A 72,089-nucleotide genomic window follows, 5' to 3' on the forward strand; every position below is an offset into this window, starting at 1 on the left:
GCCATGTGTCATGCTTCCATTGGAGAGGATTTTCTTTTATTAGTGGCCACATGGCACTCTAGAAATGGAAATGATTGTGTTTTGTGAGTGGCCACATGTTCTCCCATCATTGAGCGGATTGGTGGACACTTTTTCACTCCTTAAAAGGCCTCATTTTTTGCCAATGAGAGTAAAGGCCTCTTAGAGGTGTCTCCACCCTTGTATTTCATCTTTGATGTTGAGTAATGTTATGTTTCCCATTTTTGCCCATACTACTCATCTTAGATCAAGAATAGAGCAACCCATAAGGCCTCTCTAGTCACCTTCCTCCTTGAGTTAGCATAACCTCTCTTGGAACCACCAAACACTACACCACCACCACCATATCTCCTAGAGGCCATGAGCTTCTACACCATCCACAACTTATTTCATCATCCTTGGACCATTTACCATCACTTTTCTGCACCATCCATCCAAGGAAACACCTCTCCATGCACATCTCCTAGTTTTGGCCCAGCCTAGCTAAGGAGGTTGCTATCACCCTAACCATTGTCAAACACTTTCAAGATAATGGAAGTCATCCTTGAAGATGGTGTAAAGACTACTTGGTGGACCACCTTTGGAGCCATCATGGAGCATGGATTAAGAGTAGTGTATGATATCTAGGCCATTGTATTCGACCATGTAGTGTATGTTTGTTTAATGCTTGTATTAAGGCCTAAGTAGCATAGGGTTTTTCTTAACTTACACATCCAAACCAAATGGAAAGTGTGTGCCATGTGTCATGCTTCCATTGGAAAGAATTTTCTTTTTAGAAGTGACCACATTATCTCAAACGGGAACTAAGTTTCACTCAATGATTTCATAATACAATTATAATTAACAAATCGAACTTAATCAATCATTCATGCATACCAAGAGACAATGTGTAACATAAAAATTAAAAATGACATCACCAACAACCATATCCATTAACTAAAAATCATACATTCAATACCAGTCAAATCTCAAAACTAAAATTAACATATCCAATAACTAATAAAACATAACCAATAATCAATATTCAATATCATATTCTATAACTAATAACAAATAATCAACCAAAATACTAACCTTCTTCAACGGTTGAAAATGGAAATCACTAAGAATAGGGACAAGCAATGTAGAATGTACACAAGCAAGCAATGGCGAGGGAAGGTGTCACCACGGAGGTCCGCAAACTAGCGCACAAGAACTACTCCAAAAAGCCAACGAAAATAATTTTTAATCGGTGCAAAATGATTTTAAACAGTGAAAAGTGGAAGGAAACCAACCTTCACATTAATGACAAAAACAACATGCAAGAGGAAGAAGATAAACAGTAGCGAAGAGAAAAACACGTAACTGTTGTTCAGGTTTCAGTTTGGTGTAAAAACACACCATTTAGACGTCGTCCCCCCTAACCAATGTCTAAATGGTTTAATACGTCGCGCCCCCTACCCAGCCGACGTGTCAGTCAGTAAAAAGTTAATTTTTGGCGCTTAAAATGTGGCATTTTCTGGGCTATTTGGTGTCCGATATAGGGGTAGCGGACATGTGTATCGTATTTAGGCGTAGGGGAAGGGCAACAAACATCTAAATGCAATGAAATAGTTCCTTTTGGGTTACTTTCACATACTATTTGGCGTCGGATAAGGGGGTAGCCGACATCTATATGGTATTTAGACATTAGGGGATGATAGTAGACGTCTAAATGCAATGAAAAAAAGAGCCTTTTGGGTTACTTTCACAGACTATTTACCGTCCCATGGGGGGCAGCCGACGTCTATATGGTATTAGACATCGGAGACCCACTACAACCGACGTCTAAAGAGTATTTTTATTTACAAAACTGTCACCGGTCATTTTTAACGTTGAATTTCTTTTAGTTAGCCGTTAAACGCGTGACGTTAACTGTTATTTTTGCACTAGTGCGCATTATAAAAGGAAGGAACCGTGATTATACAACTATAAATCAATAGCCATACACAAAGAAATAACCTAGGTTAGCACCCTTTACTTGACTGGATCCAAGCTTCCTTCCTTTGCCTAACTCTTGCAATCTCAAGGTCTCTTTCACTTTTGCCCTTGCTTTCTCTCCAACCTTCTCAGGGTGTACTTTACGATCACTACACTTCACGACTTCTTTTCTCACATTTTCTACCTTTTTCTCTCAAGGTATTTATTTTTTCCTCACAGCTCTCTGCTCCTCCCAAGCATCAAACATTAACCCTAAATATAATCTCTTCCTTCTATCTTCTTTGTGAAATCACAGGGAAACTAATGCTTAATTACTATCGCAGGAGTTAGACAGTCTACAATAGCTACTAGATGTTTGTGTTTTTAAGCAAAGGTTTAAGAAAACGTTTTAAGAAAGAAAAACAATAACATAAGTATTTTATACTGGTTCACTCAATCTTGGGCTACCTCCATTCTCTCTCAAGAACTTTTGATAGGTTTAACCGATCTTATCTAAGATCACAACAAACCACTCTTGGTATGCACCGAGTATTCTAACCATTCTTGGTCTCCCTAGTCATTCTTAACTAGTTTGAGTTTAACCACTCCCGGTATTAACCCTAGACAACTGTCTTAAACGTTTATTTCTCCTTAGCTAAAATATACAAGTGTTTTAATTCTCTTTAGAATTTTCAAACACAATCATTGTTTGTTTACAAGTACAAATTTTGATAACTCTTAGTGAGAGGATAAATACAATACATTAAAATCTGAGAACTTGTGAAATTCTTTCTTTTGTTCTATGAACAGACTCAGACGATTTTAGCTTCTAGAGAGAATAACAACATAGCAATACAATGATAGCTAAAGTTTTAGTATTCTCTTGTGTGAGTCCTCCTTTTATAGTTGTCTTCAAGAGATGATCGTTACTTAAATTGAGTTGACCTTCTTTAGAGTAGGTAGCTTCATGTACGAAGATATGAACTTTTTCTACGACTTAGGAAGAGTAGCATTGCTTTCACAGTTAGAGCTTGTACGACTATGGTAGGACATAAAGCTTTAGGAAACATTCCAGGAATGTCTTTCTATTTCACAATGTCTTTCTAATCCACGTGCAGTAATTTTGAGTAAATAATGGTATTGTTAATATTCACACAGATAAAGAGAGAAAAAGAATAGCAGACAAGGTACAGTACATACATGCATTTAATGATATGTATGTTGATAGAGTGTTGAAGCATGTTTCGTAAAATAAACGTTTAGTGCAAGTTTAAGCTTTTTCAAGTAGTGACAAATGATAAGATATATAATGTTTATCACTTCTTTCTCTATATGCACTTTTTTCAAATGTTTAATCTTTTATGACACATAATGGTTTGTCTTATAAGTGTTTAGTAAGAATGCACTTCTTTTCAAACGTTATATATCTCTAAATAATATTTCGTTAAATGTTATTTGTTAAACTTCAAAACTCGAGATGCTAGACAATATATTCTCTTTAGACTATCTTGGGTGACAAGGTTGTCCTTCTTCATTAAGAAGGTCAAAAGCACCGCTTAGGAGGCTTGAAGGCCAAGCTAGGGTTCTCTCTCTTTCAAGACAACTGCTTTTTGACCTAGTTTCTATAACACTAGTTTATCTTTATAATCATGCGCCCTTTTACTTTATATTTTTGCAAGCAAGCCCTTTTCCCAAACTTGTAAAAGGGGCTTTCTTAAACTATTGTAAGATTTGAATATTTTGATATCATATACTTTATATTTAACGACATTGTGAGAGTCATCTCCTTTGAAAATGTCTTCTTCCTCTTACCTTATCTTCATATTTCCATTCAAGTGGTAGTACACACCACTAATCTTGGATTGGTGAGCCTTAATGTCCCTCTAAGTGGTGTGCCTTCACCCTTTACACCCCCCGTCCCTCTTTTATCTTTTATCTTTCATCTTTTATCCTCTCTTCTCTTTTTTATTTTTATCTTTACTTATATTCACATATTTTGTCTTCATTTGTATTCTTGTTTTAGTTTCCATTAATTGAACTTATTTTCTTCTCTTTGAGCCTTCAAAGTGAACCTTCACATTTAGATAAGCTTCTTTATCTTAATATCTAGTAAAGATCTTCTTTGTGCTTGTCAAATCAACATCACACAATATATTGCTAAATCTAAAATGAGTTTTTATCAATATCAAATAATAATATTATTTTCACATTTGTGTATATTTTTAGGCAAATATTTTACCATTTATTAAAATAAATTAATATTAAATGTTTTCTAAAATATGGAGAGTTTCAAAGTCTGTGTAGGATGCAATAAACGAAAATGATTTCCAAGACTTCTAGTAAACATATAGAAACGATTACTAAACATTTTTATATAAGAGGATATAATGAATGGTGTAATATAACTGAAACTTCGATGAAACATGTTTGTTATCGGATGATACAAAATTTATTGGTGCAATATTTTTTAAGATATTAGGACGTGAATGGAGTAATATATCGAATCTTTGAAAAGAAAAGATGTGTTATGCATTTGATTTAGATGATATAGAATTTATCGATGTAATTCCTAAGGCGAACAACTAGGCTTATTAGGAGGCTTGAATTGCGTTGAAAACTTTTCTGATAGTTGTCAAAATATTCTTATTGTCTTTTAATTAACATAAATGGATATAATCTACAAATAGAAGAGAAAAAATATATAATTTATATATTATGTTGCATTACCTTATTTATTTTAATCTATTTAATTATTTTTTATGGTATAATATCTAACTGGTAAATGATACAAGAGTTGGTAAATGATGTAAGAGTTGTCCTGTCTGTCTAGACTTTCTAAGAGTAAAATAGCCCAATTTTAACAACGTTAATTGATGTCAAAACCAACTAAAAGTGACAAAAACAAGGTAGATCACTATCCATTCACGGATCACTCTTGGCCACAAATTTAGCACAGCCTATCCTCTGCGAAATCCAACTATTTAGAAACAGCGATATTTCCACGATGGCAGTTTCGTTTGAAGAAAATGATTCCGAAGTACTCAAAGTTGGTTTGCACGTTTATACTGCTCAACTTGTTTTTCATCAGTTCTTTTGCATGGGATAATCTCCCTTGTCCTCCAAAATCCAATACCCCACCACCTTCAACTGCACCGCAGAAATGCCCCATCAACACGCTCGAGTTTGGTGTTTGTGGAAGTTGGTTAGGGTTGGTAAGAGAACAAATTGGAAGTAAACCAAGCGAGAAGTGTTGCACCGTGGTGAAAGGTGTCGCCGATCTTGAAGCGGCACTGTGCTTGTGCACTGCTATTAAAGCCAATGTGCTGGGACCTGTCAAGCTCAACGTTCCTGTTGCTCTTACTTTGCTCGTTAATGCTTGTGGGAAGAAGGTTCCATCTGGATTTGTCTGTGCTTAGAATAATTTACAAATAATGTGTCTGTCTTTTCTGTATCTGTTGCTTTCAGTTTAACTAAATTGCTGCTATTAGGCTTTCATTTGGGGATACTGAAGTCCATCACAATGCTGTATTTCATGCGTGTTATTATTAGTGTTTTTATCATCAATTTGATAGAACAGCCTACTTTGCCTTGTTGCTAAAAAAATGTGGGACCAAATTTAGAACATTTAAAATGTTAGAAAAGAAAGAATGGGTTTGTTACAGGTGAATTGGTTTTAAAATTATTTTTGAAAAGAATTTATTTCCATAACATAATTTCAATTTAAAAGTATGATGCAATTAACATAAGAATTAATTGATAAAAACACAAATAGCTTTTTTTATACCGGTTAGAAAGAACATTTTTATACTAATTTTGGAATTGATATAAAAGCAACGGATATAAAAAGTATTGATTTTTTTATACCAATTCCAGGTTTGGTTAAAGGTACAACTAGTATAGAAAGTGAAATGTTCAAACATAGCCAACTCTCTTTCTCCATTCCATTCATCTATACAATTTGTTTCCTAGTGATTGACTTGCTTTTGTTGTTCCCTTTTAGGAAAATTTCACAAGTCAAAATGGAATAATAGTAATTGTCAGATATATTATCTTTATTTTATTCTTTTCTTTTATCTTTAATTAGTTTGTTATTATTTTTTATTTGTATTTTGGGCTTAGCCCATATTTCTTGTCATCTGTCGCTTTTGACGACGACACTATCTACTGATGCCGGTAGCACCATTGTCTACAGTTGCCACTATAGAAGTTCTAGTTTCGACCGACGATCCCATGATTTTGATCTTCAGTCAGGCGACCACTATACCACCAACGACGCTTTCATTAGAGCTTTTACACATTCTCAATGCCTTTTGAAGTTGTGGATATGCTCCCTTTTTTGTCGTGTGTGGTGGCACGTCTCGTCTCCTCTTAGGAAATGATTTAGAGCGTTGAGGTTCGCTCTTTTTCCTCTTTCAAGTTCGTCGTACGTGGACGCACATCCCATCTCTCAGGAAGCTATTCAGAGCAACAACGTTGCTCTTTTTTTTCTCTTTCGGGGGCCTTAATAGGAGAATCTTTCATTTTTAAGGTTTCTCTCTCCTGTTCACCAATGGCTTATTCCGCTGTTGTCTCTTGTGGTCTCCCTTCTATCACCATTGCATTTGACCCGTCCATATATACTTTTTCTCCCGTGACAAATATGGTTTTTGTTAGTTTATTTGTAGTCGTGATGGCTCTTTAACAATGACATCTCTTTCCAACAATGCATTCCTCAACAACGATTTGTAGGAAGAGATTTACATGAAGCAACCTCACAAATTTGTTACTCATGGGGAGTCTTCTAGGTTAGTATTTCATCTTCTATATCATCTTCGTAAATCATTAACAATTTGGTGTCAGTCGACTGTAGAAGCAAATACTTTCAATAAGTTTTTATTAATTATATTAGTAACAAGCTTGGTACATACGATTAGTATGTTTGAGCTTGAAGGAGAATGTTAGATATATTATCTTTATCTTATCTTTATCTTTTATCTTTAGTTAGTTTGTTATTATTTCTTATTTGTATTTTTGGCTTAGTCCATATTTCTTCTATTATAAATAAAGTAATCTCATACATAGTTTTTCACTATATTCAACAGTAACAACAAATTGAAGAAAGGAGGTTAGGGCCCAGAGATCTAATGAATTGGAAAAAGAGAAATACTTGAATTGGGAATTGGAATAGTTGACAAATGCAATGTGGGGTTTAATTAATAGTGTGGTCGTGAAATGAAATGAAGTAAGCAATAAAAAAATAAAAGCACCAAGAGAAGGAAACATGTTTCCCTTTTCAAAGTATAACCTTCTTTTATACTTCCCTCCTCCTAGTTTCAGTAACACTTTCACTTCCAGGAAAAGGAGGTGAATCACTAAGGACTACTTAAGTACCAAGTTAACTTTAAGTTCTTTTGTATCCTATTTTTCAAAGGGACTTAGACTTGAAATACAAGAAAACACACACTAAGCTACCACAACTAAGAAAAACAATTAAAGCTAATATATGCGACCTAATGATGAAGTTAGAAGGAACTTTGGTTCCCTCACACTTACCAACTACAAAACGCAATATTACTCAAAGTTCAATGTTTTTGTTAGGACACATCCTAACAACCGAATATTACAAGTCCAAAAAGAAGAAAGCATAAAATTACAACTTAAAATGAAATATAGACAAATCATTCTTCTCATTAAGTGTTTACTCTCTTATCTTCTTGTAACTCCACCAAGACCTCAAGCTCCCACTAGATCTCCATCACCTAAGATCCTACCTTTAAGTGTTGGCTCACCACAAAGACAAACCTAACACTACAAAAGCCAAAATAGTCAAATGAGAAAGCAATAAAAAGATCTAAAATGAACAAAATGAATAACAGGAGACAATCAAGAAATTTAATGGTCAAGAAAGAAGTTTAGCACAACAAAATAAAATCCTAAAGAAAAACTCTAGATTTGATAAACAAAACCAAAAATTACTAAACTAGAATATGGTGCTTTTGTCTTTAACAAGTTTTGTGCAAATGGTGACCTATGACCACACTTTTAACACCAATTGCAAGTGACAAGGCTGTAAAACAATAGCCCCAAACCTAAATTACACAAGCCAAAATTCACATGAAATTGCTCACAAAAGTTGGTGGAAATGGTACATGCATATATGCATATGCTCTTTACTTTTGCTTTTTTCTTTTTGATTTTGTACTTTTTTTGTCTACTTTTTCTTTTATATTTTTTGTCTCGATTACTTTTCCAGCCCATAAAAAAAATACCATACACCACATATCAAGGTTCAAATCTACTTTTGAAAGTTCAAAGGTTCACAAAATGCCATATAAAATGAAAAACCTACTAGAATCAACATATAATATGAAACTAAAAAAATGACACAAAGAAAACCTAACCCTAAGAACTTGTTGATGATCTAACAACAAGTATGAACACATATACAAAATAAAAACACTCAAAGGCACGTATATAACGTAGTTTCCAAAAACACACTTGAACATATATTTTTGAGATTTTTCAAATCTCAACTAAGAGGTAATGACATAAAAGACTAGACAAGACTCCAAACAACTTGAATGGATTAAAACTCAAAATGAAAAAAACTAAAACATGAATAAAGACTCGATTAAAACAAAGATTATGATATCCAACATATTTAGGAGCATTTAACAACCGAAACAAATTTGATAACTACAAAATCACTTTATTTGATGGTCAAAACGGTGACTAAATATAAGAATTTATTATAGGTTTAAACCCTTTAGTTGTCCCTATCTATGTGGGTTTTTCCCAGTTTGATCCCCGACTTATTAAAATCCCCAATTGAGTCCTTAAAAGTGCTAGTTTGAGTAAATTGAGCCCCTACCGTTAAATTTAGTTAACGAGATTAAGTTTTTGTATAGGTGGGAGGTTGATGTGTAATCTTTTGAAACGTGGATGCTGACGTCAGAATAGTGTGCTTGTGAACCTAAACCGCAAAACAGAACTCAGAACTAAAAAAACATTCACTGTATAATAAAATATTAATCATCAGTTGGATACCATTTTTCTTCCTTGTGCAAATCCAAGGTGAAGATCCCAAAAAGATGTGGTAAATAGCTTGTTACTACTCAGTTCTTTAGCCAAATGACAAAGTTTAACATCTATATACACACTAAATGAAGTTGTTTGAATTCAAGATTTCACTAAGAAATACGTTGAACTTGAGTATGGCTATGCAACTACACATTTGTAAAATCTGAAAACAAACAAGATTCATCTTCATGCATAAGAAGACCATTTAAATCTGGAAGGAAAACAACAATTAATCTACAGGAAAACCCTAGAAGAACATATTTTTCCTCTAAATTAGCCCAAAAAATGAATCAGAGAAGCAATATAGCCACTCTAAATTAATTACTCTGACAAAATGAAAGAGGCTTATCCATGACAAAATGAAGAAAGCGACGCAGCTCCATCGTAAGCGACGAATGAAACGCCAGCCCACCTAAACCGCAAAACAGAGTCGCGGCTTTACGCATCTCGCTGTCGTCGAACCAGATCGAGGGAAGAGGAAGAAGGACGAAGACCAAAGACCGCCGCTGGAGGAATAAACTAGAAGCTTCGTCCTTCGCTGGCGACGAACCAGGTCGAAGAAGTCAAACCAGAAACCCGCGACTTTGCTCATCTTCCAAATTTAATCCCAAATTTAATCCCAATACTTTAAATCCCAAATTCCTCTCAGATTTTTAATCCCAAATTTAATCCCAAATTCAGTTTTATTGAACCCTAAATCCCTTTCTAGAAATTCATATTTTTTCTCAACTTGAAAAAGTTTTCTCGGTGCCAACCACAACTTCGAGCACGAGTGGCTTGTAATCAGCAGAGTTGTAGTTTTTGGCATTATGATATAAGCGGGAGTTACTGTGAGCAGCACTCGTGGTTCTTTGGAGAAGATGAAGAATTGGGCACGAAGAATTGCCAAATTCCACGTTTTAACTCTCACCATGCCACGTGTTGAAGAATTGACACATCATTCTCCTATTTGTGCAAAAACTTAACCCCATTAACTAAATTTAACGGCAAGAACTCAATTGACTCATTAACACTTTTAAGAACTCAATTGAAGATTTTAATAAATCGAAGATCAAACTTAAAAAAACTCATATAATTAAGGACAACTAAAGGGTTTAAATCTTTATTATACTTTTTAGAGTCATCGATTTAGAACCGTAAGTTTGGCACTGAACAATCCAATCGCTATTTATACGAACTAATTTCACCAACAAGTGATTGGATTCTTTATTTTCCTTCTAAAATCTCATGACACACATTTTGCAGTGGGAATCAGAACCTTGTTAGTTGTTACATTCAAATACGTTTTTTGGCAAAAGCGAAAAGATGATTCTTCTTGTGTCGGGCAAGGCCTGGCAGACCCTCAGTGTCTATGTCTTGAGGTTTCATCCCTTCGGGCAACTCCCAGTGGAATGAATTAAGAAGATTTGCAGTTATGAGCTCCACTGATGCAATTCCCAGCGATATGCCAGGGCAAATTCTACGCCCTGCACCGAACGGAATAAACTCAAAATCATGTCCCTTAAAATCTATCTCACTGTTCAAAAACCTCTCTGGCCAATATTCTTCTGGGTCTTTCCAAGCTTCAGGGTCCCTCTGAATGGCCCACCCGTTCACATACACTATTGTCTTCGCTTCTATTTCATACCCATCTATGCTGAAACTTCTAATGGCTTCTCTTGGTACCAGTGGTGTTGGTGCATAAAACCTAAGTGTCTCTTTTATTACTGCCTGCAGATATTCAAGCTTTTCAACATCCTCTTCCTCTATGAACTCCTTCTTGCCACACGCATTTCGAATTTCTTCTTGGGCTTTCGCCATTGCTCTTGGGTTCTTCATCAATCCGGTCATTACCCACACGGATGTGGCTGCAGTTGTGTCAGTCCCTGCCACAAGTATGTCCTGTGACAGTCAAGTAGCATTTCTAAGGTTATGTTGTGATTTATAATCCACTTAGTGCATGGATTTGGGTGTCATTGAGCATAGTTAAAGACCAAGTAATTCATATTTAGCAGTAACAAAATACAAAAGCGTGAACACATACCAAGATGATAGCTTTGATTTGATCTTGGGTGAGGTCTATTGACAAGCGACCCTGCTTCTTAAGCTCAAGCAGCACATCGACAATATCCTCGTCTTCATTTTGTTTGACCCTGTTCGGATCTAGGTGGTCGTCAATGACTTCTTGGAAGAAAACATCCAAGGCCTTGAAAGTGTTTTCCAGACGGCCAAACAAGCCAGTGAGTTTATCGATCCACCCCAAGAACGGAATGTAATCCGAGACAAAGAAAGAAAGGAACATAGCCTGTGAGTCGTTTAGAAGCCCATGGAACCTGCTTCTCTCAGCTCCTTCTTCATCGTACTTTTTCCCAAATGCAACCCTACAAATGATGCCGCTTGAGACCGACATCATGAGCTCACTCAAGTTGGTTACTTTGGAAGAACGAACATGCCCAGATAAAATTTCCATCATCTGTTTGACTTCAGATTTTCTCACACTGGAAAAGGTGGAGATCCGTTTGGAGCTGAAGAAATGGACCACACAGATTTTTCTAATTTCTCTCCAGTAGTCGTTGAAGGGAGAGAAAATCATCTCTTGGCCGTTGTATGAGAGTTTTAGAGGGCCAAGAGAGGGAGGCCTGGTGCAGACATCAATGTCATGGTCTTTGAGGATTTCCTTGGCTAGTTTTGGAGAGGAAACAACAATGGCTTGCTTGAAGCCTAATTGGAGGGAGAAAAGGGGACCATAGACCTTTGAGAGCTGCTCCAGCTGGATATTCAATTTTGAACTATCAATTTGGTGAAGATTGCCAATGAGGGGAAGACCTCTTGGACCCGGTGACCTTGATGGCTTCCGTTTGCCTCTCTGCTTCTTCAACAGGATCACTGCCATAACCGAAAGACAAAAGATAATCAACAAAAGTCGCACCATTTTCAATGAGGCAGAGTTACTTCCAAAATGTCCTGATTTATGGGTGGTGGTGATATTTCAACGAGGGGACATTAAATAGTATATTTTTCATAGCTAGAGATAATTTTATGAAAGATAACTTATTTTACTATTTTAATATGTCGTACTATTTAAGCGTTGAGACTAATAATTTAGATATTTTTTCTTGTGTAATTGTTTGAATGTTTTTATTAGAGAAATCATGATGGGTTTATGAACTCTACGAATAGAAAATATTTTAAAAATAATAATAGATTTTAACGACATTATTTTAATTGATTTAAAATTCAAACAATTCTTATTTCATCATTCAAGATATTAATATATAATTTTAGTTTTTTTAACTTAAATATATTATTATATAAGTAAAATTAGTTTTAAAATTGATGTTGTTACTATCAGGATCATCATAATATTGACTTTGAAGGAGACCCAAAAATTCTAGTGCATTGTTTCTGGACAGCTATTTCAGGGTGGCACCGATATCATAATTCAAAGACAAATCTCCTTTGTATACAAATAAATATCATTATCTTCTTTAGAACCAGTCTTTTATTAACAACTGCATTTAGCACTACAAATAATTCCGAAATTATATTATTTAAAGGCAATAAATAATTAATCTTTTTATTATAAATAACATCAAACATAGTTTTATAATTATATTATTTAGAATACATGAAATAACGTACAAATAGTTATAACTTAGTAGTAAATTGATTATAACTTTTTAATATTTATTAAATTTAAGATTTTCTTTATTAATACCTTATTTAAAACTAAATACTACGTATTTTTCTTTTTATAAAAATATCGCAATATATTTTTCAACATTTTTATTCATAATTTATTTTTATTTTTTGTAATTGTAGTGGAATGAAAAGTGTTAAACAAAATGACGAACTAAAAAAAGGTGATTTTTTTTAACAAGTGAAATTCAACTTTAACATTTTTGTAATAAAAGAAAATATTATTGTAACATACTTTTGGAGACATGTCATAATAAATGAACATCATGACAAAACTAAAATTATGTTCAATATGACAGGTCTAAAGAGACATGTAAACTTGTTATCACCATTACATAATTGTCAGAGTTATTTCTCTTATCTTCATTTCACATTCGTGGCCTCCATTTCTTCCTCTTTTCACGTTTTCTTCATTTTCAATCATTTTTGTTTATCATAATTTTTTTTCTTTTCACTTCAAGTTTTCCCGTCCTTGGCCTTCGTTCCATCGACGAAGAGTAAGCGAGGGAAAGCACGAGCTTTTGAGAGAAAAATAAGGAATTAGAATCCCTTTCTTCTTTAATTTTTTTTTTGTTTTTCCCAAATTAAACCCTATAACCGAGAGTGAAAGGAGTTGAGAGGCACGCCCAAACCTTCCTTCACGAGTGAAAACCACACCTAAACCTTCGTTCACGAGCGAAAATAGTGTGTGAATCGAGAGAGATCGTGTGACGAGGTGAGAAGGGAGAAGGAGCTTGGTAGGAAGCCATCTTAAGTAGGAAAGGAAGGATCGACTAAGGTATGGGAAGCTAACCTGTTTGTGTGTCATTGGATTTTTTCCTTAATAAAATACGTTGCAACCCATCATGCTGCCATGCTATGTTCGGTATATGTGTTTAGACTGGCTTTGTCCAGTTTTCACATGCCATGAAGGTTTAGTTCAAATCTTAGGAACTTGATCTTACTTTGCCCGAGTGCACAACTGAATGGATGTCAAATAAAAAATTTATGGACTACACTAGTTTTGGTGTTACACGAAAATTTTAATTTTCTTATTTCTTGATTGAGCCATACCTGTTGGTGTATATGGTTTATAAAATCATTCTCCTCTTTGAAAACTCTTTTCAATTGAGTCAAGGGTGTTGGTTATAAATTTTAAATCTTAGACCATACTTTTAGGAAAAAAAATTTAGAAACCATGTAGAACTATTGAACAAAACCAGACATGTGTTATGCTATTATCCTTGTTACTACTACCACACATTCAGGTGGTCTTACCTTGTTACTCCATCAGGCACACCCACCATCGACTGCTTGGAATCTCCACTAAACCTTGACTCCCATCACCCATCATCAACCATCATCCATATTCACACATCGCCATAGCCATCTTGACACTTACGGCTACTACCAACACCCTTCCACCGTCTTCATCTCAATCAAATATTCATTCTCATCCTTCTTATCATACATCTCTCCTATTTCCCCTGCATTCAAACAAAAACAGAGAAGCCCAAATCAACATCCTGTTCGACTTCACCCATCAACCACCAAAAATCCCAAGGGCCACTCCCATGCAAAGACAGAAAACACAATACAGAGGAGGCATTCCCAGTCACGGCATTGTGGTGTGGCGGTGTCGCGGCAGCATTGGCGAAGAGCCACGATTCGCGGTAGTGAACCTGGGAAAAGATGAACCCCATTTGAAGGGGGAAGGTGAAAAGGTAGCATCGGTAGCGGCCTCCAAGGCTGACGGCGGCGAAGCAGAGACGGTCACCGGCATCAACGACGCGGTATCGGCGGTGGCTCCGACCGGTGGGAGGGGAGAGTCGGCGAAACCATGGCCTGGTGTTTGTTTGTCCACGAGAAAATGGGGGTTCCTGTTTTGTGTTGAAGAAGAGGAGATGAATTTGGGGTAAGGGCAGCTTTCTTGGCTTCTTTTGTTTGAAGTAGAGACCCTGTTGTGAAGAAGAAGGAAGAAACCTGGTTTCTGATCTGAGAGAAAAAATGGGCCTTGGACTTGGACCGTACCCCTACAAATTCATATTCATTGCTGCACCTCTATCCTCGTGGCCTCGGACTGTACACACATTCCTGGTTTTTAATCTTTGCGTCCCTACTCTTACTGAGCTTTTCTTGTTTTGTTGTTGTCTGAATTTTATTTTATGCATTTGTGTTTTTCATCTTTTTGTTGATTATGAGTTTTTTTTTACTGCATGTGACCTCTTGTAAGATAACTCCCACCCCTTTGCCTTGTGTTTTATTTTATTAGGCTTGTTTGTCTGCTGTATTCCACTTCACACACTCATTTTTCTAATGAAAATATCTAATAAAAATCATAAAAAAATAAAAGATAAAAAGAAAAAGATAAAATTATAAAATTAAAAAATGGTTTTAGGACATTTGATACATCTTCGTTTGCAAATAAATAAATAAAATTTTTATTTGTTAGTTTTTTATTATATAGATTACAAAATAACAAAAAAAAATAGCCTTACTGTTTGTTAATTATTTAGTACCTTTTTAATAACTATAGTATAATTTTAATTTGTTTCAATTTTAGGACTCTTTAAACTTACTTACGCAAATAGTACTTTTACTTTATATTTTATAATTTCATTTTAAATACTTATGTAAATAATATTGTAATTTTTATAAATAGTTATGTAAATAATATCATTGTTTCATTTCAAATACTTAGTAAATATTATTCTTATTTTATATTAAATCCTTACGTATCTATTATTACTATTTTTATTATCTATTTTAAATATTTTTGTAAATACTATTTTCATATTATAAAAATTACAAAAAAATGAAAGATAAAAAGTAAAAATTATAAAGCAAAAAATAATTAAATATCGTTCTAATGATATGAGTACTCGTGTGATCGTTCGCATTGTTCTAGTGCTTAATACCTTTCCTTCTCCTTTTAAGAGTAATTAAAAATATCTAAATATCACTCTAAAGGTATGAGTACTCGTGTGACCGTCCGCGTCGTCCTAGTACTCATTACCTTCTTTTTCTCAAAAATATTAAAAAAAGTATAAAATCTTTAAAAACTAAAAACGTCCACATTTTCAAACAACAACAAACAATCTTTCAGCCAGAACTACGTGATCCTTGATTCTCCATCAAGAGTGGAGATACGTAGGAGCAAGGCTTGCCCTTGTCAGGTTTACTTCCCAAAAATCCAAAATTATCCATAAGCATTTCCAAACAAATTTTCTAAACAATTTCTCAAACAAGCTTTTCAGTTTCCAAAAAGAACTATGTAACCCTGATTTCTCATTTTGAATGAGAATACGTAGGAGCAAGGTCTGTTTCTTTAGGGTTTTATTTTTGGGATAGTTAAACATTTTGAAAATTGCATCACATTCGCGTATCTAATTAAAAGTACTGTCTTCGGGCAGGCGTAGTAGGGTGCTAATACCTTCCCTACGCGTAACCGACTCCCGAACCTAGAATCCGGTTTTCGCAGACCAAGTCTTTTTCTGTGGTTTTTTCATAGTTTTTCAGAATAAACTATGGTGGCGTTTCCAAATCTCTTTAATAGCTAGTGTTTATTCTTCAGCTCATATAGGTATTGTTGGTTTGTAATTGTTCAATGGAAAATTATGTTACGAATGAGAAGCATTGATGCTTTGAAGTGATTTTGATGATGATACACTTGAAGACTTGAAGAACTTATATTGTAAATGTTAAAAACATTCATTGTAGAAATCATTTGTATAGGAACTATTTTACAATTGGAAGCATTTAGAAAGTTTCCTAAGTTAGTGATTTATTACGTCAATAATCGATTAACACAAGGCATAATTGATTATCACAAGCAAAATTACAAAAGGATTTATCGCGGAAATAACCGATTATCAAAGGGGATAATCGATTATCACTGCAAGTTTTGATATTGTCTAGGGTTTGACAACAATCAATTATCACTAAGAATAATCGAATATCACGTTTTCTAAAAACCCATAATGACCTGAAATAAACGAGTATCACTTATCCCGGAGAAACAATAGCAGATGTGAAAAAGCGCTTCACTCGTATCGTCAACCATCTCACAAGATGGGGTAAGACTTTGATACTAATGAATTGAATGTTAAAATCTTAAAGTCTTTGGACAAGTCTTGGTAGCCCAAGGTGATCGCTATCTCAGGGTCACAAAACTTATCCTCAATGTGCATGGAAATTCTATTTGGAAAGCTCCGTGAGCATGAGCTTGAGCTCCATAGATTGACTGTTGAAGAAGACCAAGTCAAGAAGAAGACCTTGGCATTTAAAACCGAAGTCTCAAGAGGAAAAAGCTCAAGAACGAAAGATGATTCTGATGATGAGCACATGAGTCTCATGATCAAAAGATTTGCCAAGTTTATGAGAGCAAAGGGTAAGGACAAGTTCAGAAAGGAGAAGAAGGATAACCAAGGGTCCTCTTCTAGCTTCAAGTGTTACGGGTGTGGAGAAAGAGGGCATGTCAAGGCGATTAAAACAAGTTGGTTACTAATCAGATTGCAATGCTCCCAATCACTGATCATAAATAAATCATTCATTCCTCTCAACCTCAACCCAACTCGAATCAATCAACTAAGTGGAGACTAAAACGAGTTTTCATGACAGCGAATTAAGCAAACGCACACAACAGATTTAATCACTTCTACGCATCACAAATTAGACCACTAAGCAGGAACTCATAAGCAACGCACACAACAAATTAAATAAAATGTAGATTAACAAGAACATAATCACAATTAAGCTCCAATTATATCATAGGAATATTTTAATCTTCCTAGCTACCAACCTAAGGGATTTAAGCTTCCATTACAAAAAATTTCAATACAACAAAACGTTCAACCATAAAACGAAATTCAATGCATAAACCAACTTCAATGCAGAAACGAAATTGGAATGGTGAAACAAAAAACGAAGCAATACTGGAAACACAAATTCAGCACAACAAAACGAAAGCGAATGCAATGCAAGACAGGAAACGAAAATGAATACGAAATGAGCTTCAAACTTAAAAATGAAAACGAAATGAGCAAACAAATTTAGGCAGCAAAAATGATTAAGTGAAGGAAAGCAAACAATCTAAGCAGTCCAAGACAATAAAACGAAATTAACATTAAACTTCAAATTAATTCTGAAACAGAGATGAACAAGGAGGAAAGAAATGAAAATTCTAAACAATGGAGAGCTCTCCTCTTTGTCCAAGAAGCCGAAAACGAAAATAACATAGAATAGGAGAGTGCGAAGGGTGGTTGCTGCATGGGCACCAAAACCAAGGTCAGCCCCCTTTTTGGGCCTTTTCTAATTCACTAAAATTTGGGCCAATGTGTAGTCTGCCCAAAATACACTAAAAACGAAATAAAAAATGAAAAAGAAATATAATGCTGATGTGGATGAATGAAAATGATGTGACAACCCTCTTAAAATCTCAATTATAAATCCAAAGTTTCCCTTGAAAATAAGAATGGAAATAATTAAGCTCAAGTAATTCAAATTAATTAAAATAAGAATTACTGGTCAAATTAAGCCCAAATAGCAAAACTGAGGAAATATTGGACAATTAAGCACAACTTATTAATTAAACTTGGTGCGAAAAGCTAAGTGAATATGATAAAATAATGATTCATCAAAGGGACTCTACCAACTTGTGTACTAAGGATGTCTGAACTTGTTTGGATACAAGTTAGAAGTGTTGTTGTGAATTTATCTACTAGAAATATATAGCTTTTCCTTGTAAAGAAGCTCTTCTAACAACAAACTCTCTCATATATCAATGTTACATACCTGAGAAGCGTGCATTTCTTTTCTCCCCCTTTTTGCTCCTCTCCACTATTCTTCTCCCTTAGCATCAAACCCTTCGTTGGGATAACCCAACAACCATACATACATTCGTATTGAAAACCCAACACAAATATTACATGAACAATATGCCCACACATACATAAATCCTTGCCCAACAAGTGCAACATACTACCATACTCATAATAATATAAACATATATCAACAAAGATTATTAATCAAAATAACCAAGATCACATATAACTTACAATAATTATCAAACAAAGGTAAACTTCCTCATACCTTTGCCAATCCTAGGGCTTTTTCTACACTGTAAAACACCACTAATCTCTAAGGTTTCTACAATTCTTCCTTTTCTCTCACAAAACCGTGTTCTCTCTCTCTCTCCCTCTCTTTCTCTCCCTCTTCCTCTCTCCCTCTCTCCCTCTCCCCTTCTCTCCCTCTCCCTCTCCCTCTCCCTCTCTCTGTCTCTCCCTCTCCCTCTCCCTCTCTCTCCCTCTCTCTCTCCCTCCCTCTCTCTCTCTCTCTCTCTCTCCCTCTCCCTCTCCCTCTCCCTCTCTCTCTCTCTCTCTCCCTCTCCCTCTCCCTCTCCCTCTCCCTCTCTCTCTCTCTCTTTCGTTCTAGATAGGTTAGAATGTGCAACCTTAGTTTCTCTTTCTCCTTTTTATCTTTTCTTATTCTATTTTTATCTTTTTAATTAAAATAATATCAACAACCATTAAATCTTTTAATTTTAGATTTATTTTCCTTTCCTTTACTTTTCATACCTCCATAACTTAATTTTTCCACTAATTAATGAGGATAAAATGACCTTTTTGCCCTTGGGTCCAATGTACGAATTAAAACCCAAAAGTTTACTTTAACTCTCTTTCTTTCTAGAATTTGGCTCACACCTATTGAATCCTAAATCACCCTGCTACCCTCAATCTAACACATCATATTAGTAACAACACACCACACAAATAATCTAAATAACAACATATGAATCATGTGCTTCACTTAATCAATAATAACAATAATAATAAACATAATAATTATAATTCTAGAAAACATCTAATAATCCAACACTAATTAACAAACAATAAGGTTCAAGTCTCATAACCACATTATTCCCTAATTACCACCTTTTAATAGTGTCTTACATTACTATAATGGTTATAGTAGGTAGTTAGCATAGACGCTAATGATTGGATAGACCAAGGGTTTATTTTAGAGATGTTAGTGATGACTTCAAGGATCAGGGATCAAGAATCGAGGATTGAGGATCAAGGATCGACGATGGATGATCGAGGCTCGGGGAGAGAGTAATTGGATATGATTGATTTGTTATGTTTAGAGGATTAGGAATCTTATTTGTCATAACCGAGATTGCGACGACCTGTTTTAAAAAGTAAAACGATTTTGAAAATCAGATTTTGGAGTCGCCACCATAGTTTATTCAAGAAAACTACAAAAAAACCATAAAATAAGACATAGTCTAGGAAACAAGATTTTGAGTCTGGGAGTCAGTTACGTGTAGCGAAGGTATTAGCACCCTACAACGCCTATTCAAAAGCAGTACCTTTAATTAAATATACAAAGTTCATCTATTTTTAAAAATGGTTATTTTTCCCCGAAAATAATAATGCAAGATGACACAATGGAAACATAAATATTTTTTATTTTTAGCAAGCCCGAAAATGATTGACTTTCCTCCTACGTATTCTCATTCAATATGAGAAATTAGGGATACATAGTTCTTTTGAAAATATGTTTGGAAAATTGTTCGGAAAATTTGTTTGGAAATTATTAGGAATAATTTTGGATTTTTAGGAAGTGAACCTGACAAGGAGTATCCTTGCTCATACGTATCTCCACTCATGGTGGGGAATCAACAATCACATAGTTCTAGCAAAGATTGTTTGCTTAAAAGTTGATGTTTTTAGTTTTTGAGGATTTTATATTTTTTTGGTATTTTTGATATGATTGAGAAAAAAAAGATAACAAGTACTAGGATGATGTGGACGATCGCATGAATACTGATATCATTATTTAATTATTTAGAAGGATTGAGGATATTAAGTATTAGGGTGATGAGAGTATTCAATATTAGGCTGATGTAGATGGTCGCACGAGTGCTCATACCATTATTTAATTATTTAGATTGAGGCTATTAGGTACTAGACTAATGCAGATGATCACATAAGTACTACCATTATTTATTTAGATGAACTAGAGGGTATTAAGTACTAGGTTGATGCAGACCATGGCACGGGTACTTATATCCTTTTTAAAATATTAAAAAAACATTTTTATTTTATTTTATAACTTTCATTTTTTTATTTTATTTTTATGAAACGATATTTACATAAGCATAAAATAATAACAGATTAAAAGCTTTACTTTAAAAATATATATATTAAACATTAAGTTTTAAAAATTATTTTTTGTAATTTTATAATTTTATTTTATAATTTTATATTTTTTTTAATTTGTATTTTATAATTTTATTATTTTATAAGATGTAAACACGAATACACAACGTCATGAGTGTTTAAAACATGCCCTAAAGAAAAATATATTCACCAACATGATAAAAATAAAATAAAATAAAAGTCCAATAGTAATATAGAGTGAGTATAGGAAAACCAGTGGTATACGAAGCAATACTTGATCCAGGCCCATGAGGGTAGGGGTGCAGAGAACAGGTCCCCAGTACAAAAAAAGGACTTGGGCTGGCCCAAACCCACTTTCTTCTCAAATCAGAAAGGGTTTTATTTTTTCATCAAAGGATCAGAGAGCTTAGAGTCTCTTCTTCACTTCCTTCCATGGCAACCCCGACCTCCACCAAACCAGTCCAGCCGTGGCTCTTTCCGGCCGGCCAGAATCATCACCGGCGACTCCTTCTTCGCTGGAAGTTCCACCAGACACCGTCGTTCCAACTTCTTTCTTTGCCCACGCGAGCCACCACCGGAGCAGGAACGTGCGACCGCTGCTGCTTCTCCTTCAAATTTCCAGATCAGAGTGCAACAGAGGAACGTTGCTTCGCCTCTCCAAGTTTTGCTGGAACTTTCTTTAATTTGATGTAAATCTGAGAGAGGATCCCTTTCATTTTCTTCTTTAAAGTTTAGTTTCTGATTTGTATTATTGTTGTTTGGAAGTGATTAATTGTGGCTGTTATAGTGGACAATTGTAGAAAATTATTGGCGGGATGTGTTGTTTCATGTTTGCGTGAGAAAAAAATTAATGAAAGAAAGAAAATGAATTTTGTTTATGGGAGTTGAAGATGAAGGTATTGTGTTCTGGAATTTGGGATTTCTTTTGTAAATTTGGTGAAAGAAGATAAAGTTATGATGATGGATGATTGTTGTGTAGAGGTTTGAGAGTTTTAGTTGAAAAGAAGAATGGTAATGGGATGAAGATTGGAAGATGAAATTGGAATCATGGAGAATTTGAGGAAAGGTGGTTTTGGAGGAATCATTGAATGGACAAAAAGGAAAACACCTTTTTTGAGGATTTTGGGTATGGTGGTGTCTACTGAACCTTGAGACCTTGATGGGGAAAAGAGAACACCCAGTGATGGTGCCCCCGCAAGGGATCAGGCCCCCTCTCTCCTCATTCTTAAAACAAAATAAAACAATTAAAAAATCAGTATCAGATTCATATATGTATAGATGACCTAATCAACACTTTCTCACTCTAAAAACTTAGAAAATCAGTATCAGATTTATATATTAAATCATAACCTTGCAAATAAAAGTCAAAATCATCAAATGAGATGATCAAGCCGTGAATGTGACTTGAGCGAACCCTAATGAGTGAATAAAAATGAACAATTTGTTGTACTTTGTGAGTGTAGAGAATGAGAAATGTTGTTGAGAGTGAGAATTGAGTGTTTTGGAAGTTTTGGAGAATGGAGGATTAGAACTCCTGGGAGTTTATAGAAAGTGTTAGGAGTGAATGGGGTGAGAGAGGTATGAGTGGGTAATAGATAACACCCATTCTTTTTCTATTTTCATCAATATTTCATGGAGTGCTAACACTACCACAAAACTGGTCATAGATAACATCTAACAAATAGCGTTTTTTTAAATAAGCGTTATCTATTAGTATGCAAAACAATAGATAACGCTTATTAGAAAAAACGTTATCTATAGGTAATTAATATTATTTTTTAATTCATAATTTGAAATAGGCCAATAGATAATGTTTTTTTAAAATGCTATTTATTTGGACACAACAGATAGCGCTACGTTGGATAAATGTTATCTAATTGACATTTAAAACAAAGTTTAAAAGAGGTTTTTAGTTCCCCATTCGTCTTCGTGCTTCTTTTACGTTAAAACAATGTATTTCGAAGATGATCGTTCAACTTTATGCTTCGTTTCGTTCGCTCAACTTCGTGCTTCATTATGTTTTGTTTCGCTCGTTCAGACTGTTTAGACTTTAATTTTCCTGAAAACATTCTTCGTCTTGAATTATACAACATAACAAATTGGTTAGGCCTAAACTCTCTCTTCAGTATCTTCTTGTCATGATATGCCTTGACTTTGGACTTGTAAATTGATATGGAACAACATGTCTAGATAGAAATAAGCCTAAGAACTAAACAAGAACAATTAAGAATTGAAATTAAAAGACTAAAAATGTAAGAAAGAAAGGAGAGGAAACTTATCAATTGGAAGACATGCCACTTGAAAGGATCCAAGATAAATGCCAAGGAAGATTGCCACTTGTTCTTCACAAGATAAGACCCAAAATTAGACTAAAAGACAAAATTCTATCTCAAAGAAGTAATGCAATTGAATGTAAAACAATCTTTATATTCAAATTTGAAGGTGTGGGTACAAAGGAGACCTTAGGTTGCTTATATAGCATTGAAAGTTGAAGTAGGTGGAGAAAACTAAAGGATATGGGACTTGAAGGCCTTTAAATCTAGTCAGCAGCTCTCAAGGCTGTTTTAAGTCCGACATCTCTTAATACTACAACTTCTTAAGGGTATATAAGCTACCTAACTAATCTAAAGATCAAAACTAAATCTATGCATGAGATAACTTGCATTACAAACAACTATAAGGAGAATAGACTTATTTATTCTTCTTTCTTTTAAGTCCAAACTATGTGAAATCGCACATTCCTTACACCTTAAAGAAAAGAGGAGAAAAGGATTCATCTTCAAAAAACTTTAGTGCAAAGGGATATTTGTTGTGATCCTTGGGGTGTAGATAAAGTCTTGGTATTGACCAAGGTATGAGGAAGTTTAGCATTGTTTGTTGTATGCTATGCATCCTTGATTTACTTGCATGAAAATCCTTGTTTGATATATGTTATATGATTTTGATTATGATTATTTGTTGTTATTGTTGGGCAACGGTTTGTTTGTGCATGAGAATAGGTTTTTGGTAATATTTGTGATGGGTTTTCCCTATGAATGTATTATGTATGTTTTGTTGGGTTATCCCAACAAAGTGTTTGATGCTAAGAGACAACAAAGTTATGATGTTTGGGGGTTTCCATGATAATATATGTTGAAAGGGTGTGGTAATAATCATATGTAGTATATTTGGGTTTTATTGGAGTATAACATGTCAATGATTGGATTTGGATGATTCAAGGGATGTTTTATATGTTTTTTAGTATGTTTACATGGGTATATGATGCTTCAATGCATGTATGATGTGTTAAGTATGTTTCCACGCGATCTAGGGTTGATGTATTATGTTTGAATGCATGAATCGTGTCCAGAATGTGTTTCGATTCGACAATAATCGACTATCATTTGTTATAATCGATTATATATGTGTCGATGTTGAGTATGGTTGAGGGAATAATCGATTATTTGAGATGATAATCGATTATCCCTTCTTACATGATGTTTCTAGGTAAATTTGACTAAGATAATCAATTATCTTAAGTGATAATCGATTATCACAGTGCATTTTTGTGAAAAATGGTGAATATGATTAAGAATGGACGTAGACCAAGCGTGAGGAGCTGTGGAACATGATGATAATAAAAGAGTAAGGTTAGTTGTTATGTTTAGGGTCAGGTTTGACTAGTGGTTGAGAGTGGAGCATGAGTGAGTATTGGGATGTACATGAGTATATGATTGATGAGCATGAGACTGGAGGATAAATCTACTTGTTGTACCTTGTAAATCCTGGTTGTATCTGTGGATAAGTACTTCCCTCTTCCTTGTGTGCATTGGAAGGGTTGTTCGGGTATTGAGGATTCCTTGTATGTGGTGAATGTGTCTTCTTTGTCCTTGTGTGGTAGGGTTACATGTTCCTTAGCTGGATTGCAGGACTACTCGAGTGTATCTATAAGGGAAATCTACATATTAGGCTGTAGGAGCGGTTATAATCGGTGAGGTAGGGTACATGAGTGAGACTGACTCTTTCAACTATGATGTTTATGGTACGGTGATGCTAATGGTTTTGTCATGATTAGGATAGTCATGATGGTGATGTATCTATGAAGATGATCACGGTACTTGAGATGCTTCAGGTTATATTATGTTGATAGTGGTGTTACTATAATGTTATAGTAAGTAGTTAGCATGGGTGTTAATGACTAGATAGACCAAGAGTCTATGTGTGAGATGTTAGTGATGACATCAAGGGTTATAAATCAATGATTGATGATCGAAATTCAAGAATCGGGGATCAATGATCGAGTAATTCAATATGATTGAGTTGTTTATGTTGGTTGTTATTACTACTATGTATGAGGTGTTTGATTATGGTTGATATAATCAGAAGGTATATATCTTGTTGTGTGTTTTATTATGGTTGGTATAATAAAAAAATATGTATCTTGTTGTGTGTTTGATTATGATTGATATAATCAATATGTATGTATCTTGTTGTTATCATTGTTTTATCCGTAGCTTACCACATACATGTTTGTGTTTGAGTGAAATTATCGGTGATGATAGTATAATGTGTTATGTGTAAGTAGATAATGTTACAAATATTCCATAGGCATTATTGACTCAAGAAAGATGATGGGAATAACCTTGGAATTCATTTACAACTATTTTTTTAATATAATTAGAGTATTCGTTTTGTTATTTTATTACTCGAAATAATATAATTGGATAATTTTTGTTAAGTATGTTTTCACGCTAGGTTAATTTTAAATTTTACCTAATAACTGGTGACATCTCAGAAATCATATTCCCTAAGTTTTACACAGAAAACTCCTAATATAAGAAACACATGAAAGGGACTTATGGGTCATTTTGGGGTACAAAAGATTGTAAGAAAAGAAAGACCTTATATCTCAAGTCAAGAGAGGGAGAGGGTGTGAATTGGATTAACCCTTTTAAAAAGTCTTTTTGAAATCTTTGAGTTATTGGCTTCTTGAAATCATTAAACAAAGAATTATGAATCAAAGAAGATATAGCAACACAAGACATAAACACCCTCAATCTCTTACAAATACCAAGAGCAATCCGAGCTCTTAAACCTGGTTGTACTCACACAGGTATAGAATACAGATTGTTTGAAGAATGTGATCTTTAACACACTCTTCAAAGTGTTGATTTAATTAGAACTAATCTAGTCCAATTGTCTTTAATGAATCCTTGTTGTTTGATCACAAAGAAAGCCTTGATTCCTCAAAGAACGTGTCTTTGAGAACACTTGTACACAAACTCAGAAGATTTGTAAGTATTTGAAAATGTTAACGTTTTGGAAACAGGTATCAAATCACATATATATAGGATTTTTATATCTTGTCGGAGTATAATCGATTATGTTATTTATATAATCTATTATGCTTTCCTTTCTTTTTTAACAGATTATCCTATGTGTGTAATCAATTTTTTAAACACTTAAGCCTATTATTGCTTCATTTAACATTCTTAACATATTAGACTATTTATATAATGGATTAGACTATCCTTTTTGTTTCAATCGATTATCAAAATTATGTACTCAATTATATTAACACTTAACCATATTAGTCATCCATTTTCCATCCTTAATAGATTATCTCATTTATATAATAGATCATGACTTTCTCTCTTTTTTAATTGGTTATGTACCCTTTATAATCGATTATAAGAGAATAGTTTTCCCTTGTTAGCTTTCTAAGTGATCTGGCTAAATCTAACATATTATATAGCTTATTTAATCAATTATTTATACCAGAATTGAGATTTTTAATCTATTTAAGACATGATTCACTCAACATTAATGGATTCATTCATCTACCACACACATGTTAAATATATAAACAATTGTTATGTAATTTTGTTATGCAAGAAACCATTATTAATCTTTTAACCATCAACAAAGACCCCTAGTTTACTTAAGCAAAAATTCTTTTGGCCACATATGAGGAAATATGTTCAAAGACATTGTCATAGATGCATCTCATGGTTACAATCTAAGTCTAAGACAATGCCTCGTGAACTTTATACTTCGTGTCAGTTGCTTCAACCCCTTGGGAAGATATTAGTTCAAACTTTGTTCTTGGTCTCCAAAAAAACCAAAGGATTGTGATTCCATTTTTGTGGTAGTTGATCATTTTAGTAAAAAACCACATTTATACCGTATCACAAAGTGGATGATGCAAGCAACATTGCTAGGCTCTTGTTTAGAGGTGAGACTTCATGGTATATCTTGCACCATTATGTTAGATAGAGACTTCAAGTTCCTTAGTCATTTTTGGAAAACTCTTTGGTCAAGACTAGGAACTAAGCTTTACTTCTTTACTTCTTATCATCAACAAAATAATGGGCAAACAAAAGTTGTCAACAAGTCACTCTACACTGTTAAAGGTAATCTTAAACGACAACCACAAATCTTGGGATAAGTACCTTGCCTATATTGAGTTTACTTACAATAGGGTAGTTCATATGAGTACTAAAATTTCTCCTTTTGAGGTTGTTTATGATTTGAATCCTCTCACTCTAGTTTATTTACTACCATTTCCTACATCTTTTTACTTTGTTCACAAAGAAAGGATAATTAAATCTAAGTTTATAAAGAAAATACACAAGAGTGTTAAAAGAAGATTGGGAGGATTCAAGAATATTAGGCCCCATTTAAGCATAGTAGGCCCAAGTTGCAGTTCATATAACCTAAGGAGGATTTGAAGACCTAGCGTAGTAGTATAGGATTTTATTTGGGCCTTGTACTTGGGCTTTCGAACCTATAAAGGAGTTTGGGCCTACAAGTAGTTGGGCCTTTTGGAAGGAGATGCATTTCTAGGGTTTAAACCCTAATTGGTGTGCTAGCTTGGAGAGCAAGCAAGGGTTTCCTGATATGGAATCGCATGCTTAGAGAGAGATGTTCTAATGACAATTAAGAAATGACAATTGAAAAGATTTAAAATGGAAGAGAAAAGGAAGAGAGAACTTATGAACTTGAGGACCCACCACTTGAAATGATCCAAGATAAGTGTCAAGGTTGGATCGCCACTTGCTTCTCACAAGATAAGACCCAAAAGATGACTTAGAAACAGAATTATATCTCAAAGAAGATAAGCAAATGAATGCAAATCACTCTTATATTCATTCAATTAAAGGTGTGTACAAAAGGAGACCCCTAGGCTTCTTATATAACCTCTAGGATGGATTAGGTGGCAAGTTTTAAGGGATGTGGGACTTGGAGTGCTTCCCAAGCTAACCAACAGCATCTCCAAGGAATCTTAGTCCCACATCTCTTAAATCTTCCATTCCTAAAGGGTTTATAAGCTTCCTAGCAAGTCTAGAATTCAAAAGCTACAAACTATGCATGTTTACATGCACTACAAGCAACAAAAGAAGAAAGCTTATTTATTCTTCTTTTCTTTTAAGTCCAAGCTATGTGAAGTCCCACATTGCTTGTACTATAAAGAAAAGAAGAGTTTATAAGCTTCTCTACAACTAAAAATAATGAAAGAACAAAAAAGGCAAATACAAGCCAATGAAACCTATTCTATTCTTTTTTATGCTTGTCACTTAACTCTTCATTGTTGTCGCATTTATGATCATATCATCCCTCCAGGTTGGATAGGATTCGACCTCAAATCTTGAAAAACTGCAACAAAGAGAGATTAGTGACTTATTCCGTGTATAAACCAAAGGAACTCCTCCTAGATCAAATGTCAACCTACAAAAATCATCAAACATTTTGTGAATGAATTTATGTTGACCAATCAATGTATATATAAAAGAAATATTGATAGAATGGGTCTTTGAAATTGGATTTATTTTCTTAGGGAAAACTAAAAATCCTTCTTTAGAAAAACTTTTATTTTTGTCTTGAGTTAAGTGTAAAAAAGAATACATTAACTCAAGATGTAGGTTGGAAATGGTGTGTGAAGAAGTGGTAATAAGAGATGAGAAAGGTGGGATATTTCCACAAAAGTTTTTAGGAAAAGAAGAAAGCTTAATAATTGGAGAAAAGTGGAAGGATGGAAAAACTCCCCTGTCATGGCTTGGATCCATTTGAATGATGGGAGGGGAAGGTGCCTTCAGTAGCACTTTGTCTAAAACTTGTGTCTGCTCCTTTCCTCTCACAAGTTTTTCTTTTTCTTTCTTTTCTCTCTCTTCTCTTTATTTTCTCTCATATTCTTCTTTTATGCTTTCATTGCTTTCTTTCCTCTCATTTTCTTATTTTACTCTCTCCTCTTTTCTATCTTGTAGGTCCTCATTTAAACAATTAAGCATGACCTTCTCTTTTGAATCACTTGATGAGGAAGAAGAGTTATAAGTTGGTGAAGGTAAGGAAGAGGTAGACTCATTAATGACAATGGATTCACCCTCAATGCATGTTGCCTTTTTATTGGGGCAGACAAATGCTATATGACCATGTCCTAAGCATTTAAAACATTTAATGTGACTTGGTCTAGAAGGGGATGTAGGTTGGGAAGAGGAATGGTTAGAAAGATAATGAAGACAAGATTTGTTAGTAGGCTCCTTAGAAACATCATTGGCTTGTGAAGTCCCACATTGCTTGTACTATAAAGAAAAGAAGAGTTTATAAGATTCTCTACAACTAAAAATAACGAAGAACAAAAAAGGCAAATACAAGCCAATGAAACCTATTCTATTCTTTTTTATTCTTGTTATCACTTTGAAAACTCTTCATTGTTGTCCCATCTATGATAATATCATTTCCCCTCTCCATTTGCACTTCATGGTTGGGATGTTTGACTTACTTATGTGGCATGTCACATTTGTTGAATGCTCTCTTTGTGGCTCCAAATTTCAATTTCTAGACTAGCTTTTCCCTTTCATATTTGGAGACCACTTGCTCTCATTTTCTCCTATAAATAAATGAGTGTAGTAAAATTACTCTGTTGAGGTCGTTCTAGGCTTTGTTTCTTTGTGAGTCAACTTAGGCTAGAGTTTTCCTTAGTAGTTTCCTCTAGCCTTTTTCCTCTACAATTGGCCCAATCTTTCTTGAGAGACCTTCCTACTCACCTTAAACACTAAATCACCAAACCATATTCTCTTTTTACTCTTCATTGCTTCATATATTCCTTCCATCCGAGAGGTCCTTCATCAAAGTGCTTGAAGTTGGAGTCGTCAAGAAGGAATGTTTGGAATAGTTGGGAATAGAAGATCCTATTCTAAGGAGACTCACAAAGTTAAGGGTAATTCTTTGAAGAGTTTCTCTATACATTCATAACTGATTTTCCATGGGAATGAGTACCACAATTTATAGGCTCAAATCTTACCTAGAGTTGCACAAGTGGAGGGAAATTTGAATTGAAATACTGTCCAGGTGCTCCTAAAAGTAAGTCACCATGAGTGGATCATGTGACACTTGTCTACTCGTACTTTTAGCATTGTACTTTTAGCATTGCACCATGTGTTAAATGAAAAAAAGGGTGCATTCTTTCTTGTCTTGAGGGTCTAACCTAGGGTTTCTCTTAAGCCTACGTAGCCTAATTGGAATCGTATGTAAGTTGCTCCGACATAGATAAACCCTAATTTGTTCTAGGTCGAAGTACAAGCTCAAAGATCTTGCACTACTTAACCCAATCACTATAGGAATGATTGATATTATCGACGGTCATAATTTGTCGGTAATGTATAAAATCCGTCGGTAATTAGCATTTACCGACGGCTTACCGACAGCCAACATACCGTTGGTAAAAACGTTGTCGGTAAACTTTACTGACGGATCTTTCGTCCGTCGGTAATTACCGAAGGCTTTTGGCCGTCGGTAAAACCTTCGGTAATTATCGAAGGATCTAGGCCTTCGGTAAATCCGTCGATAAATGTCGCGACCTGGTTCATCTTCTTCCTCTTCCTTCGTCGCTGTGTCAATTTTTTTTTTCATTTTCACGAACTCCGCCACCAAAACGGCATCACGCGAATAACCATAGGGAATCATGGAGAGTTGAGCTCGTCGGAAAAGTTTAGGACCGGTGATGTTGTGTCATTTTATCATTGAGAGTTGAGCTTGCCAGAAAAATTTAGGACCGGTTTAGGACCGGTGATGTTGTGTCATTTTATCATGCAGAGTTAAGCTCGCCGGAAAAGTTTAGCACCGGTGATGTTCCTAATCGCACAAATGAACTCTACAACAGCCCACCAGAAAACTTGAGCTTGCCGGAAAAGTGGAGCTCGCCGGAAAAGTTAAGAGCATCCCGTGATGGTGGAGACTATCCTGCGATGGTGGAGAGCAACCCGCAATGGTAGAGAGCTGAAGCCACAAGACGGTAAGGAGAAATGAGTAGTGGTGGTGTGAAACTGAGTTGGTAAAGAAAATGAGGAGAAATGAGCGTCTTTGCCACATATATTGACACTGGAGGCAGAATTTGGGCGGGAAAATTCTCGCTCTTTTTACCGACGGACATGGACCTTCGATAAATCCGTCGGTAAGTGAAATAATGGCGGGAAAATTCCTGCTTTTTTTACCGACGGCCAAAAGCCTTTGGTAAAATCGTCGGTAAGTGACATTGACATTACCGACGGATTTATCGATGGAACATGTCCGTTAGTAATGTGTATGTTAGTTACCGACGGATTTACCAAAAACTTTTGACTGTCGATAAATAAAATTCAAAATCCGTCGGTAATGCCGTTGATAATGAGAATTTATCGATGGAAATGTATCCGTCGATAAAAGTCCGTCGATAATATTAATAATTTTTGTAGTGAATTACGAGGTCCAAAAGTTTATTATTACTTTGTACACTTTATTATTCTCTCGAGAGGAGATATTTAGAGATGATCCTAAACCCAATAAAGACTCTTGAAATCTCCAATATAGCTAAAACCTTTTATAATCTCTTGATCTAAACTCTAGGTCTTATGTGTCTTTTATTATGTGAGTAGTATGATTGTATCATCATCACCTTTACCTTAATCCTTAATCCTCAATTGGAAATTGAAAAGTAATTCCAAAAAGGAACTAACATCTGTTTTAGATCTCAATTGATAAACTTATTTTGTATCCTTAATAATTTCACATAAAGTTGAGACTAAGGAAGAGAATTTAAATGCATGCTATTTCTAAAACACAACCTTCTATCCTGAACTAGTGTTAAAATATTTTTCTGAATTAGTTAATAATTCTATTCGTTAGTGTTTAGGTGGATTAATACTTCAAAAGTACTTTGATGCTAAATCCGTAACGAAACAAAAAAGGTCCCATCTTACTTAATTGATTAGAGATCATTCCTCTAATATGTGGATTACCTTGCTTATTATGTGTGGTATGTTTTGATGCTGTGTCCAACGTAGTACATCATGTTTATTGAGGTGAGTGTGACCAACGTCTTGGCGCTATTGTTGGTTTGTTGGCCTTAATTATGTTGTTAATTGTTGCCTCCTCCTACACTAAAGATAATTGGGCCAACTGGAATCCCAATTTCGAGCACACATTAACATATATGGATGCATGGCATGATCTTGTTTCATAGTTTTGGATTTAAAACCGACATGCATGCTTTATTCAATTTCTTGTAAGTTGAAGCTTTGAGATAGGAAAATCTGATCTTCAAGAATTATTAAAGGAAGGAAAGGAAAACATTGAGGGAGGACAAATGGGTGTTCGTTACCTCATGTTCAAATTCCCTGCAAAAATGTGGATATATATAAGTTCCGACAAGCTACAAGATTTAATTTTTTATAAATGGTTAAATTAGCGATGAAAATTAAGGAAAAAAAACAAGCACAAGACATTGATTTTCTTGTATGTCCTAATCCTAACTCGCATTGTTGAGTTAGATATTTGATTATTAGTGGACCACCTAAACTTGGATACCACTTGGTTCTCTTTCGCCTTCTTTGCGGGACCTTTGACATTATCAAAACGTCCTTGACTCTATTGCACCTAGCTAGTGGGAGGTAAATACCCTTTTATATATATAATGGCTTTGCTTTTCATTTTCTTCATCGAATATGAATCCGAAGATTCTCCACCACCTTCCTTATCTTTCTTGAAAAGGACATTTCTGGTGAGAAAACGTTGCCGATAGGTTTTTCCTATGGCACTTTTCTACGGACGGATAGCAAAGGAAAAACACAGAAAAACTGATATAACAAATTTATTACCTAAATACTTCGAGACAATGAAGTGTACCAAAACCCTTTTCGTGTCATGTTTTGCTAGGTGTCTGACTCTTTGCTCTCATTGGTTTTGCAAGCAGTTTTGGCTTTAGATTTCTTCCACTGTTAAAGTTATATTCCTGTAAAATTCTATCCGTCTACATTATACGTGCGTAATAAATATTACAAATTTTCTCATTTTGAATTCAAGTTCGTCACTTAATAAACGTTGTTTATGTTGATAGAAATGGGAAAAATTACTTTCTCTAGTTTACCTTTAATTGTGTTTTTAAAAATAAAATATGTACATTGATGAAGAAGTTATATTTTAATTGATAATAATATATTATAAAAACCTGAAATCTTGAATCCCGAAAAGGTTAAATATTTCCCTCGCTGAGTTATCAATACAGCTATACGTTGTCATTCGTGTACTATTAGCAATATACAATCACTTTGATAATATATATATATATATATATATATATATATATATATATATATATATATATATATATATATATTCCTAAATTTGTAGCTAATATTATCATATGCTTATTAAAAACTAATAGACTTTTTTATTAAGAAAAATAATAAAATTTATTAAGAAAAGAATTTTCAAAATTTCCTATACATAAAACCTTTCTCAAGCGCTACTACAAATATACATTCTCGTGTATTTGTACCTAAGACATTAATTAATAAAAAAAATAAAAACAAGTCATGTATTTAGAAATGGAGGCATCGGATAAAAATAATACTTGGAAGCTAGTCCTCTACCACTGGTAAAAACCTGTTTGGTACAAATGGGTTTATATAGTAAACGACAAAGATGATGGAACCATGGAGAGGTATAAGACTAGACTGGTGGCAAAAAGATTCATTCAAACATATGAAGTAGATTATATGAAAAATGTTACACTAGTTACAAATATGAACACAATTAGAGTTATATTATCATTGGTAGTAAATCATGATGGAAACTTGTTGCAATTTGATGTGAAAAGTGTTTTTTTCACATGAAGATTTTGAAGAAGAAATATACATAGAGGTACCACTTGGACATATGGGACAAATTGCGGCAAACACAATATGCAAACTAAAAAAAGGATGAAACAGTCACCTAGAGCATGGTTTGGGAGTTTCATTAAACTCATGATGAGTCTCCAGTGTAAATAGAGTCAAAGGTATCACACCTTATTTATTAAGTAGGGGAAGTAACAATTTTGTTAGTTTATGTAGAAGATATTATTGTGACTGGCAATGATGAACATGAATTTGAAATTAACTTATTGGAAAATTGGAATATTTCCTAGGAATTGAAGTTTTTCACTCCAAGAAAGGGATTTTTAGATCTTAACAAAAATATATTATTGATTTGTTGAAAGAAATAGGTAAAATAATATGTAAAGCAATGAGAAAACTTGTTGATCCAAATGTAAAGTTGAGGAAATGAGGAGGATAGTGTGATTGTTGATAAAGAAAAAGTATAAAAGACTTGTAGGAAGACTTATTTATTTATCTCACACTAGACTTGATATTACTTTTTGTTGAGTAATTCAATTTATGCATCAACCAAAGGAAGCTCAATTACAAGTTGCTATTATGATTATTTAGTATTTGAAAGGGACACTAAGAAGAGGAATTTTGTTAAGAAGAAACAAGAATGTCAATCTTGAAGCATATATTTATGTTGATTATGCAGGTTTAGTTGTTGATAGAAGATTGACTATTGATTATTATACTTTCCTTGGTGGAAACTTGGTAAAAGAGTAAAAAGAAACGTGTGGTAGCTAGGTCTAGTGTTAAAGAAGAATTTTGAACAATAGCTCAAAGGATATGTGAGATATTCTGGCTAAAAATTATACTCAAAGACTTGAAGATGGAATGGGATGGACCTATGAAGTTATATTGTGATAACAAATCTCGATTAACATAACCCATAATCTAGTACAACATGATAAAACCAAACATATTGAAGTTGACACACATTACATTAAAGAAAAGCTTGAATATGGCATGATTTGCACACCACATGTTTCTTCTCAAGGACAACTTGCATATATACTTATGAAAGGATCGAATAATGGTAATTTTGAAAGAATTGTATCCAAACTGGGAAACACTTACTCACCAGCTTGAAAGGAGGGGGTGGGGGGTTGTTGATATATTTTAGGAAACTTTTGACGTTATTCTTATTTATTATAAATATGTATTTATTAGGTTTTAAGTTTGTATATTTTATCTTTATTTCTAAACTTGTTCGGTAGGATTCTAAAATTGTAAAGAAGAATTTATGTATATATATTCAATGTGTATGGTGATAAAGAGTTAGTGAGAATCATCTCATTCTCTTTTATTCTTGTAAGTATTAATAACAAAAATGTATTTATTTTTTTTATAAATGAAGAGGTTATAGTTTGTACACTACTAAAAGGCGATGAATTTGTATAAAACCTTTTTTTGATTAATTATTATAATCCCAAATATATTTCTTGAAACACTTCAACAATAATTTTAAAAGAAACCGTGGGAATAATAAGAAAGGAACTTTCACACAACAAGAAAATCATGTATATGCAATGGCATAATCCCAAGCTAATCCCTTGTTGATTCCTCGTAAAATGATTCAATGAAGGATTAAAGAGGAAACAACGAAGATATTATGTCATAGCTAAATTTAGGTAGCTATTAGTGAGAGAACTATTGCTAATTGTTGCAATTTTTTTAGAAAATCTCTCTCTAAAGCCCCACTAATGAATTTAAAAAAAAACATGTTAATACTTGTAGCTAGTCCCTACTTGATTTGTAGCAATGTATCTTTAGTTAATCTCTAGTTGATCAGTAACAAATTGGTTGTAGCAAATTCCTAGTTAATCTACAACAAAGTGGTTGTAGCAAATCTCTCGTTGATCTATAGAAAAACTATTTGTAGCTAACCCCTACTTGATCCGAAAAAAATATATAAGAATTTATCCCTAGTTAATCCATAGTTGATCTGTAGCCAAAATATTACAACTTATTCCTAGCTAATCCTTAGTTGATCCACAGTAAATTATAATAACTCTTCTCTAGCTAATCTGTAGAAAATTGAAACAATTGATCCCTAGCTAATCCCTAACACATTATAATATCTTATCCCTAGCAAAATCATAGAAAATTATAATAACTTATCCCTAGCTAATCCTTAGCAAATCGTAGTAAATTTCATCAGACGAAAATATTCCATGCTCTTATTTGTACCTTATAAAATGTATTTAATACAAATATAATATTAATTAAAAATACAATAAATCTTACCAAACAATTTATAGGAAACATGTCAAATTTTACCACATTCGAAATAATCAAAGTCAAGAACATAATGAAAGTGAAATTTTTATATCAAAACTGCCAAGATACATCATCAAAACAAAATAAAACAATATCATCATCTTCATATTTTGTTCTCCCGGTGTTTCTTGATTGATGGTGGTAATGATATCTTTAATGCAGGAAATGTTTGTGTAAAACTCTGATAAGTGAATATTTATGCCCTCATATATCCTTTAATCTTGGATTCTTAATTGGTTATTGTGCTGAAAAAGAGTGTTTTAATTAGAATTTGCTATAATTGGGTTTATTGATCATAAGATACAAAAACATGTTAAAAATAATTTTTTAGTTTCATAAATGTTCTTTGGATATTTTGAGGTATGTTAACTCAGTTGCAGCTACGTTGAGCTAATTAAGGTCTGAAAATAAAATTGATTAAAGCCTCATGACACCTTGAAGGTAAAATCAAGAAGTTTGGCTGAGTCAAAATGAATTTGGCTAAGCCAAGAAGAGAGAACAGAGAACAAAAATGTACCTTATGATGTTCTCTATCTTTTTCCACAAAAAATGGTTTTGATAATTCAAAAAAATTATGATGAAAGATAAGACAAATATATCATTAGATATTTCATTTGATATTTTTAAATGATTATCTTATTTAATTATAACAATAAATATCAAAAGATAATATTTGGCAAATCTTTTTGCATATGGTAAGATTTTCTCAAATATTTTTATATGTCCATAGCAACTAAATATATCTTGAACATATTGTATTACTTGGAAGATAATTAAAGGATATTACATTATTAATAAAAAGATTACAACAGAAAAATCTGAAAGAAAGCTCAATCCAATTGTTATATATAAAGACTTAGGAAAACACGTTAGGGTGATTTTTGTACTTTAGTTATGAACCGAAGCATAAAGATTCCTACTATGGTTCAGTTCCCTCAAAACCAAAGCATGAAACCATAAATAAATAATAAAAAATATTAAAAAAATGTAGATTTGGCATCGGTTTTTACAAGCACTAAGGAAAAATAGGATATTTGGCTTCGGTTCTTAGAAAAATCGAAGCTAAATATCCTTAAAATTAAAAAAAATATATATTTTAAAGCTAAAAGGGTATTAAGATTTGGTTCTTAAAAGAATCGAAAAAAAAAGAGGTTTGGCCCTAGTTCTTAAAAGAACTGAGGCCAAATATCTATAAAATTAATATATTTTTAAACTTGTAAAATGTACCAAAAAAACAACACATTATATTTATGACACCAAAATAAGTTGGTGCTTTGTGACCTTTTATGAAACTATGTTTATTCAAATTTTGTAGTGTGATGTGTCTCATGAAGAAGCCTTTTCATCCTTAATAATGTGTTATTGTTTTCATGACACAATCACTTAAAGAGTTAACATTTTTACTTTTCATGAGTTTTGATACCAAGATGTTATAGGAAATGAAATTTGAGCATGTCTTAATTTCATGCAAAATACTAAACATTTGAACTGTTTTGGCTGTCTTATATTCAAATATCACTCACTTTATTTGTTTCAACTACGTTATATTTTTCTAACTTTCATGAGATTTTTTTTTCTGTGTTTTCCTTCTCTACTTGTGACTTTCTTCATTGTCTATTGTGGTTTTTATTTAGGTATATTCCTATTGGTTTCCTTTTCTTTTTCTTTATCTTTTTTTCTACTTTTTCTTCCTTTTATCCGTAAACGTAAAACTAGCTATTAACTATAAAGGTTGTTACCATTGGGACGAATCATCCGAGTTGTATGAAATATTTTTCTCAGGGGGATGTTGAAGAAGTTTCTCCTCTTCCCCCTTTTGCTGCAAACATGGTGATTCGCATCATGATGTTATTAGGACAATTATGGTTGGCTCTTTGAATGTGAACAAATGAAAGACTTCTTCTTCTAAGCTATGATCCAAATATAGTCATGAGAAAAAGGAAAGACCATTTCTCAAATCCTTAATTCCGAGTATTTTCGGATTTAGAAAAGCAAATACGAAAGAAACTTTTAAGAGGACATGTATTCTCTTAAATTCTTCTCCTCAAGAGGTGGTAATAATTTTAACTGGTCTTCTAAAAAATCTATAAAATAATCACTTTATCTTATTCTTGCTTAACACAAATTAATGGCATAAACAAAGTGATGAAAAATGTCTTTTCAAACTAATGAGTCTTAGTTTTTCACATAAAAACTCTTACAAAAATAATAAAGGGCATTAAAATGACCACTATAACTCGAGTATTAAGCGATATTCAAATTTAAATAATCAACTATATCTTTTTATTACTAAGATCTTATGTTAGAGACCTAATTATAGATATAAATTTATTCACAAAAACTATATATCCACATGATCTTTTCATCCATTATAATATATTCATAAATTCTATATTTGCTCGAATTCTTATTGACTTGATAAAATCTCTTTATAGGTGAATGTCTCCTTAATCTTTATCCACAATTCAACCATTAATCTTCAGTGCAAGCTTAGTTTTCAAAATATATTCACCTCAATAAATTACATTCTATTTCAATAAGAATATGACTAATTCACATAAATCCGTAAATAATCAATATAAATGATAATAATAAGATAAAACAAAATAATTGCTTTTATTCTGGAAAAATATCTTTCGGACAACCGAATTTTTGTTTAATAATTATTTGATAACTTCACTTTAATAATAAAATATTATGTTTAAATGAGTTAATTAACAAATATATTTAAAATTTAAACTAGTTATATAGTCGTTGTATAGAATAGATTGGTTGTTAACATATAACTTCTTTATAAATACTATAAACGAAATTTGGACAAAAGGTATGCATGTTCGAAAGAAATAAATATATAAATATTTTTTTACATGCTTAAAGTTCGTAATATTACAACATTTTATAATTGAAATTTATTGATAATACTTCAAAGATTAAATGGATTAAGCAGTTCAGAATATCAAATATTTAAAAAAATTAAAGAAGTATGATTTTAAATTGTACGAGTGGAATTTTTGGCATACGGATATTGAAAATATCAATTTGAGACTACCCTTCACTCTAAAAATCATCGAGTTTTATTTACCACATAACAGCATATTAAGGTAAACATTTATATTACATGTATTTAATTTCTGTCTGAATCCTTAAATGAATAAAATTTTAATTATATGTTTTAAAGAAACATATATAAAATTTCTATCTAAAAAAAAAGGTTTCAATAGTATATTAACCAATTCAAAACAACTAAAAGATTAAAATTGTTTAAAGGAAAAAAAAGAGACAGAAAACTAATAAAAAGATAAAAAGTCCAACTGAACGTGGATCTCTCTCTATCACTATTATCTTAATTATTATAAGCATAACATTAAGACTATCATCATCACCATAACTAATATTACCTACCTCATTACAACTAAAGGCCACCATTAGAATACGATATTTACTCCATTCACGCATATAATTAAAACCAATTTTTTTCCAGATTAGGTATTACACATCAACATGTTTCCCTAATAGATTAATATTTTATGAATATTTATCTTGTTTCTATCAAATCATAAAATAAGTTCCGAACTGAAATCCATATTAAGTTAGCATTATTAGGTTAATTACTTAAAAAATTAAAACACAAAGTATATTTAAATTAATTTTCATTTTAACTCTCAAACGACTTAATTTTAATTCTTAAATAAATATTAGATTAATAAACAGAAAATTATTTATTATATATTTTTAATTTTAAAAAACATTGTATTTTTACTAAGGCAAGAAAGTGTTCTAAATCAATAATAATTGTGTCATGGAAAAAAATTGAAAACAAGAGATATAAGAAAGAAATCCTATAACACAATATTTCATTTTAGTTAGGGATGGGTCATTTCAATATTAGGGGTGAAAAAGAGTGTTGGAAGAAGAGTCACTAGAACTCATAAGGTAATGATGGAGATTAATTATGTGCAAGTACAGTGAAAAAACTCTGCACCAATAATATAATTATTAAAAAAATTCACTTCAATTCTCGTCAGGCCAACCTTTTGGGACGGGTGCTCCGACGAGACCCGGAAGCTATTCGGGTCTTGACCCGTTCAAACTCAGTGAACCGGCACGGGATGGTGATTCCCCCGTCGTGGTGGAACCCGAACTCCTCCTCTGTCTCCTTCAGCAACTCCCCAAACAAAGGATGGTTGAAGTATATTACCGGGACCAGAACGCGGTGCAACTCGCCATCCTTCTGCCCCACGTACACGGCCAGATGTCCCTTGGGCACACTCGGGTCCCGGTCGGATCCTACCACGGAACCGGATCCCAATTGAGCGTAACCGGACCCTACTGATACCGGCAAGCAGGACTTGGCGCTCGCCGTCAGTTTGCGACCCCACGAGAGGAGTTTAGCGATGGACGACCGAGGAGAGTTGCCCAGGCGATGGTATCCGGGTCTAGTCCGGACCCGGATCTTCCTGAAGACCCATTTGGAGACCCGGATGAGGCGCTTCCTGAGGTTGAATCCGCGAATCTTGGACATATTCGGGGAGAGGGTGGATAGAGATTTTGAGACCGAAAGATGAGATGGTGTATGGTAATGAAAGTGAAGAGGAGGGTGTGCGTGTAGGTGCGGTGGGGTTCATGAGAATGGCCAAGGGTCTGCTATCGACATCGCTAGGCGAAACTGGGTGAGACAAATCTCAGAGAGTGAAGTTGGGATGTTGGACATGGTTTCCAGACGCAGTTTAGTTTCATTGACGAACAAAAAACTGATCCATGCTCTTACCAACCTAATTGCGACAACGTGGGAACGAAGGTCGTGTCTGTTTTGCAGGCGAGAGGGAAGACGTTCTCGTTTGGCTACTGGGATTTGTCAAGGACACTCCTAACGTGTATATATATATATACCAAAAGTCTAGCGAAATAAGACTTGTTTGTTAGTTAGCTAAGGTACACGGTATTGAGGTGGAACCTTGTTTAATATCCGTATGCTCTTGAACGGCGTTTACTTTCACGGTTTCAATATGAGAAATACTTTTTTGATTTTTTGCATGAATAAGATCAATCCATTTTTCCCTGAAATATTAAAGCCTTTCATTTTTATATGCATAATATTATCACAAAGTAATATTATGTCCTACAGACCAATCACATATTGTTGTAAATATAACTTTCAAAATAGTTGAAAGTAATTTGAAACTAAAACATAGACAAGTTTAAAAGATACCTATATATATATATATATATATATATATATATATATATATGTTTTTTTTTTCTAATTAGATATCTAATAAACAATAAAATTGTAGTTTAAGTCAATAAACACAATATTTATTTATAATTCGATTGTAAATCTATGAAATGGTTTAAATTATTTTCATTTTGTGTTTTAAATTATTGTTTATCATAATAATTGATGTTATCCTGATAATACATGTTTCAATTTAGTAAAATTAGTAAAATGAACAGAAAAGATTCAAACTATAATACTTAGTTTTATTTAAAAAGAATATTAATATTCACAGGAAAAAGTAAATTTTACATTAGTACGCGAAACTTATTTAAAGACAAAAAGGCTAATTCAATGTGTTCATGTTATTGCATTACAGCATACGAATGATTACTTGGTATGAGAAACTCAAAAACACGCAAGTTTTAAGGACTGAATAGAAATTTTATAAAATTAAAATAATATGATGATAATTGAATCTCATACATGTGGTATTTGTTTAGTAATGAAAAGAGCACTGTAGCCACACGTTCTCTTTCTGGTGTATATAATCTACAAAATCGTTGAAAATATATGCAAAACGTTGAACATGTTATTTATTAATCAAAGAAGATTTTATTTCAATATAATATTTAAGACAGCTTTAAGGTATTTAAATTTAACATTTTGAATAAAACTTATATTTACTAAATCGTTTATTATTAATATGGATGAAAGTCATTATAGATTATTCTAAAAATCTTCCAAAACAAATACTTTTAAAAATTAAAGTCCTTTATAGGAATGTGAGATGATGAACTAATAATCAGATTTTTAAAATATTAAGGAATTTTATTTTTCTGGTACATGAAATCGTATAAATATGATTTTAACTCATACAATAGGCTTCGGTTTAGAAGAAATGGAAGCCTATGAAAATATGGTGGCATTTTCATGGTTTTGACGAACTTATACATCTCGGTTTCCTTAGAATCGAAGCATAAAACCCATATTACCTCAGTCAAATTAGGAACTGAGGCCTAAAGTCCTCAAAAATTCCACATGTCCATATGGAAAAGTGACTTTTCCCTTGACACCTTTCTGTAAATCAACTTACTGCCCCAATTTCTGACCAACCGAGGCGTAAAGCCTTGCAAATTCCCACCTGTCCATGACTTTTTGTCTGCCACCTTTTTGAAAACGAGCTACTGCCTCGGTTGTCTACAAAACCTAAGCAGTATCTCCTGCCAATTGCAGATAGTTCTGATATTTGAACGTTTCAATTTGTTTTGTCGACCCCAATGGCTTCGATTCTTTCAGGGCCGATCTTAAAAGGGTTTTATGTCTCGGTTTAACCGCGAACCGAGGCATATAGGTTGAAAATAATTTCAAATTTTCCATTTATGATTAATTTTTGACCAGTTTAGGCATCAGTTACTTTAAGAACCGAGCGGTAAGTGGTCTATTACCTCGGTTAAGTAAATAACCGAGGTAGTATCTCTTTCGTAAGTTATTTCTTAGAAACATAAAAAATTTTGACCTATTGTTCTTCTTCTTCCTCGCGAAAACGAGAGCATCTATTGTTTCTTCTTCTTCTCGCGAACGTTGTGGTTGTTTCCACCCTCCCGCACATCCATTCCTTCTCTCTGGCGAAGGCAAAGCTCGTGGTGTGGCCTCCATTTCTGTCGCTCGAAGGTTGTTCCATCTCTATCGAACGAACTGCGCTTTTCGTAACCGCCACCATTTGTTTGTCGCCGCCACTAGCTGTTTGACGCCACCTTTAACCGTTTGCAGAGCCACAGTCCATTTCTCCTTATTATCAATATTACACTATCATTTTGATTCATTACATTGTATTATGTTTATATGTTTATCTGCTATTATTAATCCAAGCATAGCCTTAGCCAAAGTTATTAATAGTTAAAAAAGTTTATGAATTAGAGATATAGAATTTAGAGTGATGAGAATTGTCTTAAATTGGATATAGAAAGAGTTGGTGAATTAGAGATATAAAACTTATAGTCATGTGAATTGTCTAGAATTAGATATAGAAAGAGTTGGTGAATTAGAGATATAAAATTTAGAGTCATGTGAATTTTCTTGAATTAGATATAGAAAGAGTTGGTGAATTATAGATATAAAATTTAGAGTCATGTGAATTGTCTTGAACTAGAGATATAAAAATTAGGAGAATGGAAAATTGAAATGTTTGTATTAAATTGGTTTATTTGTTCATGAAATAAACTTTAAGGTTAAGAATCATGAGATTAATTAATGTGTTATTTGTCCCGATATTGTATTTTTGTGGTGAGGTTTTATAGCTTCTAATACACAGACATTTTCCATTGTTGATCGATTTTCACGCTCCTAGATTCCTATTCTTAAAAATGTCCTTTTAATATGAACATATAATTATATGTTTGCTTGAATATATTGATTGCTTGAATATATTGTATGTTGAATATGTAGTTATTTGTTTGGTTGAATATATTGTAGTCGTGAATTAGCTTTAGTTTCCCATTTGAGATTCAATAAAAAAATTACTTACTATCTCCAGATTTTTTTGAACAAATGTACATTTTACAAATGAATAGAGAGGAGATGGTAATAATAATTTACAAGTATTGAATCTTGAATTGTCTAGTTGGACAGTTTAAGAAGAGTAATAACTTTTTCATAGTTTATTAATATGTATAAATTTTAATATACATGTCTTAAATCTCATGAATATTTTCAGTTGTGTTTTGTATTGATCTTCGGGTGCATATTTGATTGTGATTTATAATCACTTTTATTTCTTGTAACTTGAAGACCAATGTGAAATGCTGGCAAAATTTTGTAAAATTTTAGATATGTTATTTAAAATTTATATGTTTAATAAACTTAAAAAGGTAAATCTTCTTCAATGGTATAGGGTCACACCTTGAATACAAAGGTGATCAAAGTGATCGTTCAAGATTATTGAAATTTTGTAAACAATTTCAGTAAATATGTGTAAAGATCGACATTGGATTAATTCACCATGCATCGGTGTTGAGTACGAGAGAGGGGTAAAAGAATTTATACAGTTTACGCAACGTAATGAGAATACAAGTGATGATGAAGTTAAGTTTATATGTCCCTGTGTCAACTGTTTGAATAAGAGTAAGTTGAACGCAATTGATATTAGAGAATATCTTATTTGTGATGGTTTTGTACGAAGTTATACAACATGGATATGGCACAGTGAATTAATAAACTTTCCAACCGTCTCTCCAACTGAAAATGTATTTGATTCCACCATGGAAGATTGATCAGAAGAAGACAGATTAAAGGACATGATCCGCGATGTTGATGCATAAGCTTTTGCACAAGCGCATGTGTATGAAACAATGTCCACTGATGCAGAGACTCATCTGTATGTCAGTTCAACTAAGTTCACGCGGTTGTCAGCAGTGTTAAGGCTCATGAATTTAAAGGCATGCATATGAGAGAACAGCTAACGGAATGCTTCATCATCCAACTGGTTCAAAGCAATGAAATCTTAGGTTTGGTTTAACTACTGATGGAATGAACCCATTTGGTAATTTAAGTAGCAATCACAATTGTTGGCCCGTTATACTGATAATTTAACTCTTATCTCCTAGATTGTGTATGAAAAGAAAGTACATGATGTTGTCAATGTTGATATATGGTCCAAAGCATCCTGGAAATGACATAGATATTTATCTCAACCCACTAGTTGAAGACTTAAAGTTGATGTGGGTTGATGGGGTTGAAATATTTGATGTCTTCGCTTCTGAAACTTCCATGATGCATGTCATGTTATTTTACACCACTAATGACTTTCTAGCTTACGGTAATTTGTCGGGGTATAATGTCAAGGGTCATAAAACATGTCTTATATATGAAGAAAACACTGCAACTAATCAATTAAAACACGAAAGGAAGACGATGTCTATGTGTCATCGAAGATTTTTACAATCCAATCATCCATATTGAAGGTTAAAAAAAGCATTCAATGGACAACAAGAGAAAGATAATGCACCAATTCCACTTACTAGCCTTCAAATTCTTGAAAAAGTTAATAAAGTGCATCATGTATTTGGAAAAAATCCAACAAGTCATCTGTAACGACCCCTTGGAAGAAGAAATCAATATTCTTTGATCTTCCATATTGGTCAAAGTTAGATGTTAAACATTGCATAGATGTGATGCATGTAGAGAAAAACATGTGTGATAGCTTGATTGGTACACTACTCAACATTTAGGGAAAGACAAAAGATGAAGTGAATGTTCATTTGGATTTGGTTGACAAGAAGATTCGAGAAGAGTTGTCACCAAGGGAGATTGGTAAATGTACTTATTTGCCCCTTGCATGTTACACAATGTCCAAACAAGAAAAGATAAGTTTTTGCCTTTGTTTAAAGAGTATCAAGGTACCAAAAGGATGCTCTTAAAATATCAAGAGCTTAGTGTCAATGCAGGACTTAAAGTTTGTTGGGATGAAGTCTCATGATTTCCATGTCTTAATGCAACAGTTGTTACCGGTGGCTATTCGTGGAATTTTGCCCAAAAATGTTAGGCACACCATAACTCGATTGTGTTCATTTTTCTCGTCAATTTGTAGTAAAGTCATTGATCCTTCAAAGTTAGATGAACTTCAAAGCGAGATTATTATCATCTTGTGTCAGCTAGAAATGTTTTTCCCTCCATCATTTTTTGACATCATGGTACATTTACTTGTTCATTTGGTTAGAGAAATCAAGTTGTGTGGACCAGTATACTTAAAATGGATGTATCCTATTGAGCGTTATGTGAAGATTTTGAAAGGGTACGTCAAAAATCAATATCTTCCAAAAGGTTCAGTGGTTGAAAGGTATATTGTTGAAGAAAGTATCGAGTTTTGTTCAGATTATATGACTAAAGCAAATCCGATAGGAGTTCCTCTCACATCATGGTTGAATAGATGTTCTACAAGTAAAAGCATCTGAGGTGTGAATATGGTGACAAAAGATCGTGAAGAATTGATGCAAGCACATCTGTACATATTAAATAACACATATGAGGTGATTCCGTTTTTGCAAGCACACAAAGTCGTTGTGAACGACAAGAATCCAAGACAATAAGAGAAATGGTAGTTGATGAAGCGTAACAGAATATTCTTGTCCTGGTTCAAATCTGAAGTTTTGAAAGAGTCACAGTCTTTTGAGACTTTGTTGTGGCTAGCAAATGGTTTAAAGTTTGATGTTGTATGTTGTACATGCTATGAAATTAATAATTGCACATTTTATACGAACACTTTGGATGATAAAAACACAGTACAAAATAGTAGCATCAGTCTAGAAGTTGAGTCGCTACAATTTTCTACATCCAATGATCAAAATCCTGTACTTGGATCAATGAGATATTATGGTAAAATAGAAAAGATATGGGAGGTTGATTACACTAAATTTTTTGTTCCATTGTTCAAATGTAAGTGAGTTGACAATAAGAGTAGTGTCAAAATAAATGAATCTAGTATGGCACCAATTGATTTTCGAAAACTTGTTTATCGAGACAAACCCTTTATCAAGGCATACCAAGCAAGTCAGGTTTGTTATGTTAAAGATCTTACGTTTGACCATTAGTATGTCGATCTTCAAGGAAAAAAACAAATTGACCTTAACGAAGAGAATCTAACTAATCTTCATATTGATGATACTCATCCATTTAAAACGACAATAAATTTGGATGACGAGCCTCTAGTTGACAATGTACATGCAATTCTGGAAGATCACAATGAGAGAATATACATATGACCTATCCATATGATTATGTATGAATTTCATATTTGTGTAAAAATTTATGGCTTTTGTTAAATAATATATGTTATTTTATAAGTCTTTTATTAATCTTTCTTGTTATTTATTGTGACAGATATATGGTTGAGGCACCACATTCATCAAGGGATGAAGTCCCCACTTCTAGACCCACTAGAGGAGCGACTAGGTTGAGACAACATATACTTATAAGAAATGCAGGTGAGAGGACGCCTGTCATTGTTAACGTGGTCACTAGTGTAGCATCTAGTCCAAATGCAGATGTTTTTAGGTCTTACCTTGGAGTATTAGCACATGATCGTATCTCTATCCTTACTCTATCATTTGATCATGTATCTGAAGTTGATCGAAACCTAAATTGGCAAGATCTATTGGTAAGTTAATTAATATTGCTCTAAATTCTAGTTTGATTATATTAATAAATTTATATTGATATAAGGTTATTTTCTTTATTGTAGACCACAATTGATATTCCAAATGTCGCGACGCTAACGAATAAGTGTTTATCTGCAATCGCCGAAAGATTTCGGGGTTTTAAGATGAAATTAACGTCAACATATATCTTTGGAGCAAAAAAATGAAACTCCATGTTCAAAATATATGGTAATTGACGAAGAAACTTGGCGTCAATTTGTATAGTGTCATACATCAAAGTCATGGTAGGTAGGTGTAGCTAAATTCATTCAATTCATCATTATATCACACGAAACAAGGTAAAAGGACAGGGTATAAGTGCTCAAAATAAAAATCCACACTTATTATCTCGTGGTGGATACATGAAGCTTGAAGAGAAAATAATCAAGCATAAGTCAGACAATAGGCTCCAACTTTCTGAGGGTGGTGAACCTCATCCTCCTTCACCACCATCTCGGCATGAGAACTGGAATTTAGCTGGTTTACGATCATCAGGCTCCTGCACTTCTAATAGTGCTAAAGAAATATCAGAAAGAATTGTAAGATATCAATTCTCTTATTTTGACAAGATTTTCGTTATACATATAACATAAATCTTTGAAATAATTTTGAAGTTTTGTTATGTTACAGGACTTCTTGGTTGAATATAGCTCCCAAGGTCAATTCACTCAGGAAGGTCCTTAGGATATTATTGTCACTGCTATTGGACGACCTGAGCACCCAAGGCAAGTGCATGTTGTTGGAACTAGCATAGGCATTAGACAGGTTTTTGGGAGTTCTTTGCGTCACCTTTCATACGCATTCAGTCAAGAGTATGAACAAAAGCTGAAGTAGGAGATTACAAAGGATATCACAAAGGTCAGGGCGGAGTTGTATGATGAAGTCACTTCAGAAGTGACTAAAAAGGTTATGCGTCAATTTCGCCAAGAGTTTGAGAGTTATGGCATGCGTCCACAACCATCTCCTGTAGCGGAACATGTTGTGCCTCCCACAGGTAAACTTAATAATCATTTTTGTTTATTAATTTACTTTTTGTATAAGCTAACATTTAATTTCAGAGGTAGAAGCGGGAAAGGAAGTTGTTCAACTTTAGGCATCTTAGGAGACAACATGGACGAGACTCATCCATGTTAGCTATATGTTGAACATCCTACTGGGACCATGCTAGTGGCTCATGGCATAGTCTTTGAGGCAACCACTATAGTTCATGGTATGGAGCTAGGAGAAGATGAGGTAAAGGTCACAATTGATGAAATTGTCGTACTAGATGCGTTTGTTCCTATGCCATCAGATGAGATTATCACTATGGCACAAGCATTTCAGTCTTTCGTCGTTGGCCTAGATCTTTGGTTGGTTCTATTTTTGATCCCTCGGTATAGACTCCTACTAAATACTTCTCAATTTTAAACTTTATTTCTTATTGATGTCAGAACATCACTATTTTGATTTTTCATTATAAATGTGATAAACTGTACATACACCAAAAAATAAAACTATTTATTTATTTTATTTTTTATACTTTTATATTACTTAATAAATTTTAGGGTTAAATATGTTTTTAGTCCCTAAATGATCAAGCAAATTTGTTTTTAGTCTCTCTTTCAAAGTAAGGTACATTTTAGTCCTCCTCCTTAAGGAAATCTCAATTTCTGGTCCTCCAAAACTAACAGCGTTAAAAACCAGGTGATGTGGCTAACGTCTAGCAACGTGTGTTCACAGCTTTCCTTCCTAGTAGATTGCTTCACAATTCGAATTCGCGATTCTAGTTTACTTATGAGAGCAGATTGACGGCGGCGTGAACTAGTTTCACCTGGTGCTGCGGTCGTTGTTCTGGTTTTTGCTTCGCAGGGTTTGAGACTCGAGAATGGAGGCGAAGGAGACAAACTCACAGTGCTCCAATGACAGCGGCACCTGGTGGCGCGACGAAGGTTGATGGAAGAACCTGATTTTGGGGTTCTTTTTGCTTCGAAGGCGCGTTGGATTTTAACCTTAAGAGACGCGATTTTGCAGAGGTGCTTCTGTGGCGTCAATGGCTGCCATGGGGTTCGTTGTTTCCTGATTGCAGGTTGCGCAATGAAGACGGAGGACAATCTCGACGGTGATGCGGCGGGGGAGCAGTAGTGATGTGGCGATTTCAGTTGTGAGCGATAACGCTGATGGAAATCCTCGCCGGCAATGGCGGTGGTGGAAATTCAGCCGCAAGAACAGTGCGTTGCAGGATGAAGGAGGTACATTTTACCAATCAACTTCTCGAAGAAGAAAGGGTCACACTTTGAAGCCAATCAACCTAATAAACCAATATTCTCACTTTGCATTAAAAAATACCAACGTGGCAAGAGTTAGAAAGGAAAGCTCTGAACACACATGGCCAGACGTTAGTCACATCAGTTGATTTTTAACACTGTTAGTTTTTTAGGACCAAAAATTAAGGTTTCCTTAAGGAGAAGGACTAAAATGTACTTACTTTAAAAGAGGGACTAAAAACAAATTCGCTTGATAGTTTAGGAACTAAAAATATATTTATCCCTAAATTTTATTATTTTAAAGAAAAATGATGTGAGAGAAAAAGTGGTACGCCAAAAAGTAAGTTTAGTGGGATATGAAAAACTTAAAACATGGGTTTAAAAATAAAATAAAGGTCCAAAACTTAGAAAGCGAGGAAAACAAAATAACGATGAGAGTGTATGTGTGAAATGTAGGATTTAATTAGAGAGGGAGATAAAACCAGAATAAAATATATGACGGTATATGAATAAATGTGTAGGAATAGCCAAAAATAAATATTGGGGTTGGAAATAACAAATAAAGATGGTGCTGAAATTATGAATAAGACCCAGACTAATCTACCAAAAAAATGAGTGTGGAGTGCGTATAGTGAAAGCGCGAGTGCAAGTATTAATAGGCGCGACCCAACGCAAAATGGAATAAAGGCCGTCGGGTGTGTAAAATGTAGATATGGGGTGTATAAAGAAAATGAATTGGGTCAAAATACAAGACATATGGGTTGAAGCAGAAAATAGGATATAGAACATGAAAACGATGGTTATTGTGGATGAAGAACAATTTTGTGTAAAAACAGTGCCCCTCAAATTGGGCGACAAAGGCAACTAACATCAACTCACATTTATTTTTATAGACTTTCTAAATTAAGCCTTGCAATCACTAAGTAGTGCAATAGACTGTAGTCTGATCAATATAAATGTAAATGTATTATATTGCATGGGCCCACATTGAAAAATAAGCACATATCTTTTAATTATTCTTTCAAGACTACATTATGCAAAGATCTCATTTTTATATATTATTCTTTCACTATTTGGTCTTCGTCCTCACTACTCGACATTTATCTTCCACTATTCAGTACTCATTTTAATACTCCAGATATAGTTACAAGAAGGGGATTCATGCAAAAATTTCTCTAATGTTAAAGTCGATATTTGGTTAGATATTTCTTGGTCAAATTTCAATGAAAAAGTAAATAATAAATTACCATTAATACTTTATTTATAGTGTTTTACCTCATTAACCATGGGTTCTATTACCTTGAAGTGCATATGATCTTTTTCTTTTTAAGTTTTTGCAATGGACTTTAAGAAAAAATAATATAAAAGCTCGAAGGGATATTAATGGATTAATATTAGAGTGCACTTATTTGGTCAAGTAACTAAAAACAAGAAATGCTCAATCTTATCAAATAATGTATATCTAACAAAGCTGCAAAACAAAATAATCAAGTTAAATATTAAAGTATACACAAAACATGAACAAGTCACTCAAGAAAAATATGAATGACGTATGGTGGTCCATCCATCACAATTAGGCTGAAAACTTACAAGGTTGAAAACTCTTTTACAAAAGATTCAACCAAATAATTCTCAAATTAACTCAATTTATAATTATGAATCAATTAAACTAGCTTCTAATCAATTCAACAATCCATTCAATATAAAACATGACTACTATTTCAAGATTATGATAGTTCTAGTTACTAAATCAAATCCTAAATTCCAATGTTGATATGTTTTATTGAAAACAATAAAATATTTTTGGGTGAATTTCTTATGAGACATATTGTGTAAAATTTTCACCATGTAGAAAGGTAATACTTTCACAATTTTCTTAAAAGGAAATAACATTATTTTTATGGAAATAAAATAAAAATTGAAAAACAAAAAACAAAAAAAGAAAGAAAACTCCTACTTACTATTTGTCTCTCACACACATATTTCAAAAATTATTTTTATAGACTTATTTTGGGCACGAAACATAAAAATTTTCAAACTTTTGGCTTAATTTGGCCATATGTAAAAAATTATTTTCTTTAACTTTATGAAGTACAAGTCATTATGTACAATTTTATTAATTTTTAAATTTTTATTTTTAAAATTTTAATAAAAAAATTTCTATTTATGTTAAAAACAGAAAATAAACATGCATGCATCTTTAAATTTTTATCAATAATTATATCAAATAAAATTAAATCTAACTTTTTTTAACTGTTGTAGCAACCTTTCTTTTTGTTTCGCAGCTAAGTCAACAAATATCACCACTAAAAATCTATTTTCATTGTTCACATCAACAAACTTGATTTGTGAAGTATGTGGCTTCAACTCAATTTTAACATCACACGTCCATTAAGATGTTTAATAGGATCATCAATAATCCTCATAATCTCATCTTATGAGCAAAAATCTACACTTGAAGCAGTTGACTATGTTTCTTCGTCATTAACAAATTCAACAACACCATTAATAAAATTTGTATGTCCATTGGTGGTCATATGAGCGTGATGTGATTCTATAATTGGTTGTTGATTTGATCTTTTAACAAAATTAACCTCCATTTTGTTCAACCTATAATTCAATTCCTTAACTATTTTCTTCAATTCAATATTTTGCTAAACTCATGTCTTCAAAAGAATTTCTAACTCGGGATCATTTAGTTGACGTATATTCAACTTGCTCATATTAGGTGCAATAGTAGATGCAAAAACTGTGTTTTCTCTTTGGCTCAAGCTATGAGGTTATGAGCTAGAGTTACCTGAAGTTTCTTAATAATGAAGTACTCTCTGGTGACTCAATCTTCATGGCTTGAGAAAACCTTCTTGAGTGAGTTTTCTTTATGGTTCAAGCTTTTAGGTGATGCTAACTGTGACATGATAGATTCATCAAAAAGTGTTGAATTTCTTCTATTTTTCTCTCAATTCACGTATTAACTCCTTGGATTCATATATTCATGCAAAACAAGTGAAATTGGAGTAAATATCATAGACTTTATACACAATCAAAATAGATAAGTGTTAATTTAACAATGAAAATTACTAATCGCAAGCCCTTATCAAGTATCATATGTAAACTAAAACATGCTCAGTGAAATATTTTTTAGCCCACCCTAATCTCATCCAACAATCCTTTACTCTCAACTTGGCTAACTACGCCAACTAACCCTTGTGCAACTACAAGAAACAAAAAATGTGCTAATGGGTCGCCTTGCCTTAGTCCCTTAGTTGGTGTAAATTGTCTTGTTGGACTGCCTTTCACTAAAACAGAGATAGTTGACGACTCTAAACATGTCTTAATCCATCTAACCTTTTGGAACAGAAATCCAATCTTTTTAACATATAAAAGAGAAATTCCGAGTTAACTGAATCATATACTTTCTCGAAATCTGCCTTTATAATAATACAATTTTCTTTTTTTCCTCTTCACCTCATCAATCATTTTGTTTACCACCACTACTATCAAGTATTCCTCTATCTTCAATAAGTGCAGACTATTTATAAAGCACTTTCTACATTTATTTTGACAAAAATTTGGAAATTATTTTGTACATACATCCTTTCAACCACCTCCCACACCTATGAAAACAATTTGCAGGCCTCAATATATCCATTTTGATAACATCCCAAAATTGTTTTAAAAAGTTGGTCTTGCACTCTTGCTGCTTTCACAGTCCCATACAATTGCCCTAATTTCCTCCTCGTTAAATCTACTTGTTAATAAGTCATGGTCCTCCCTATTAATTTGTGAATAGACAACATTATCCAATCTAACTTTAAGTCCGCCACATTCTGTAAATTTGTTCTTATACAAGTTCTGGACCACTTCCTTTACTTTATTTGGTTACTCACACCAATGATTGCTAACTTTCACCCCTTGATCATATTCTTCATTATCCTTGAATGAATTAACATATAAAAAAATTGTTTTTAGATGGTCCGCCTTCAACCATTTTGACCTGAATTTATGTTTTTCTTTCATTTCTATTGTGAAATTACCATTTCAATTCTTCACATAATTGTTTTCTCTCGGTAGATCATTCAATCCAAACTTTTCATCCCTTTTGAAAGAACAGTAATATGCTTCATTTTAAGACATGCATACCAATTCCTATTCTTCCTTACTCTGATTGCCATGAATAGTTTCTTTAGCAGTGCAGCGACTCCCATGCGAAAAGGAAGAGGCAAAATCCTTTAAAAAAAATCTAATAATATTAGAAAAAACCATTCCATTCTTAGAAAATCTTTATAAAACATTTTTATATAGAAATTTTATTAGAAACATAGTTGAATAGACCTATTGTTCTCTGGTTTGAAACATAATATCTAAAAGTTCTCGTTACAATTCATTATTTTTCCCTTTAAGTATGGCGAGATATATAAAGAGGATCAAAGATGCATGTTGTTAGATACTTTTGTGAATAGTAAAAGTGAACTTAGCAAATTTTTACTCTGCAGTTTGGTCTCCATGGGGAAACGAAATTACTGTTCAATTGCTTTTAGAGCTGTATCTACCATTCAACCTTAGGTTTCTAAAAACATATATATATTTTAAAGCAATATGGATATGAATTTTAACATAACATTTTACAGTTCGACAACAAACTCGTTAGTTGGAAGCTTTTGAATTAACCTCTGCATTGAGAGCAGATTGTTTTTTGATGTTCGGCCCCATAATATTGGAGACAAGTCCTCAAATGTTGCAGTTTTTTGTTATGATTGAGTCATGTAAAGGCATGAAACAAATTAGAATCTCGTAGTTTTGTGTGTACTTGGAAATAAGGATTTTTAATCTTTATGACCATTGACTCGGGACAAAGTTGATGCTCAACGCCTGACCAAACAAGAGTCTTTTACTAAAGAAAAAGGCTTCATTCAACAGGCCCAAAAAATGAACCACTGGCTCACTCTTTAATTGCCATAACCAAGGCACAAAAACAAAAACAAAGGTTCATATTTTTAGAAAACCATGTCGAGAACTCTTGAAGCAGAGTCTGGTTACAGAATCATCTTGGTTTGGAGACTCTCTTATCTGCTAATTTTGTTTTCTTCAGTTCATGGCTACCCTTCACGAGCTCATATGTTCATATATGCAGTCTGTTCTGAGGAAAAATACCAACCGAACGCACCCTTTGAAGGCAACCTTAACAGCTTTATGTCTTCAGTGGTAAGTTCATCCTCTGAAGTAACTTACAATAGCTTTGCTATTGGAAATGGAAGCTCAACGCCACAAGAGGGAAACGTATACGGGTTATACCAGTGCAGAGGTGATCTGCACCCAATTGAGTGCTCAAAGTGTGTAGAAAGATCCGTTAACGAAATAGGTTTGGTTTGTCCATATGCCCTTGGAGCTTCTTTGCAACTTGAAGGGTGCCTTATAAGATATGAACATTCTGGTGATTTTCTGGGGAAGTTGGACACGAGTCTGAGGTTTAAGAAATGCAGCAAAGGTGTGACGAGTGATGTTGAGTTCTTCAGGCGTAGAGATGATGTTCTTGCTGATTTGCAAACTGCTAATGGATTTAGAGTGAGTAGCTCAGGCCTAGTTGAAGGGTTTGCTCAATGCTTGGGGGATTTAAGTCTATCAGATTGCTCCTCTTGTCTAGCAGATGCTGTTGGAAAACTCAAAACCTTATGTGGATCTGCTGCAGCAGCTCATGTGTTCTTGGGACAATGTTATGCTCGTTACTCGGCATCTGGCTATTATCATGAATCAGGTCTATTTCACTCTCATACTTCTTTTTCACTTTCACTACTCAAATTACACCCATTTTGCTGCTAATTAATTTATTGCTAATCTTACAAACACCATATGTAAAAATTTGAATTTTTTTTTGAATTGATTTGAATTACTTACAGCCTTTGTAGAAAAGTGATCAGAAAATGGAGAGGAAGCTGAGGTTGTGAAATGCTATTTTATGGGTGAATGCATTCGGAACATATGCTTTAATACTTTATTTTGGAATATTCGCTCTTTTTCCAATTCCTCTTTATCCATTTGTTCGAATACCTTTTACTTAGTATCGCATTCCATGTTCTTCACCAATCAATTTACTAGTGAAGCTCAGCACCCTACTGATTTTATTCAAGTACTGTCATGATTTGGCATATATTCCCTCACTCAAGATTAACTTCCATTATGTGCTTAAACAAAAGCATTGCATTGCATGATTTTCATTATAAAATTGAAAACCGTAATTTTTTTTATCGATCATTTGAATTTTTATCATTTACATAAGTACGTTAGGCAAGGTTCGTTGTTCAGTCGAGTTGGGAAAATTAGTAGAACAAAAGAACAAAACTAAGGAGTGTTTCTTGTTAGATCTGTGCAGAATGTTATGGTAATAGTTTCAATTTGGTGTTTTGTTCGCAGATTCCTCCGACAATGATCAAGTGGGAAAATCAGTTGCCATTATTGTGGGAGTGTTTGGAGGTCTTGCAGTTCTGGTTGTACTGCTCTCAATATGCAAAAAAGCAGCTGGTAAGCATTTTTCTGATATTAAATTTCTAAAAAAATAAATGGTATAAGTTTTTAAAATATTTTTAAAAGTTATGTTTTCGTCCTATGAAGTCACGTAGAATATTCTTTCTAATAAATTATATTTAAAATTTCGTTTAGAAAAACTCCACTATCAATTATTTGAAAAAATATTTTACATAACTTTGCTGAAAAAAAAACATAGTTTAATTTAGAAATGAAATGTAATTTTTAAAAATAATTTGAGGAAGGAAAATATATTTAATTATTATATGAAATGAATGTCATTGATTAAGAGATGGTGGTGCTCATATTTTATATTTTTCATTACATGCAGGTAAGTAAGAGCTAGGCGGTAATGGAAGGTGTAATCATTAGGAAAGATCCGGAAATGTTTGTTTAAATTTATTGAAAAGCATGGTTCCACATTTTGCATAATTTAATACATTATGTTATTCCACCAGAGAAAGTGGGTGTTATCTTTTAGTTTATAAAGTAGAACTCTGTTATCCATCAAACTTAGAAAGGGCTGCAGATTGTCTTATTGCCTTAGTGATGTCCAACAAAATCCATCATTCTTTTTCATTTTTTAAAACCGATTTGTAGATTATGCTCAGCACTTCTTTCTAAATTACTTTGCCTTTTTATTGTGTTGACTTCTTGCTGAGTGCCTGTAAGAAGGACAATTATAGATTATTCTGAGAGATATATATTATGTGCAACAATCTTCGCAGGATTTTTTTTTAATGACGATTTGCCCAAAAACCCATAATCCTACACCAGCGAAAATTAACGGTTACAGAGAATTAAAGGTTTGAAAATTCCTAGTTAACAAATATGGGATCAACTTCCCTTCTCACTAAATTAGGAATGATAAAATATGATCTTAGCCCTTTAAAATATATAAAAACTTAGTTTCAGTTTATTAAATTTGCATCTATATTTATCTCTTATTTTTAAATATATGACTTTTATTTCTCTAAACTACTTTCTCTAAAATGAACTAAGGTTGCTTAATGACCAAAAACAACTCTAACAACTACTTTCTTCTTTTATATATATATAAAGAGACAATGTGCATATACCAAAACACTCTAAAATTTTCTCATTCAACAAAAGATTCAACAAAGAATATTTTCAGTGTTCAATTCAACAAACTATAATGAAGGTGCTTGAATCTAATACATCTTAATTATCCCCACTTAGCATAGTAAAGTGTGACTAGAGATCATAAAAACCTTATTTTAAAAATATCTTATTTGAGAATGGTTGTTTTGTAAATATACCCAATTATTAGTAAGAAGTAATTGTTGTTCAAAAAATACATATTTACGCCAGAAGTAGCTTGTAAATGATTACTCACTTAAGTTAGAAGTAACTTGTAGAAATTGTAACTGAATGAGGTCAATTAGGAGTGGTTGAGAATTGAAAGAATACTCATGTTGAGCCAAGAGTGCTTTAGAAAAGAATAATTGGTTGAGTCAGAAGTGACTTGGTAAAAGAGCACTCAAAGTGTTAGCAAAAGTGATATCTAATAATAATTTTATTATGCTTCCAAGTATTAATCTACTTAATGAAACTTAATCAATTGCTTGAAAATTAGATGTAATATGTGGGATCAGACAAACCTATATAAAAATATACATATACTATCTCTCACAATTTCTAATTGTTGGGTTTTATTATTATCTTTACTAGAATGAGAGCCATTACATAACAACTTTAAAGGAATTTTATTACAAATAAATCAATTATTTAATCAAAGCTATGTCTAATAAACCCCATCAAACCAAAATCTCTTTGACTGGTTTATTGAAAAATATAAAATCATCGATTGAATATAACTAAAAAGTTAAAATGTTTTGAAACACAATTCAACTCTTGGCCCTGTTCTTTTGAGTGGATTTGAGAGGATGGATTTGAGGGGATTTGAGAGGATTTGAAGATAATTTTTTTGTCGTTTATTTGAGTGAATTTGGAGGTAAATAAGAGTGAATTTGGAAATAAAATTTGTGAGAATTAGTATAGAATTGTATTGACATGACAAATTAAAAAAAATTATTTCCAAATTCACTTTTATTTACCTTCAAATTCACTCAAATAAACGACAAAAAAAATTATCTTCAAATCCCCTCAAATCCATCCTCTCAAATCCACTCAAAAGAACAGGGCCTTACTCTTGTTTTTCTTCTTGTTTTCCCACTTGGTTTTTGGTAGAATCATTGTCTGAATATAATTGCAATTGAAAAAAGTGGCTAAAATGTTTTGAAACACAATTCAACTCTCACACTCTTGCTTTTCTTCTTGTTTTCATACTTAGTTTTTTAGAATAAACAAATTCAAGAAAAACCCGAGTCAAAGTTGTCAACGGATTTTCTCAATACAATAGTCATTTAATTTTGTTGTGTGAAAATTTCATCTAAATCTGAATCAAAACTAAATAAGACATCTTAATTTGAAAGTTTAAAATAATGAATTTATAAATAATAAATTTATGAATTTTTTTTATTATATGTTCGATATATTTTTCTAATTTATGACTTAAATTGATATTTAAATTCTACAAATTATTTATTTCTCTTTAATAACTTTTATATATATATATATATATATATATATATATATATATAATAAATATATATTTAGTAATTTTAAAAAATTATTTAGTGCATATTTTATTAAAATTAATTTAATATTTTTACATTTTGGCTAGACTTTCTTGTGAGGAATTTACCACAATACTATAAATTTACTATAAAAGGCTGTATTTTGACTGTTTTATTAAATGTTATAAATTTTCTTCACTAAAAAATTTATAAAATTAATAAATAGATTATAATGTATTAAATTATGTATTATATATTTATTTAATAACATAAATATGGTATAAAAATATTGATTTAAATATAATAAAACTATAATATATTAGATTATCTAATAAAATATATAACTTTATATATGTATTAATAATTTGGATTCAATAATATACAATAATAACCATAAATAAAAGTTTTCAAATATAAAATTAATTTTTAAAATACTATAATAATATATTTAAAACATAATAATTGAGAACATAAGTAAAAACAGATATTATATATATATATAGCGAAAAATTGTGTATTTTTAACCAACTTAATAAAAAAATTATTAAATTTTATATTAATTATACTAAAAGTGTGTGTTTTCTTATGATTAATAGTTAATTTAAAATTTATTATTAAATTTTACATATTATAATATATATATAAATTTGATTTTTAATTAGATAAATTAGTATTTCACTGAAAAATCTCTAGTGAAAACCAATCGATATATTTACTTTACAAACTTCTAATAGAAACGAAACTGAAATCTGACGTTTGAAGCGGAAAGAAAAATAGTCCACAAAACGAAGACCCGCAATTAAAACCCATACATCACATGTTGCAGTACTGTTCTTTTGTAAAAACCAGAATTTCTCTTTCGAGTGTCTGTTCTATTACCACCCATTAATCCTATACTAGGTAAACTCTACTTAGGTATAGTACACATCTCCATTAAAACTTTAAAGTGGTTGGCCCATTTATTTATATTATAAACAATATCCATTCTACAATATTATTTTTCTACGTTAACTCTCTCATGAACCCAAACACTTACAACTCAATCATATAATTTAAATGAACCCCTCCCTCATTCATAAACCTCACCTTTAAACAACACATATTTTATATTTTGCCTTGCACGTCTTTTTTTTTTATCTACATAAAATAAAAATATTTCATACCGTATAGTATCACCTCACAAAATTTTAGAGTATATATACCGTGCACTAAAACATCATACTACCAATGCCCTTCATCATTTTTTTGCCACTGCACCACTGGAAGAGAAAATTAGCCCCATACATGCACTTTTAAAGTTATTACCCAAGTCTATGCACAAACACAATTCCGCACCATACCTAGCCACAACATATACCATACCCACAGACTCAATGAACCCCATTGCAAAGTCTAGATGATTTTAAAAAATATTAAAATCACTACCATTACCTAAACAAAACAAAACAATATGTTAAATTTCATAGGACACATCATGGTGGCAAATCCCTTTAACTATGGTGAAACACTTTCAAGAAAGTGGAAGTCATCCATGAAAATGGTATCAACTCTACCTTATGGGTCACTTTTGAAGTCATCATGGAACATGGATTGAAGAGTAGTGTAGGATATCTAGGCTATTGTATTCGGCCATGTATTTGTTTAAGGTTTGTTGAAGCCTAAGTAACATAGGATTTTCCTTAAGTTAAACATCCAAACCAAGTGGAAAGTGTATGCCATGTGTCATGCTTCCATTGGAGATGATTTGCTTTTTAGAAGTGGTCATATGGCATCCTAGGAGTGGAGATGATTTTTTTTAGTGTTCACATGTCCCTCCACCATTGGAGAGGATTTGCTTTTAGTAATGGCCACATAACACTCTAAGAATGGAAAGTATTGTGTTTTTTGATTGGCCACATGGCCTCATATTTTGCCAATGAAACCAAAGGTGGTAGATCATGCTTTTAAGGTTAGAAAAAGACACCCTTGGCCATAAATAGAGGTGTCTTCACCCTTGTATTTCATCTTGGATTGATATAATGTTATGCTTCCAAATTATGGTCATACACTTCCAAGATCAAGACTAGAGCAACTTTAGAGGTCCTTCTAGTCACCTATCTCATGGAGTTGGTCTAACCTCTCCTTCAACCACCAAACTACGCACCATTTTCACCATACCACTCAAATTCGTGAGCTATCTCCCTAACCACCACCATTTGCGCAACATATCACCCTTTCCCACCCCATTTCTGCAACCATATACACCATAGGGACCATCTCCTTCCATCCTTCTAAGCTTTGGACCAACCTAGCTCAATGGGGTTACTATCATTTGGTATCAAGAGTTTTGGTTCTTCAAGAGCTAAGTTTTCTTGTCCCTATCTTTTATTGTGTTTTTCGTGTTGTTATGTTATATCATTGTTTGTCTTGCTTCGTTGTCCATTTCATATTTCATGTTCATGTTCACCATGGCTCTCATTTTGTTGTTCTCGGAACCATTTGGCCTTTTGGCTTAGATTTTCATGTTCTTGTATTCTTGTGTGTTTTTTTTTATGTTTTTGAGTCTTTCTCCACTGTTTTGTTTAGTCATAACATGTTTATTTGAGTCATTTTAAGTTTTCAAATCATTCCATGTTGTCTAGAGTCATGTTTAGTCCTTTTGATGTCTTTACTTCCTAGTTGAAACTTTGAAAATCATAAAAAATATATATGCTAAAGTGATTTCTGAAAACTTAACCATATTTGTGCCTTTGAGTGCTTTTATTTTATATATTTGAGTTCATACTTGTTGTTAGATCATGAACAAGTTCATAGAGTTAGGTTTCCATTATGTCATTTCTGTGTTTCATACTATACTTGATTCTAGTAGGTTTTCTTCATTTTGGTGCTATAAGCTTGTATGATCTTCAAACTCATTGTAACATTCTAGATTTGAGGTCTGATTTGATGTGTATTTGTGCTAAAAAATTCATGAAAAAGAAGAGACAAAAGGTATAAAATAAAAAGTAGAAAAAAAGTACAAAAAGCAAAAGCAAAAGCAAAAATTAAAAGTAAAAGCACATGCATGTACAATCTTTAACCAACTTTGTGTTAGCACTTTTATGTTGATTTGAAGCTGATTTTTACATGTCAAGCTATTGTTCCAGCAGCCATGATGACTTAAAAAGGTTGTCTTAGTGTACCATTTGATCTATCTTGCAAAAGGACAAAAGCATTTTATGATTTTCTAGTAGTTTTTTGTTTTTGTGATCTATTGTAGTGCCTTTCTTTAGGTAACTACTTTTTGTTGTACTAACCTTTCTTTCTTACAATTTAATTTCTTTTTTGTCTCCTAAACATTCATGGTTTTGTCAAAGTAAAACTCCTTTTCAAGAGCCTTTGTCTATTTTAGACCTTTTCTTGCGTTTTCCTTGGACTCTTGTTGGCTTTAGTGGTGTTAACTTGTGGTGTAGGTCTTTGGATGATAAAAATCGTGAGGAATCCTTGGAGGAATGGAAAAACCATGAGGTAACATCCCAAAGGTGAAGAATGCCTTGAGAGGAAGCTTGAAGTCTTGGTCTAAAACAAAAGACAAGAGAGTATACACTTGGTGAGGAAGAGAGATTTATGTATATTTTCTGAGTTGTAAAATTGTATTTGCTTTCCTTTTGGACTTGTACATTCGTCTTGTTAGGGGTTTTTCCTAACAAGAACATTTGACACTTATTATTTAAGTATTATTTGTAGTTGATGGGTAAGAGGGAACCAAATTTCCTTCTAACTTCACCATTAGGTCCCATAGATTAGCTTTAATTGTTTTCTATAATTGTGATAGTCTAGTGTGTATCAACTTGTATTTCAAGTTTAAATCCTTTTGAGAATTTTGGTACAAGAGAACTTGAGGTAAGCTTTGGCTAGGAAAGACTTGATTTCTAAGCAATCCATAGTGATTTACCTCTCTTTCTTGGAAGTGAACTTAAGCTTATTTTGTCTCCTTAAGTCTCTTAAGGAATTTGATTTAAATTACTAAGTTTGTTTGCATAAGTCACTTTTTGAAAATCTTAAAAATGTCTAGGATTTTTTGTGAATTTTTTTTTTTCAAAATTCTTTTGAAACAAATGAGTTTTTATAGTAGCTTGCATTTAAGTCATAGTGAGGATGACCTACATTATAAAGTTAAGAATGACCTTCCATTCTTTGGTGAGAATATTAGTGCATTATCATACCTAGCATGGGAGAAAAGAATATAAGAACTTCATCCATTCTTGTACTGAAGTCAGATGAGAGTAAAGAGGAACCAAATGAAAGTATAATGAATCAACAAATCTAATACTTTTTGTTCAAAGATTTAAAAAGTTCTTGAAGAAGAAGAATAAGCAAACAACATTTTCATGAGAAAAGGTATAAAAAAAATTATTCTAGTTAAGCTAAAAGTGCTTTGTTGAAAGAGTACTCATGTTAAGGCAGTAGTTGCTTTGGGAGCCGAAAGAATACTCATGTTAAGGCAATAGTTGCTTTGGGTTAAGTTAGGAATGACTTGTTGAAAGAATACTTGGTTGAATTAGAAGTAATTTCGTAAAAGAATACTTATACAACACATCATGAGCCTACATAATGAAACTTGATTAAATAATTAGATGTAGTTTGTGTGACAAGACAACATAGTATAAACATAATGAGTATATATTTTTTTTCTTAATCTTTTATATTGAGTGATAACAAACTAAAAAAAGGAAGAAACAATTTAAAATGAATTTGAAAAAACATTTTCCATAGTGTTTATATTTATCTTTATCTTTTTATCGTCTTATAGGATTTGTATAAATGATATAATAAAAAGTTATAAAACACAATTCAACCTTTCCTTCCTCCATTACTTTAAATTTTCCACACATTATTAGTTATTTTAATCTTACAAAATGAATATTGATAAGGATGAAAAATACATGTTTTCATACTTATTAATTAGCTCAAATTCGTATTTATTCATGAAATAGTATGTTTCCTCATAGAAAAAGTTGTAATTAGAAGTATGGAAGTTGTGTAATAAATTGTACAAGAATTTATACATCAAGTGGAGTATTGTCAGACGTTTCTCGCTAAGCTAACATTCAATCGCTCAGCTGAAAAGAGTTTTATTCGCTCAGTGCACCAGCACAACTCGTTGAGCGAATAAAGGACAATTAAAGATATGCAGTTGAATACTCGCTTAGTGCATGAAGAGTTGTGCGCTTAGCGTATTAGTTACTTTCATTTGGCTTTTAAAATGGAAAATATACAGAAAGTTGGAAACTACTGATAGAGAGCAAAGAACCGTAAAAGATTGCAGACTTCAGGAGACTACTTCAAAGCATCCAAACAACATTGTATGCAAGGGATTGCAAAACTATGTTCTATATGACTAGGAGTAGCTAGACTTCTCTTTCGTTGGAATTGGATGTAATGAACTCATTGTGATGTAATTTTTTTGTACAATATATTGTTGTTCGTTCATGTGCTCTTTCTTGAATTTACTATCATTGTATGAAAATATAATCTTATTTGAATGTTTCTGATTACTTGAAAGTAACTTTGAACATGAACATAGATAGAGCACCTAAGTGATTTGGGATATAGGGATAGACTCAATAACTTGGTCATTCTTAGCATCGGACTTAATGCAAATTGTATGTTAAATTGACTAAGGGATTAACATTTTGATATATTAATTTAGAACTAATTGCTAAGGGATTAGGATTAGTATGCCTTGATGTGAATGTTTGGATGAAATAATGAAATATTGAACAAAGTTTTATCTTCATACAATTCATGAAATCCAACTCCAACGAAGCTTGCATTAAACTTTCAATATCAGTTTTTAATATTTTGTTAATTTCTTTACGTTTAGTTTACATGGATTAAATTTCCATCATTACTAAATTGGTTTTGGTAAATAATTTTAATTAGATAACGAACTCAATTCCTTTGAGAGAACGATACTCGGAGCTTACTCTTTATTACTTTAAACGATTTGGTATACTTGTCAATGAGTTAACAAATATATAAAATTAAATTTATATATATTAATATTTTTTTGGGACTAAGTCTTGATTGATTTCCTACTCTTTTTTAGAACTAAATCACTCCAATGTGAGTTTTTCTCTATCGCATTAACAAACACTAATTTTTCAATCTTAACTAGGGTGTTTTCACACTGCAGTATCGATGCAAAGAACTAACTTAACACAAATTATTAATTCTATGCATCAATTTAACCCACACACTTAATGAACTCGATTATTTTCTTATGTGGATTTTCGTGAGAGTTATGTGCATAACAAGTCAATATTTTTGTTTGTTTTGGAATTTTGGTGAATATGTAGATGAAATGTAAAAACAATGAAGGGTTGTTGAACTCAAAAGGTGGATGGGGTGACCAATTGAAATGTAGTGAAATAGTAAGAACACCAAAGTAAAGTAACTTGCAGAAAAAATAAATTACCAAAACAAAGTAAAGAAACTTGTAATAAAAATCAAAGAAAGAAGTAACCCCAATTGAAACAATCAACATTGGATTAGCCATTTTTTTTTTCTGTTTGTGATGTTTAAGAGTGTATGAATTGTTCCATAATTTTCCACCCTTATAAATTAGTAAATAAACCTATTTATATTTCCTAGCCCTTCCCCGAATGGTTACAATATTTAAATTCTTAGTCAGCGAATAACCTCCTGTTATCCTAGACTGGATGAGTATTCGCACCACTCCTGGTATTAGACAACATTGCCTAGATTTCATTAACTCCACAGAGTTCAACAAGTGTTTTAATTCTCTTCAGAATTGCAATCAACGATTGATTACAAGTCGTTCAAATTATTACTCTCGTAGAGAAGATGTAATTATAATATAATGCAGTCTAAACACTTGCAGGTGTTTCTCTCGTTTTTCTTTCTCTCTTTTTTACAATCAGTAAGTAATATTACAATGAAGCTCGAGAGTATTGCCTTTCTTCTTTTCTCTTCTTCTCTTTTTTTGCTCAAATGTTTTCTTTTTCTTGAGCTCTTTCTGTTTTTTCTTTTGAATGCTTCCTAAAGGATGAATATTTAGTTGTATGTTATCCTCTTGATTCTTCATTTGAATGATCTTTTATTTAAAGGCTTTTTCGATAAATGTTTGTTAGACTAAGCTTTTGCCTTGATTCTTGTGTCTTGTCTTTCGTCGTGCACAACAGTCATCGGTTAAAGTCAACTTATCAAAGCATTCATGCTTTTTCAGTACTTTGCTTGAAGTAGGTTGTACTTTCTTTTAGACACTGCTTCAAGTGAAGGACATTTTGTGAATATCTCTTTGTCTTTAACGTCTACTTCTAATATTTGAATTTGAAGCTTGTGGATGCGTGTATAATGGCTCATCTGCAAAGAATATAGTAGATTGTGCATGCAATAGATATGTCTTTTCTCTTATAACTTTTGTTGTTTTTGAACGTTAAGCATTTAATGTCATTTAATGCTTTCTTAGAACAACAAAGTGCTTTTTGATTTCCTACCATTAAGGTAGCGTTTAACAATTAAGCTTGTATTCTAAAGATTCCAAGCGTTGAGCAAAGATTTCATCGTTAGAAGAAGTAATAATTTAGCTCATGGTATCATTTAGGAATAAACGCTTCTTATGATGTTTCCTCTTTTTATAGACAGCGTTTAACATTGTTTATGTTTTCTTTGGTGTTTTGCGTTTTAGTCTTTTAGATTGTTTTTTTTTTCAATAACATCATATTGGCATTGTTTCGTTTTTCCAAGACTTAAACTGAATACCCTTTGGGTATAATAAGCTTTATGCGTTTAGCTTGAACTATCTTAGACGCTCTTGACTTAATAGTCTTTTAGCATAGTGTACGGGTGTTTTGACTTAGTTATTTTTCTGTTTTCTATAGTCCTAAGTGTTTTCCTAAGATTTTTCTATGTTGGAAATTTTGGTTCTAAGTCTTATGTTTCTTCCTATGTTATTTCCAGATTTTTATTCCGTTTAATATTATTTGGTTAAACTTCAAAACATGAGAGCGTTTAGGCGCATAGACGATTTTGTCTTAAAAGTGTTTATAGGAAGGAACAATATTTTCTTGATTAGGCTACACTTGTATCTAATCTCTGTTTCCAAAAGCCATGGTTTACCCATTTCGAAACCTCACTCATGCATTGTTCATGTAAAAAAAATGCAACATGGACATGCACAATAGGAAGGATTCCACCATCAAGTCAAACATTACTATACCACCAAGTTTAGATACTACACCACGTTCTCATTCATTCATCGCACTTGTACGTTCACGACACTTATAACACATTTTACTTCAACAACCATCCACTAATATCCACCAGTATACCTGGAAACTTTACTAATCTAATGCTAACCTCACAACATGTTAAAACCTACATTGCTAATGCTAACACATACCAAGAATTCATAGATGAGTACCTACCATACAAAAATAATGTCAGAGTACTAAAACAGTAAGTAGCGTGCATCAAAACATCCAAGGATCATGCATGAAAAAGATAAAAAAGTTAAGGAGAGTGTTTCTCCGAAAGGGTTCAAAGTGATGCCCACAAACCACAAACATATGCACATACATAACAACCACTACGCATTTCCCTTTCGATGTCATATATATACAAATATATGTATAAAACACTTATTCCATGCACCACATAAGAACAACATAATACAATTATAATTAAATTTATCTATCAGACTGACACTTTTAACACACAAACACATTACCATAATATGTTATTTTATTACTATGAAAATAAATGTTTAAATCTATTTTATTTTCTTCGGGACTTAGATGGTTTGTACTAGTTCGTAATCTTGGATAAGATTAGTGAAACCTCTCAAGAGTTCTTGAGGGAGACTAGATGTAACTCAAGATTGAGTGAACTAGTATAAAATACTTGTGTTATTGTTTTTCTTGTTTAAAACATTTTTCCTAAACGTTTTATCTAAAACACACGTCCAACAACTATTGTAGATCGTCTAACCCTATAATAGATATTAAACGTTGATTCATGAAAAGTCTTGAAACACTATTCAACCTCATTCCTCCTTTCTAGTGTTTCCCTGTGATTTCAAATATTAGATGTATTCATTTTTTTTTAGGTTAGAAAGTGTTATATGATATGTAAATAGTAAAAAATATAATCATTATTTTATTCCTTTTATATGTTATCTTTATTGTTCTGGATTGTTATAGTCTCAATTTTATGCAAGTTTGTATGTGGTAAGTAACACATACAAACTTGCTAATAAAAACGAGCCTTTTTATAATGATTAATGCTTGGATCGTTATAGAAAATGACACTTTTTATACCGTTCAGGGCTTAACCAATATAAAAAGTGAAGCTTATTATACTTGTTACCACTTAAACAATTATAAAATATTAAAATTTTTATATCAGTTAGTTAACCAACTAGTGTAAAAAGTCCGAATCATAACAAATTTATCTCTCTCCCTAGCAAACTTTCTACACCGATTACTGAATCGGTATAGAAATTGGACTTTTTATATCGATTCTAAAACCAATATAAAAAGTCGAATACTTTTTATACCCTTTGATTTTATACTAGTTTAAAAAATGGTATAAAAAGTCATTTTTAACCTATATAAAAAAAAACTTTTCTAAAATAGTGTTTGTCAATAAATATATTTTGATTCATGTTTCCTTTGATTTGATTGGTGTTTGACAAAAGACAACTAAATGTTTTAAAAAAGTTACATATTCATACATTCATCTCATACAAAAGTAATTGGTAAAATTGTTTTTCGCTTGTTTTTGTAATCATCTCTAGTTTATAACCAGTGAAGCTTGGAACGCGCCACAACTTTTAGATAACCCTAGAAGGTATTTTTATCTTTCACTAACACCCTCTCTTAAAGTTGTGTACTATATGAGCTTTCATTCCTTGACCTTCACAAAGTTGGTCGACAAACATTTGACGCTCAAATATAATTTTTCTCATTAATGTTTTAACTCTCAATCTCTCAAACTCATTTCTCGATGCACACAACAATTATATATTATAAAATTATTTTATAATCAGCGTGAAATCTTGAATATATTTTATCATAGTTATTCAAAATAATTTCTCCAAAATTTTACCTATCAATGTAACTTGGAGAAAAACAACTCTTTGCCAAATAAAAGGATGGGAAACTTGCAAAGGTGCGTGGATGATACTGTTAAGGTGTCACAGTCATCTTGATTAAAGAGTTTCTAAAGACGAGAAATAATGTGACAGGCTTCAATAATTTAATTTTTTTTTCTCATGTAATGTGGGAATAGTTCGTGAATGAATGGTGGTAGCCCTAACATCAATGTCTTAATTATTTTGTTGTAATTCAGTCACGGGCACAAGTAGCTCTACTGTTCACGATAGAGACAAGCAATAACAAACCCAAAGTTCACATGACAGTAGTAAACATATCGATGCAGCAGTAGGTCCAAATTACGGCATCGTCATCACAAGGACATTGTTCTAGTGTTTGACAGGTCTCCCTTTCGACAGATTAAAAATCATTAATTTTGTTTTCCTCATAAAAGGATGTTTGATTATTTAATTATTCAAAACTGACACTGTAGTAGATTCACGTATAAAGATTGTTGCATTATGGTGGCACTCCTCTCGTAAGTGGGTATTTAAACTGCATAAGCTTTAAATATATTGGCATGCACGATCAATTATTAAGAAACTATTATTTTGGATTTTACTTCATTTTTATTTGAAGAGATAATTATACGAGGGTTATTATTGTTTTGAAAATATTATATTCACAATCCGACTACTTCTATTATGTTACATATGTTTTCGTTCATATACAGTTATCTCGTGCGATGCATAGGTGAATTTCATGTTCTTATCTTTTTCACTGATGGAAATGACACATTAAATAAGTAGTATTTGATTTTATATGACAATGATAACATTTCATTTATTATAAATATTACTAAATAAAATATCATATATTCTAATAATGCATATAAGATAGATAGCATATAAAATATTAATACAAAGTAATAACTATACTTAACATATTATATCTACAAGGTAAAAAAAAACTAAATAAGTTTTTCAAAAGATAAGAAATTGAGATAAAAAGAAAAACTAGCTAAAAAAACTAAATGGTCACTCGGTAATGTCTTCAGCCTCTGCTAAAGTCATGTTTGCACCTAACTTATCGTTTGCTCACGTCAATAAATCAATAAATAATCATTGCAAAAGAAAAATAACATAGAAAAAAAAAGAATGGTAAGTTAATGTTTAAAAGAAAACATCATAAACAATTTAAAACATATAACATATTATCTCAACATTTATGAATATCATAACTCTTATGAACAATCATACAAATAACTCTAGACTCAATTAGTCGGATACATGCTTTGACATAGAGCTTTTTACTGTAGGTGTGCACTCATAGTAATATTTATGCTCTGCAGAATCAAATACATGGTTTATCATTTTACTACTCACGAGGTAAATCTCTCACGCCTAAGACCAAAAGTCTAAAGTAAAGACCTCCTGTCATTTTCTCTTCACTTCATTCATCTCTATGTGAGTTGAATGACTTGTAGTATATCAGGATATCTCCTTTTTGAACTATCATGTGTCAAACATAACAATTCACCAAGACTTAGAATTTCTCCTTGAAATTCTCTCAACAACCAAACCACACATCAACATATCATAATTCTCAAATATATATATATATATATATATATATATATATATATATATATAATCATTATACTCATTAGCAACATCAAGAATGATAAAGTCAATATATCAAACAGCTAAAGAAATTAACCAAAAGCATGGAATATGAATTGGCTCTCAGTGGTAAGAATGGTGTTGAACGTCATTCTTCTCACAAAATGGTCTACTCAACAAGACCATTTGGTCGCTTAGCGAGCTAGACTTGAAATGGTTCCAAGCCTGTAGTGGAGAGTGGTTCTCAACGGTGTTTGGCCACCACTTAGCACCAAATCATTCGCAAAAATGAACGCAAAACAAGAGAAAAAGTGGTGCTCAGCGATCAAGAGCTAAAATGCTTCCAGACCTAAAATGCCAAGTTAGCGCTCAATGTCACATCAATCTTGCGCAACACCATATCAGAAATTTTCCACTTTAATTTTGTGATTTGGAAAATCAGGGACTTGTTCAAATAATTAAATTGGTATTTTTGATTCAACGGTCAGTTCAAAAACAGTTCTTAATGTCAGAATGAACACCAACTAGATCAAATGGTCAATTCCTCAGTTTCCTAAATAAATTACTATAGTCAAAGCACAATCAACACTCAATTCAAGCAATCAAACATACCATATATTTCAGTACAAAAAGCAAATCAAATTCAATCAACAATATCCAACTCACGCACAATAAAATATATGACTTTCCTTATTTGATAGATGACAAAAACTCAAGATGGTCCTAATATAGCTCCATGTGCATAGGATACTTTATCTACTCCTACGAACAACAAAAATATGATCATGACATACTGTTAGAACCAATAATAAGCAAAGAGTATTATAAAAGACTCAAATGTCACATACATAAAAAAAATGCACAAACTAAGAAAAAAAATATAAATCAACTTACTCTTTTGTAAAAACTAATCGATTGAAGTAGAAGATCTCGACTCAATCACTCAAGTGATCTATGTAGTATAAAAAAATATATGATTTTAAATAATAAAACTCGTTTATATAAATTTTATTTATATTTAATTATTATTATTTAAAACACGCTATCGCGTCTTAGACATTATTTTTAAAATTCTTACCGAAATTTTATACTAATAAAAGTAATTATTCAGTGGAATAAAAAGTACAATTCTCTTAATATTTTAAATTTCAACATATCTTTTAAAATTGTAAAATGAGGCCTTAAAGTGTGATATTATGGACTAATGAAAGGATATATAAATTCGCTTTTATTTATATTTTTAATAGTGGAAAGTAAGTATGTTGATGAATGCACGTCCTAGAACCAGAAAACCAATGAATGACATCATAACATAGATATTACTT

At 32.6% G+C, this 72,089-nt stretch overlaps 4 protein-coding genes and 1 long non-coding RNA gene across 5 annotated transcripts; 3 read left to right on the top strand and 2 right to left on the bottom strand.

Annotated features, from left to right (window-relative positions):
* The first annotated feature begins 4,953 nt into the window (after positions 1-4,953).
* On the top strand, positions 4,954-5,520 carry LOC108328663 (putative lipid-binding protein At4g00165). The gene has a single exon (XM_017562557.2). It carries the CDS (start codon positions 4,983-4,985, stop codon positions 5,370-5,372), a length of 390 nt encoding a protein of 129 aa, XP_017418046.1. The 5' UTR covers positions 4,954-4,982; the 3' UTR covers positions 5,373-5,520.
* Positions 5,521-10,090: 4,570 nt separating this feature from the next.
* Positions 10,091-11,981, bottom strand: LOC108327901 (cytochrome P450 83B1). Its single transcript, XM_017561634.2, has 2 exons — positions 11,039-11,981; positions 10,091-10,896 (listed from the first exon to the last, which is right to left on the bottom strand). Exons 1-2 carry the CDS (start codon positions 11,924-11,926, stop codon positions 10,291-10,293), a joined length of 1,494 nt encoding a protein of 497 aa, XP_017417123.1. The 5' UTR covers positions 11,927-11,981; the 3' UTR covers positions 10,091-10,290.
* A 1,024-nt stretch (positions 11,982-13,005) lies between these two features.
* LOC128195441 (uncharacterized) lies at positions 13,006-14,953 on the top strand. The gene is made up of 2 exons (XR_008246979.1): positions 13,006-13,471; positions 13,967-14,953. It is a non-coding gene; the product is annotated as an uncharacterized LOC128195441 (long non-coding RNA).
* A 25,243-nt stretch (positions 14,954-40,196) lies between these two features.
* Positions 40,197-41,155, bottom strand: LOC108328487 (auxin-responsive protein SAUR36). The gene has a single exon (XM_017562361.2). It carries the CDS (start codon positions 40,812-40,814, stop codon positions 40,314-40,316), a length of 501 nt encoding a protein of 166 aa, XP_017417850.1. The 5' UTR covers positions 40,815-41,155; the 3' UTR covers positions 40,197-40,313.
* A 13,649-nt stretch (positions 41,156-54,804) lies between these two features.
* LOC108328393 (plasmodesmata-located protein 8) lies at positions 54,805-57,001 on the top strand. Its single transcript, XM_017562258.2, has 3 exons — positions 54,805-55,696; positions 56,353-56,460; positions 56,795-57,001. The coding sequence occupies exons 1-3, from the start codon at positions 54,949-54,951 to the stop codon at positions 56,800-56,802; spliced, it is 864 nt and encodes a 287-aa protein (XP_017417747.1). The 5' UTR covers positions 54,805-54,948; the 3' UTR covers positions 56,803-57,001.
* The last annotated feature ends 15,088 nt before the right edge of the window (positions 57,002-72,089 follow it).

Source organism: Vigna angularis, chromosome 2, assembly GCF_016808095.1.
Source record: "Vigna angularis cultivar LongXiaoDou No.4 chromosome 2, ASM1680809v1, whole genome shotgun sequence".
In the NCBI taxonomy this organism is placed as follows: Eukaryota; Viridiplantae; Streptophyta; class Magnoliopsida; order Fabales; family Fabaceae; genus Vigna; species Vigna angularis.

Bases quoted from the DNA above. Each gene is read 5' to 3' on its own strand.
- LOC108328487 (XM_017562361.2), bottom strand. From the start codon at position 40,814: ATGTCCAAGATTCGCGGATTCAACCTCAGGAAGCGCCTCATCCGGGTC.
- LOC108327901 (XM_017561634.2), bottom strand. From the start codon at position 11,926: ATGGTGCGACTTTTGTTGATTATCTTTTGTCTTTCGGTTATGGCAGTG. The intron at 10,897-11,038 runs GTATGTGTTCAC...TGACTGTCACAG, and splicing joins AAATCAAAGCTATCATCTTG to GACATACTTGTGGCAGGGAC.
- LOC108328393 (XM_017562258.2), top strand. From the start codon at position 54,949: ATGTCGAGAACTCTTGAAGCAGAGTCTGGTTACAGAATCATCTTGGTT. The intron at 55,697-56,352 runs GTCTATTTCACT...TTTTGTTCGCAG, and splicing joins TGGCTATTATCATGAATCAG to ATTCCTCCGACAATGATCAA.
- LOC108328663 (XM_017562557.2), top strand. From the start codon at position 4,983: ATGATTCCGAAGTACTCAAAGTTGGTTTGCACGTTTATACTGCTCAAC.